Raw genomic sequence first — 72089 nt, forward strand, 5'->3', positions numbered from 1 at the left:
GTAAAAAAATAATAAGAATTACACATTCGTTTGCGGCACGACTATTTACGAAATTGACGAACGACTTGTTTGACCGGAATAAAGAGACGTCACGAAGAAAATAACTTGGAGTGTGAGAACATATTTGCCCTGTTAAACTCTTTATAGACTTGATGCAATTAGGTGACGCACAACAGAGGGGTAAGCGACAGTTAAATATTTGCATCGAAACCCGACGTTTTGTATCGTCGATCAAACAGCGAAGTCTAGTAATTTGATTACAAACGATCGAGTTGTGTATCTTTCGTTAAGCTAATTATTATCGCCACTTTTTCGTACTTTAACCACCATAGTTACTTTGTTAATCAATATTTGCCTATGAAAGGAACGATTAGCATAACTTTTTCTTAATTCTCTGCGAAATATGTTTGAAATCCATCTTTAGAATTCCCCTTCTTCGTGGAGGTAGTAAAATTGCAAGTAGAACAAACGGTGCCTGTGTACACGCCTTCAGTAGGTTTTACTATTAGAAATCACGTGGTCGTAAATGGATCCTTTAATAGTTAACCTCAGGTACGCGTTGATGTCTCGTAAATTGTGATCCAAAACGTTTCTTTGGATGGGAGCAATGACGATCCGACCAATGCCGCGAATACACTTGCAGTTACTTTACAAACAAAACCATTATAAGCGTCTCGGAAGAACATTTTTAGCACAGATACAACAAAGTAAACGGGACAATTCGAAATATAGAAGAAGTTCGCGAAACGGGGTTAAACGAACAGAGGTTTTGCAAAAGTATGTTTCTGACCGGAATTCTTCGCAACAATATCAATAACTTGATTGAGACACGCGCGAAAAAATTGAGTTCAATGGCAATTCGATTTGCATGCATTGAAGTTTTCGTTGAAATCATTGATACGATATATCGATCGACTTTATAACACAATTATACTAAATAAATGTTACAAGATAAAATTAATAATTAAATTAATAATATTAAATACAATTGAATTGTATTTATTATAACACATTTTAATATATATTACGATATATATATATCATAACGTATAATAATTAAAAATGACATTAAAATTAATAATTAATAATTAAATCACGTATTAAAACATCAGAGTACGCTTTAAAGCGTTCAAAACGTATGTATTTCATATTTGTCACGTTTACCGTGTCATTGTCCCATTTTCCCTTTAACGCGCTCCTCGCGTCCTAGAAACGTACAGTGTTTCGTTGATTATTGAAAAACACTTATAGTACCAGCTATAAATCTTAATATTTATGATATTTAGTAGATATTTAGTAGAAAGTGCATGCATTTTTATTTACCAATTATTTATTTCAAATTGTTTTAAATTTAGAGTACGAAAGAACCACACTGCTTATAGAATAACCCAATAAAGTACTAAATAAAATAAGAATTAGAATTAGGATTGAAGTTTTAACGATATATATAATGAAGTCACATCACTTGCTAATGTAACAGTTATCCACAATATTGTAAATCAGATCTGCCTGCTACTGGAAGAAAAGAAGTTTGTAGACTGCAGGAATTCATACAATCTTCCTATACGTACATACAAGAGTAATAACGAAGATAACTGTATAAAATGGAGATGATTGAAGAATGCAAAATTGTTCTTCATCATTAATCATTATGCAACCAAAGAAACACAATGTATCGAGATTGTAGGAGCGAAAATGAAATTCCTGATCATTTGAACCGAAGGATATAACGGCACCTGCTTGCCAACCAGCTTCTCCAGTGTCTTTTTTCTGACCGTTCTTTCGACTTGTTTTACCTTTCGCCTGGATCATCCATTCACGTGTCACAAAAGTAGGTTGACTCTTTCGACTGTATCCTAACTCAGCTTCGCGTTTATTTTTTTATTGGTTTCCATATTTCGTTAAATAGGTTAAGGTGTTACATAGATTAGAGAAAAACGCGTGATCACGTCCTGTTAGAAAATGGCCAGGGGGAAATTTCGATCGTTACTTTTAAAAGAACAGAATGTTACATGATTGATTATCGATTCGTGATTCGAATGAAATTATTTATGAGAGTACATAACACGATTTACTCTATGGTATGTGATTCCCAAATGTTACGTTATGCTCGTGAAAGGTAGCAAATTAAGGACGATCGAATCGAGTTGTTCCAAATACCCTGAACTTTAGTCAATTATAATTATTTAAGATAGATGGTATTGTGATTTAGAAACAAATGTAGTACTCGAGTGATATGGAAGTCGATTAATGTAGAACTCGAATCAAATGATACAGGTGGTTACTGAAATAAATTTGCAAAATCATTTATGACGTAATGTATTATTTTCACTTCAAACACTTATTGTGTTTATATTATGTATACATGTACGTATTATGTTCAAAATTAGACCATTGCGCAAGAGACCTTGTACGACCTTGTGCAACCTCGAATGTCCTTGAATGTGTTTGTGCATCCTCGAAAACTACTGAACACTTTTACGTTGCATTATCTTCTCTTTCTCCTTTCTTTTGTACGGGATTCGATTATTTATTTACAAGGCAATATTGATCGATTCGAAATAAAATAAAAGTAAAGTAATTGATTATTCATAACACGCGCGCTACGCGATCGTCGTGGAACAGACTTATTTTATTTTATTGCTTCTGTGTTACAAATTTGCTTCCAGCGCAAACGTCACATCATCGATAATTTATCTCTGTCGTACTGTCCAACAGGAAAGATGATAGTAATACGAATTACGCATATATTTGCTAAAGCTTGCGCTGCAATCGTCATGGATTGGTAGAAGTAAGGGTAATTATGCACAAAAAGGGACCTCAACTCCAATCCTGTCGAATTTCATTTTTTCATTTTTTTTTTCGTTTTTCTTGAATTTCAATTTCGGATATGTTGTAGAGTGGATGACTGTAAGTAACGTGCACTTTGTCCGAGTTTAAGAACAATAATGAGTCGAAAACTATGACAAAAAGAAAATGGTAATTGTTAGATTATATGTACTCCAATATAACCAGTTACAAATTAAATTTCACATTCATTTGCATAGGATTGCTATCCTAATAAAGTATTCTAGTAATTAATCCTAGTAAGGTATGGTTAGATTAGATTTTATGGGTAGCTGGCGGTCTAAGCCCCCCAAAAAAAGTCTAACTTAATCAAACTTTGCTTGAACCATAATCGTTCTACGCCTCGGACAAAGTGCATGTTACTCAGGTAGCGCCTCCTCCACAACAGATCTCAAGGTCAAGGTCATTGGAGTTAAATGCTCTTTTTTGCGAATAATTAATGAAGTAAGTAACGAAGATGATAAGTGACTTAAATACAAAGATGAAACCGAGAATAAGCGTTCCGTGAACCATACAACGAAAAGATTCTGTGTTTGCGTGCATATGAAGAAATGCTTTAGAACTCGAATGACTTTCATTAAATCTTCTTATAATAAGGTAAACCTTATCTTTGGCAGAACAATTCAAATTGAATTTTTAAATTGTCATTTATGTCTGTCCTTTCGTTGTTCGGCCTTCGTCGACACGCATGAGATATTAGGTGTTAATAAGTGTCTAAAGTCTAGAGTATGAAGCGCTAAATTGCTATTGTCTTATAAAGAAAGAAATATTCCTCGCGCGAGTACTTGATGGGCCGCCTGGCGCGTCGAAAACACGAAATAACGTTAAACCGTTCCGGGCGCACAGGACGTAGCTATTGACTCTTCAACTTTCCATTCGAGACGTCTGAGGAGACGCCGTTTTCGCGGCTCTTCCGCATTTTGATGTATGACTTATAGTAAAAGTCGCCGAACATCGTCAACATGAAGAGATTCTGAGGAATCATCACCGCCGCCGTCCACTTCGGGAAACCACAATCTTCCACCCAGGCTAACATTACGAAGTGGATCGTTATTAAACAGAATTGAGTGAGCTGCAGTTGCGTCACATATTTCTTCCACCAGGGTTTGCTTATTCGCAGCGATGTAGCCAGATAGTGAGTGTACATCACCATATGAACGAAAGAATTTAAAGTACCTGTGGCAATAAATTTATTTAATAAATAAATATAAATATACACTTACAAACGTTATCACTTTATGTAGAGACACATTGTCACGAATGATTCTCTTAAACGTAAAACGACAAAGGTAAATGTAATATTCAATATCCAATTGTCAATACAATATATGTTGTCGTTGAACTAAAGAACGTTGGTCGTGAACTGAATATCATAAAATTGTGGAAACAATTTCATGATAACTAATATCCGACACATGTACCAAGTTTTACGATAGAAGGGCTGATATGAAAAATATTCTTTAGTTTACGATATTGTAGGAAGTTAAAATCAAACGAGTGAAATTAGATTACTTACCTAAAAAGGTAATGTGACCGCCGGGCAAAAACTTGGTGGCTGCCCAGCTACCAAAAGCCATGCCCGTGTGATGATAAACATGAAGAAACGACACTTGCTGTTGCTTTTTTCGAAGAATAAAGAAGGCCGTGTCCAGTAAGTCGAGGAGTTTCATCAGAAAGTACGACCAAACGATCCTAGTTATCTGCGATTAAAGTAATTCAAGTAGTTCAATCTTTGATATCTTGATGAGAATAGATTGTAATTAATAGACTGGGGGTATTATGCATTTAGAGAAAGTTTAACGCTGTGAACATAAAATGAATATATAAAACATAGAAAGTACTTGTTACAATATTTACACTTTTTTATGTTCATGAAAATATGAATTCGCATAAACTTTCGCAGTCTAGTAATTAGGATATAAAGGAAATATACGATGTAGGTACCTCGACCGCACGAGGATCATCTGAATAATCTACTGGTTCACAGTAGAAGTTATAATGGAACAACCAGGCTAGTACCAATGCCTATAATTACATTTAGACGTTTATTATATTTTCATATTTAAAAGAAATGTATACTCGTTTACCTTATAAAATATATATGCGCACGATACTATCTGTATTAGGTTATATATCTGTAGGATTCTATTCAGATTGAACGGTTTTCTCTTTGCCATAATATTGGGTCCCAGGACGTGCACGAAGTATAGATAAAACGCTACTATACTAAAGCATCCCCATGGTGATCCGATGAGGAAATAGTCTTGCGTTCGAGGATCTTCCGGAAACAGAAAACATTCACATGACTACTTGCATCTTTGACTTGTGTGCAACAGATTCGCGTCTCTGTACCTGTTAGTTCTTCGTTAATGTAACGGTACCCTTGATAGATTCGTCGTATCAACGTCGCCATATTGCTATCACTAAATAATTAATGGGACTCCAACTAACGTCTGTCACAAAAACTTCATAAAATCGAAGTGAAATCCCGAAATGATAAAGTTGGTTCAACCAACGTTGATAAAAAAATCAAACCTAATTCCTCTTTCTGAGCAAATACTTTCTAAACGTTTGTTAGCTTTTAAATCATCCAGTTTTCCTATGCTTGCTATCGAGTTTTGTGAATCATTGGCAACGCAGTGAAAACGAAAGAAACAAGAAATAAAAATAAACGAAAGGAAGAAAACACACACACACACACAAATGTTAAAAGGTGAAACGTATTGAATTTTTCGAAGGTAAAAAGTTACAAACAATGGCTTTCGATTGATTGTTTAAGTCACTACCCAGAGTCTTCCAATCCGACTAAACCCCGCGCAAAATACAAGTAGACTGATGAAAGCAATTTCCCCCGTCAAAAACATTATCGAATCGTATAGTCATTGTATTTTAATTAAACGCTGGAGTCGAAACCAAATAGCCAGCCCCTGAAAACACATAACGCCGTTTCGAGACAATTTCTTTGTTCCCTTTCTTCGAGGGTGTACGACCTTCAAGCTGAACGCGCTTAATTTTCTATTCCATGTCACTACGAAAAGTTATCAGATCGTAGAAAGATTTAATTTAGTATTCCCTGGTTCTATGAGTATTTCAAAGAAACTCGCATTCAAGGCGTTGTATATCATTCTGTCACACGTATTTAATGATTTTCGACTTTCTCATACTTATTTACTGTTCTATTCAAACTACGCGAACGACAATTAGAAAAGAATAGAAATTGAAAATATTAATGCAAATATTCAAAATAGGTCATTGTTTGATGTTTTTAGATATATTTTTTCCCTTGACATTACGAAAACAAAAAAAGCTCAATCATTTATTTGATAGCTAGCACGAAATGCAATCAAATATGCATAATTGTTCTGTGGGGAGAATGTTGGGACTGGTATATAAGCACATTATCAAATTGCTGCAATCGTGTCAGACTTCCGGAACGCGGTATGCAAAAATGATCGCAGCTGTGCAATTTTGTATTATTTTGCAATAATAACCTCCCTTTTTATATTTACAATAACTGTCACCAATCACTTCGTTTTACAATCATTGAATCATAAAAATGGAGATTTACGATACGTAAACGAAAGATTACGAGTGGAGATTTTATAAACAAATTAATAAGGCCCGTATGTCTTTAATCTTATAACAAGCATCTGACATTTTCACACAATAAGAAGATTTGTTAACTGCGTAACGAACTATTTTACAATATTGGTGCCTGTTCTAAAAAATCAGGTAAGACGAGAAATTATGCTGTAACAATACTACGACATAGTTGAATATTATACAAGTGTTTCTGGAGTTTTTCTTCCTTAATAGAACGAGTTTCTGTTTAGACGTCAATAAAATAATTAAAGCTAAATTAATCAATTAAAATTGTAAAAAAAATTAATATTCATTTGATAATTTATTTATTTTTACATTTTTAGTTTGTTTGATTGACGTATTGAAAGGAAATTGAGAAATTAAGCTATTTGCGAGTAACAGAAAAAAACTTATCTCTGTGTCAGTTGCTTTTATGAAAGGCTTTTCTATCTGTATATTACTTCTTTAACCGATAGAGTATTTGCGTATAGAATATATAAATATACTATATGCTGCTTTCGATGTTTATCTAATATAATTTCGCATGAAATTTTTCAACGAGAACCGTGACTAGAACATTGATGATAAAGATGATTATTGAAAATTATGATAAAACATCGCCTATGGAAATCTCTTATACGTAATCCATTTCATTTACTAATTAAGTGCATAAAGAATCGATAATCGTGGCCTTGCGTGGCCAAGCACACTAAAAGTGGAGCTCTTTGTTTCGAATTTATTTTTCAAATACTACTCTCTACTCTCGTGAATGTTCTTCTATGTATTAAGGCAGTGGAATTGTTACTTTCGATAATCAAAGCGCTTTTCAAGATCGAAGATGAAAAACGTCCAATGGATAGGTATGGAATATTAATATGCAAATATTACTTCGTTGTAACTAATTGAACTTGGAAACGAATTTGTTAGAATTATTATATGCATTAGACGTGTATGCAGTAGAAAAAATTAATTGAAGAATTATAGAATTGAGCAGATCTTGCAAGTAATCGATTCGTCATTGACACGTGTGTAACGTTAAAATGAAACGGATGAAGAGGTCCCGTGGGTGCGATGGTCGTGACCCTTAACGACAAAAGGACATTGACCAGCGTATAATCGAAGATCCACTGGCCTTCAATACGTGTTTTGTTTATTTCAAACGTGGTTTAATTGATATTAAAATCATTGAAGAAAAGACATCGAGGAAATTCAATCGTAAGGAAAGAATATTCGAGAATATATCTAAAAATGTAATTACTTTATTGGACATGTACTTCCATATTTATATATTTACAACTAAATGATGCGATTAAATTAATTTTGCTTTGAAAAGTATCGATAATTTTTCCACAAAATTATTCTACAGATAAGTATTGTCATTGTTAATAAATTTTTGTGAACTTACGTAATCATTATTTGTTTTCTAATTCTATTGATCTTCATTTTTATACTCTATTATAAACACATTCCATTAAAGAAATTAAATCTAAATAGAAAAATTTTTAAACGTTGAAAAGATGTACAACGTTATACGTAATTTAAAATAATTCACTTTATTTCTAACGCTGGACGTTTTTATAACTTATTTGCACTGGTATAAACAAAATAAAGTGATCTTTGCTTCTGTTCTAAATTCTATTTTCACCTATAAGTAGGTATGTACATTCGTATAAAAAGTTGTTGTACCAAATAGTTACCAAATTGTTATGGAAACAGTGATTAGAAAAAGTACCAATTATTTCCCATACAATCAATTTTCAATACAATAAAGTACATTAATACTTCCATTCGAAGGAAAATTCGATAAAGGCATATTATTGGTCTATCTTATCGACGAACAGTGTAATTCGATGAGCTCATCAAAGAGCCGAATTGATTGATAAACCCTTTGATCATGTTTCCTTCATTATCAACGTTATCGACCGAACGTTACGATATGAAACTGATTTCGTATTTTTTCAATGCAGTACTTTCCTTTCATGATAAGGCACAAGCTGGAGATACTTGATTTTTAAAATCGTGATGTCTGGTATCTTGAATCACAATCTACTTACTTCTCTGGCTGGAGCGAGATTTATCTATCTTTGGTATGACTACATATGTTCTCTTCATACCTAGAATACATATTATGCATCTGCTCCACTTTTAGGCAAGAAACAATATATCGAATTTAATAAAAAGAAGAAAAGAAAGGAATTCCTACATATTTCTTACAAATACTATAATTAAATAGAAAGATTTTAAAAATAATTGATAATTTAAGACGCAACAACCTAAAGGTATGACAACTTAGAATTACATTTGCGCCTAATATATATATATATATATATATATATATATATATATATATATGTATGTAAAATATGTAAATATATTATGTATATATATATATAAATTTCATACATAAATATATATTACGTGTGATCAATGTTCGATCATAAAATAAATTTTTGAACAAAAAGATATAAAGGAAAGAAATGAGATCGTCATCGATGAGATGAAGATCGTCTCTGGTTTTTGAATATACGAAATCAATCGATCAGCAATAAATATTTGAAACACTAAATTAACCGTTCTACGCTAGTACGCTTCTATGTACCTAACGAAGGTGAAATGTTCCTTTGTAACGAAGTTGTACAACAAACGAAAAGAGAACCACGTCGACGATATTAATTCACTCCACTTTCTTCGCCGCCATATTTATTTGCTCATTCTTTGTCTGTGTTCGTTGTCTTTTACGGTAATTTTCGACGTAGAACGACCCGAACATATAGATGAAGATCGTCGCGTTCAGCAAGAGCAGGAACGCAATAGGCCTCGGATAATTGCATCCGTTGAAGAATAGTTGAATGGTGTGGATAAAAATCATGCCAAATTGAATCAACTGGAGCATCGTTATATACCTTTTCCACCAGAGATATTTGTTCATGTGTGACCCTATCGAGGATAGCATGTAGTACATGTACATGATTATGTGAATGAAAGCGTTGACGAGGCCCAAGAACGTTCCATGGCCATTCGGCAGGAACTTGACTCCGATCCAAGCGCAAACCGGCATTAGAGTGTGATGATACACGTGAAGAGTTGAGATCTGACGACTCTTCTTCCGAAGAACAAAGAACACCGTGTCCAAAAGCTCTGTCAATTTGCATATGAAGTAAAAGTGCACAATTTTAGCCATCTGTAAATCACAATTTCACAAGTGTTAACATATAATATTCCGCCGCTTATTCGGCATTTGTTTAACGAATTATGACTAAAAATACCCTGATAGATTTTGGATTGTCCGAATAGTCAACAGGCTGACAAGAGTAATTATAGTCATACAGCCATCCAGCCATCAATCCTTCATAAAAGAGATATATACTAAATAGCACTTGAACGAAGTTGTACACGATCATGGTTTTCCTCAATTCGTATGGCTTCTTGTCCTTCATGTACCTTGGTCCAGCGGATAGGCAAAAATACACATAGGTAACGAGAATTACCGCCAGAGGACCTGGTCCTGACACGAGAAACCAATCCTGTGTGTATGGATCTGGAATTGTTAAAGAGACGTATTATAAATCATAAATCACTTATAAAGGTATTTATGTATTACTTATAAAAATGTTTCTTACGACATTTATTGTTTATAACGTCTTTGTACCAATCTACGATGGTCGACATTGTCTTTGTTGATTGCTAGTAAATGGACAAATCTGAAAGAAAACGACATACCTTCAATTTATCTGGTTATCCTTGCGTTGAGAAATAAACGATACATCACGCGGATTATTATAAAGAGTTTACGCAGCTTATACTAAACCTGAAAGTGATTTATGAGAATTCTGTATTGTTAGTGCATAATTGACTTAACGATATCGCTGTCTGGCAATCAAAGTCTAGTCGTCCATGGCGCCTATTGGAACGCGATCGTTAAATGTCTTTCTTCAACGAATGTTTAGTAAATACTAGTAACTGCTAATGAATACTTCTTAGCTTCATTGGAAGCTAATAATAATAAGAATAATCGTAGATGACGCAACATTCGGTCATATAGTTTGCTTGCGGGTATAGTTTCTCGAACTTCTCATAGCTCGAGTATCGAAACGTAGATGCGATTAAGTGGATGAAGAGGATATTAATTAAAGGAGATGTGTAAATGAGCAACGTTTTGCGTTGACTCGCATCAAACAGTGAAAAAATAATGGAAGGAAGCACATCTCTGAGCCTACGACCAAGACGTGCGTGTTATCGATTCGGATGACCTCGTTCTAATTTTTGTGCCGAACTGCTATCAACCAAACTGCAATCAACCAAAGTACAACCTCGTGCTGATATTTTTTCGTCGGTGGATATGACGAAGCAAATTTGGTCAAAGTTGGAATTCGAAGAACGTTGGGTCTGAGGAGAAATGTGCGCCCTTATCTACATTAAACATTAATCAGGCATCGCGGTGTATCATACTTTGTTAATCATTTTCACCCGCACAGTATTTTACACCCGTTGAGTATAACTTAGGGTCGTCACATCTCATTTTGAGTTCCGAAACCCAGTTGAATTCCAGTGTTTCCTTAATGCTACATACTAGTGTATTTATAAAAGGTTTACGCTGTGATCTTTGGCCTTTGATCTTAAATCGATGAATGAGATAAAAGGTAGCACATGATTAACCTTGTTAATATATCACGATTGAATTAGAAATAAAGAAAGCCGTTTCTCTGGAAATAATTAAAATTTATGGAATAACGACATAAGAATATCGAAAGTATACGAAAGATCGAGATTCGTAATTGAATGCGGTTGAAAAGTGCCTTGTCATAGCGAGACACAGAAATTGCTCTAGGCCGTGATTACAGAAGAAGGAATAGAAGATACTCTGAGAATAAAGAAGTGAGATGTAGCTTGGAACCTGCAGGCTGGAAGGGGGCAGGAACCTTGCTGGTGAATACTTACTAGTCGCGAACCAAGGTGAACGGGATCTTCAACGGGCATTGTTGTTTATCTCGTGTCCCTTTTGCCCAACTTCAACCAACGGAGCATCGAAAACCTGTCTGTTCACTTTCGTTATCTTTTCATATCAGTAACTATGGATTCAATAATCCCCGATTCGGGGATTGGGGGACACAATGCCCTTGAGTTCAGATATACGTGTTAGAACTTTCCTGCTTCAAGTACTTTTTCACCAATTTTTTTATTTCCTTTTTTAAACCTCTCTTTTAGCAGATCTTCTGCCGATGACTCTACATTCGTGATAGCCGGGAAATTAAATTTTTGTTTTCGATCTGCCTGTTTTTCATCAAAATATGCAAACATGATATATTTTAGAAAGATTAAAAGATGAATGAATGCAATGATGTCATAACCTCAAGAAAAATGATTGTTTCGCAATTGCACCGCTTGTCATTAGATGAAATATGGTAAATATGTCTCTTTAAATTATTCATTCATTATTATTCAGTCATTTTACTATTCTTTGTTGGGAAAACGGCAAGAAATTGTACGTTTTCATTAGAAGTGCATTATGATGAAACGATTGTGATTGGAACGCTATTCAGTAAGTTGAGAATCTCGCGGTACGATTGACATAAATCTTTGCAAGGCTTCACGTTAATTAAATGAGAAATAGATCAAAAATTATCTAGTGGGAGAAAGAACTAGTCATGCGTCAGCGTTCAAGGCAAGTGAATTCTATAAAATTGTTCCTCCGAGTGCAAGTGTAGAACCTATGTTGATCCTTGCGCCAACGACGTAGGAGGAAAATTGTATTAAACCGGTTGGACGACCGAGTTCATCACAAATAAACGCGTGCAACGCAATACAATACAAAAATATAATTACAATATTGCCTATGTAATCAAGGAGTCCAACGCAAAACTTATCAACATTCAATCATTATTATAAATTAAGTGGCTTTTGACGCTTGTTGTTGTTTCATCGATTTGATAATCTAGTTGGGAAAAAACGACTGATGTTGTTGGCTTAATTAGTCTTTAAGCGCTGCGCGAGGTAATATGTCTGAATGGAAAAATGAACATTCCTTTCCTCGATTAACAAGTTTTACCAACAATGTATATGTAGATTATTGTAGAAATATAGTATGGACAAAAACAGGAAACGGTTCTTTTTACAGCTTTGCTGCGTTGTTGCATCGTAGATATAATTTGTTATGTTATATATTTGATATCAATGGAAAGCGGAGAAATGTATCCACACTTAATAAGTATCTACTTATATACCTATCTATCTAGTTATAAGTACCTAATTACCTTGCCCTTGGCGTTTTCACAGTCCACAGTCCCAATAACGCAGTTATTGACATTTTAAAATAGTTCCCGATGCAACCTACATGCATCTTGTTAACCTCTCGAAATATCATACAGCTTATAGCAGAACAGCTTTTTACGCATAATACTGTCGTCGTCTTATCAAGGCTATTTCATTCGTCAAGAAAGATGCACATTTAACGATTCTGTTTGAATATTCGACTTTGACGATATTTTGACTGAGATTTCTTTTATCGTATATAACATTTTTTTTTATCATCTTTTAGTTTGAAAATCGATTACAAATAGAGTTTGATGACATTATGCCCTCGTCATCTCGGTATCTTTTTTTGTATGGGAAAACGTAGGATCTTAACAATCAATATTGTCTATTCGCAAAATACAGCTCTCAATGCATTCGAAAATTAATGCACTCGAGTCAGAAGAAAAAGTAATAATAAAACAGGATTCATCCACAGGAGAAAATTCATCTTCGACTATTTTTTCAATAGTTTTCTTCGTTATTGACATATGAAACGATGCTGGATGTCATTAAACCGCTGTTTATATTTGAAATTATGTGGCGAATAAATGACCAAATGATGTAAGTGTTGATCAATTCGATCAAGTGTGAACTGAAGAGTTATATACTTATCAGGTTATATATTGCATTTTCATAGTACCAAATTTGTATAGTCATATGAACGTTCTGCTAAATGATACGAAATTTAATATATTTAAATGTAATTAATTAATGTGTAGATGTTGTAATAACTAATACGATAATGTGCAAAAAATTTTGTAGCCACTCTAACTCAATCGAGACAACACTTTGCTGGAACCTAAGACAACTTTAATAAACAATTTTGAGAAGATTTAATCATAATGATTTTTTCCGTTGTAAAACTGGTTTGATTTAATTTAGACAAAATATAGGTTCTGCCGTCGTGCATGAAATCAGAAGGTAGATATCCTCACAATAAGATTAAGAGATGGTCAAATATCTACGTTTGTTTGCTGAAAACAAACATTTTCAATTCGAATTTCCGACATGTCGCTCTATTTGCATGATCTCTGCAATTGATATTTTTTGCAGTGATAATATTTACGATGTAACGATGCGAATAAATACTGCCCACTCGTTTCCTATCGAATCAATAATTATCAGATACACATCTTTGGAAAGAGAATTGTAGAAATCTTTGTTACAAGTGGAACTCTTACTTCGTATATTTTTACACATTTTAATCATAGCCTCTTCTTGTATCTTGTAATATCAAAGAATATATCTTTCAATTCATGGTCTGTCTCCTCGTTATAATTGATTCTAATAAAAAATTCAGTTGATCAATGAGCTGGTTTAAGAATAATGAAAAACTGATAAACAAAACGTGAATATACAATCAACAATGTGTTCTATAAATATTGCAATACGATGTCAATTGACTATTAGTACATTCTTTAATGTTTATAAATAACTTGACAAATTTACGTTTGCGAAATGTACGTTCGATTGATAAATATACGGGTTGACAGTCGCAATTCTCAATCTGTATTAACATACGTTGATACGCGTCCAGAATAATTTTCCGATTAAGTGACGTGACCATTCTTGTAGCGACACAAGAATAACTATTTTTATCAATAATTTCTTTGTCATTTATCGTTCTTGGCTTTCTTTTTCTTTTTTTAGAAAGGGAACCCACATTTAGCGATCAGACGTGCAGAAATTTAAATGAAATTGCTCTTGTTTTCCCTACTGTTTAAAGTATCCGACTTAAAAATTGGATGCGTTTTTCAATCTGTAATATAATTTCAAAACAATCCTTCGATGATCCTAATTCATTAGCACGAACGTTCGTGTAATTGCAAAATTCATTATTCACAATTGAAGAAGAGCATTGAGCACAGCATTTAAGCATGTAATCACTTCTTAAGGCGTGTTTGCATAGATTTCAACATATCTGTAGGCAGTTCGCAGAACAGGAATTTTGTAAGATAAGAGAAGATACGCATACGTATTATTCTACTATACCCTAGAAACTGTTATTCTGTAGAAACTGTCTCGCCTATCATGGCCCGTGTGACCACATCTTAGAAAGTTCTGTCGATTTTCCACGGACTGTCTGTAGATCATGTCCTTAATAGTAAATCTACATACTATTGTTTTACGCTAATCTGCTATCGCATAGCATACCGCAAGTGCGCACTGATATGATTTATGTGGTATATTTAAACGAGCGATATCCGATGTATGTAGCACGTTTTGCATAAGTATAATCTCTGAACAAACTGAATCTCAATAAATCTTCCGAAAAAATTTTTTAAACAATCAAAACGTATCACTATTCTCCATAATTATATACACGTTTATACACGTCCGTCTATTGGAATTGTTGTGGAATAACAGAGCGTCAAAGTGCGTTTACTCGAATAAACGACAGCAAGCAGAGGACGAAAGTGAAATGATGTATGAAAGCAAAATGTTAAAAAAGAGACGTTACTCTCACCTGTTGCAGAAAGGTACGGTCGAACAACGATGAAGATGCTTGGTGTCGTGATGCGAGGTTATCAAAGTATCGGAAGAAGAGAGAACCTTGCCGATAAACGAACCACGGTGTAGCTACCTGTGACTAGCTTTTCTTCGTGTCGTCTTAATAGCTGAAGAGTGTCCTGTACGCAAGACCCGTTACCAATAGTTGCAGTTCAAAACAATGAAAAAATCACGAAACAGCCGTTGTTCGAGAAAAGTACGTCGAAAAAAATAGAAGCAACAGTTGGATGTCGTTGGTTATAGGGTGGGCAAAAGGAGTCGTACTAGGACACTGTAAACGCGATGTATCCGAAGTAACTGTTATCGAAGTGGCAATTTTCGGTCTTTCAGCACGCACCACTGAGGAGCACCGATGCGAAGGTTTTCTTTCCTTCTAGTTTGACCACGAACGGTATCCTTTACAGTCTGACAACGCAAAGCTGTGCAGTCGTAGTCTTATATCCCTTTCAGCCAGACTGGTTCGTGATTACGCTTAGCAATGGAGTCGATGTAGCCGATTCCCGAACAAATGTTCCTCCGCTACACCGCTTCACACCGCATCTTGCCATTCCATACGTCACTCTTTTCGACGTAACTAGCATTTCCTATTCCCGCATGTTTACAGACGTCTTCTCCAATTTTTCTCCACGAAGACTCTAATTAGTTTCCCACTAATAGAACGCACGAACGCACTAAATTCAAATACGAATTCATTTGATTAAATGACACCACCTACGCTCTCCCTTTTATACCATATTTATCCACAACACTGAAAATTCTTAAAAGTTTCGACATGTCACGTGTCGCTCGATGTGTGTCAATAACATTTAATTAATCGTAGTCGTGGTGTGAATGCAGTTTCAGCGAAATTTAAATCGCGGTGCGATCAACTTCTGAGTCCGATGTCTCGTGTAATAAAGAAATACTTCGTTACTCGAGTATAACATAATTTGACAGTGGAAAACAAAATGGAAGAGCTCCTGCTTACGGTATTTATATCGCGACGATATTCTTCAAAAGTAAAACAAGCTGAGACTCGAAGGTCATAGTTCTTTACGCATGTCTGAAATTCTTCCTCTAGGAAGAAATTTCTTGGCTGTCTGTACTTTCACGTTGCACATCAACAAACAATCGTGAAGTGAACAAAACGACAACTTCGCATTATAATATATGGCATTTTGGACGCCGAAATTACCGATATTACGTATTTCTCATTATCATTATTGGAAAATGGTGAAACGGAGGTTAAATTCTTGTTTACAAAAAGTAAGTTCAAAGAAAGTAAGGAGAACTAAGATTTTTAACCACTTTGTAAAATACCTTACCTTATACCTTGTGAAATACCTTAATACGAATAATCGACGTGTGCTTGATCGCATCTACATTGTTTCATATAAATATCATTTATTTAAACTCTTTTCAGCTATTTAGTATATTAATTTCCTTGTATCTTAAAGCCAAACGCATTTACGAATTTCGGCAATTTCGAGTTGAATTGACATGAATAAACTGATAAGCATTACAAAAATGAAACATTTTCTGTACAACCGTCTGCGCAAAACCTAGATGCACCGGATGACATGGGTCTAGGTCAAATAGTTACGTTTTGACTAGTTATGTGATCGTCGATAATTATACAGAATATTTTAATATCTGGAACTTAAATTTCCATCAATTATGTGTAATTTACATAATTGTAGCATAAGCTTGTATGAAAAACGCATTCACAACAAAATATGTATACTCTACATAAATCACAATATAAAATTAAAAGATATCTTAACTTTTATCTCTGCATTATTAACGTTGATTACGGTTTAAAAAAAGATAAAATTACGCGGCAATATAACGAGATGTAGCTGCGTGAATACCGATCAGTAAACGATCGAAGGACAGTTTATTGCGCAATCACCCCGTTTTATATATGAAGATATGCATATATGTAGATGAACATCGTTTAATTTCCTAATTATTTATATAATTCGATAATTCTATAATCCTATAATTGTAACTAGTTTGCGGTATAAAACACAATTCAACGTGTGAAAATTTATAAATTGTAAACCACAATTGTCTTTTAGATAGCTGCAAAGTAAAAATTCGCGAAATCAGCATTATATTGAAGAACGATAGTAATATTCTTTAATAACAATATATTTTACAAATAGAGTATAAGAGGACCAATTGAAGAGGACTCTTTGAAGCAACTTATTTGATTCCGAATTTTAAAAAAAATTAATAATCCCGAATGAGATTCGTTATTAATTTAATACTTCATACACTTTTGCTGTAAGGATGTTAAACATATTTGTGTTTTGCTGATATCTTTTAATTAAACTTTAACTCTATTAAACAGAACAATTTTCATAGTTTGTGACGCAATAAATTAGAAAAGTTAAATACGAATACGATAATCAGCTTATTAATAAAATGTCGCTAATTATAATTAAAATTTCATCTTTTTTTTTTAGATTATAACATGTATAAATCGATGTCGAATTGTCAAAGGTAAAAAGACTTTAAACTTTCGTATTTAAAAAAAATGTTAATATAAATTTGAAGTGAGAAATTATTTCCTTGTATCTTTTTAATTTTAGACACCAAAAGAACGCAACAGGATTGACACCCAACTATAATCAGGAAAGAAAAATTTTAACACACAAATCGAGACGAGAAGTTTTACATATTAACACCGATTCTTTTATATTCTCTCATCTTTGAAAGATTGTTCGATTATAAAAAAGCACAAATGTGAAAAAGTTAATATCGAATCACTAATGTTGGAGCAAAAATTCGATCGGAATAGGTGGACGTGGCACACGTTCGAGTGGATACAAGCGGATAATGGACTTGATTTGCGAAAGGTTCGAACAAACATGGAACAGCACTACGTCCGACTGGTTGGCTCACTCGTTAATCGTTAGAAAACCGAGCTTTGCGTAAGACTTATTGGTCCTGGTATAGGAGACACGGGTTAGACAATGACGCGGTTGTGTTGGTGAACGTCGTTGGGCTGTATAATCGCGGCGCGATGATACAATATGGACCCACGTGCATGAATATAATCGTTTTACACTTGGATCTTCAACGATTAACGAACGTAATTTACTTGCAATATAAGAGGATCCAACTGGATCATAATTGTCGACATCGTCCAACTCTCTATTACTTTTATCTTGCGACTATTGATTTGCCCTAATGATCACTGATTGCACGATTCGCGGTAGTCAACAACGATATACGTCGAAGTGGAGGTATCAAACACAAGGTGATCCTAAAGTTTACACTAAACATATGCGCGTTCCTTCACGAAGGACGACGTAATAATTGATAAACTCACTGAAGTAAATCTGCGGGAAGGAAACGAACCAAAGGTGTATCGAAGCCGAATCAAACTCCTTATTCGCGTCGGAGCATAGATCGGGATTTTGCCGGGCATAGTTCGAAGGTTTAATCATCAGTTGCAATTACCTTCGTCAAACGTTCCGGGACTCGTTGCTGTTAACGAAACAGTGTCATTGTCTACACAACGCTGCATCAGTAACGGTATATACACCCTCAGGCATCTGATGAAGCTGGCTGCACCGTCGAAAGAAGAGGATATTATTCCAGGAAAAAGAGTTACACATATAGAGTTCAAAAAATGAGAGACAATATACAAGTCTGAATTGTGAAAGGCTCAAGGATATTATTGATAACCTGAGGCCGTGTCTCTGTATTCTAGACGCAGATGTCTCGAATTGTATATCAATAAATCATCGCCGATGACAACTAGAGCTTCTTGTCGTATTAATTTTTATATCTACTTTCTGTATAGTAAAACTCCGTTTATGTAAATTTGTTGATTGATTAACTGATCCTCCTAAACATTTAATACTTTTCCTTTATACAATAGGTGTCGATATTCAAATAGGTTCAATAGCAGTAAGTTCAAGCTTATTTAAAATTTAATTAACAGAAATTCATTTAGTCAAACACTGATCTTTTGTTCGAGTAACTGGAATTTGTACTCTAGTTCTACTCCAGTTCTATATATTTCTTTTTCAATAATAGTCTTAATGTCAATCTTCACTACAGTATCATAGAAATAACATATCAACCCATCAAGCTTATAAGACACTTCTTTTCTTTCGTATGTAATCAAACCATTCACAGTAACACGTCACTGTAATTGTTTAGATAATTCAATGTAAAAATAAATTCACAGAATTGCAGAAATTCGGAAGATTTCGATATCGTAAGAATCGTAGTGCAAAATGAATAAAAGGTAGTAGTGTGTAGTGGGACAAATGAACGCGGGTAGCTATGCAACAGTTGGATGGTAACGTAGTTCAAACTCGAAAGAGACGAACGAGCATTCGCGATCTCTCGACTACGAGTGATTTTGTTGCGGCGCGACACATAGCACTGCATTAGATTTCTATTCAATCATGCAATTACGTTAAATTACAGACTGTCGATTACATCCATTTCCATTAGATTTAAGCGTAGTTTTAGATTTAAGTTCTAGTGACATGAGAATCCTTTGTGTCTGCGGTGCATTGTACCACGTGAAGACCTTTCCGTTTTGGTCCTTTTATTGTGGGTAACTCGCATTTCTGCTTACAACAAAGCGCCGCGCCATGACTTTACAGAAAACTCTAGCTCACAAAAAGTCGTTCCTACTGTTTCTTATATTTTTATTTCGAGACCTGGTTTTAGAATGGTGAAGAGGAACGTGAAGAGCAGCTGATAAATCCGTTGCGTGGGCGTGATGTCTATTAGCGTTGACTAGTCGGGAGTATTGCAAAATAAACTTAGCTGGACGATGCATCATGATCGATTCTAAAAGTTCAAGAGGATTGACGAAGAGGCATGGATAAAATGCACAAAAACAATATTCTAAATGCAAACAGTTAGTGTAACATTACATTTATCATTTCTGGAAGAAATTTTTACGATTAGTGAAGATTACAAGCTGTATTTATATGAGTTTTAAATTATAAGTATCAATATCCATATTCACCCATTAATGATGGGACTTTTCTTAACACTTATATGTTTAAAATTGTTATTTATGCTATATATTAATTTTTTACTAAATATGTGTTTTCAGTAAATGTCTTGTAGCTTCTATATACATTTCCAAATTTTGCCAATATAATCGTTATAGTTCTCCCATTACAATGATAATGATATTTGAAAATGCTTTGTATTATATACATAATATACATATATAGTTACGCATAAGAATTTCCTGTGATAAATCTTCAAATATTTTCATGAGCCGTTGTATGTTAACGTGAATACGTCATTAGCTACAAAAACATAAGAACATATATAAATTACATATGAACATCTTTGGAAAGTATTTTTGCGTATCTGCGTTTGAGTCAACGGAGATAAAATATCAATTATTGTTCGAAACAAAAAACTAATACAGATGATTAATGGAAACGAAATATGACAAATCGAGATGAAAGAAAATTGGGAAGGTTTTCTTCCGCAAATTTCGCGTTTTATGAAGTTACGTATCTGAGAATAGTGAACGTGCGGGAAATGCTGAATACCGTTGTTTGCAGCGCGGAATTTCAAGGTAGCGAAATTACATTACACCTTAATAATTCTATAATTGCATTATTCGTTGACGTTGCCGTCCGATTACCCTTGTACGTGACAAACATAAAATATAAAAATGATTCCGAAGCGTATAAAAATATCGCCAAAAGCGATAATTCTTGAAACTCTTACATGTTTTCTGCGGATGAACAAATTTAAGTGAAAACTTTTCAATGATACGTATGTGAAGGATATTAAAAAAAGTGCGTATCTAATTAACCAAGGAGAAAGATGTATTTGTTATGCATTATCGTGAAAGTAAATGCAATCGCTTTGGAGAAAAAAGAATGAAACAAAAGTTTTAAATAATCAAAGAAAATTATATGTGCAAGCTAAAATTCAATTAATCTAGAAAACTTTTCATGATTATACCACTTACGAAGTGAAATCTTATGCATTATATAATTTACTAAGTATCAAAAAATTGTATTCAATACGATTGTGAATCAATGCATCTGATTGGATTAATAAATCAATGATATGAAAGAAAATGAGTCGATTATGAAATTAAAAGATCCATAAAAGTATATTATTGTTTTGCTTTATTCATATAGAAAGGAAAGAAAATCATTTTCTTATAACATTTTCTATTTATCGGAAGTTTGCGTTGGCAATCGTGATTTAATCGTATAGCGCTATACGACAAGGTGATAAACTAAAATAAACTTTGAGACGCTTCGATCGGCAATATAAAAAAAGGTTCTTTGATGGAGGAGACCTTGATAGGTAGGATCTGAAATCGACTAACAATAAGGCATTGTCGCATAATTTTTCTGCACGAATCGCCACATTGTCCGCCCTAGATAGCATTTGCAACGCGAGTTTAAGAATAACTGTCGTAACCTTCAAAAGCGGTAAGGTTAAAGCGTACAATGCAAAACAGCAATTTCTGCAATATAAGTACCGCGAGAACGCTTAATGTTAAATTGCTCGATCAAAATTTCTACCACGTCCAATCGTCATAATTACTCGACCCAATTCTTCTGTGGCGATGAACGCATCACAGATAAAAAAAATAATAAATAAACTCCGAGCGTCAACTAAATGTCAACATTGATACATATTATGTGAATGAAAATGCTTTGTTATAATATTTGCCTAGAGATATAATATAAAACGTGGCGAATATATTGAAGATGTTTAGTAAGTGGATTTTTACGTTTGAGCGTTTCTCGACAAAATATATTTTGTCTTTTGTTTGAGTGTACTCGGCAAAAAAATAGAGTCTATTGTTAACCCAATTTACAGACCTCGAAGCGTTCTGTTTACTGTACTATTCATTCTAGAACAGAGTCCTTTCCGTCAAAGCGTTTCTTGAAGAGCAGTCAAATATCGATGACTCGTAATGTACAAGTGTCATATGATATAAAGTCGTATAAAAGCATGAAGTAAATAGTTTGCGAAAAATACTGCTACTGCGCCTTTTTCAATAACAGGTATGCTTGAATAAGAATGAGCAGTGAATACCTTGCACTCTTATTTAAATTTCTTAACAGAAACATAAATTATGTTCCTCGTCTTTTATATCGCAATGTTAAGGAGTGAACAACTTCAAATCGTGAAAGGGAAGTTTACACAGCGCTTAGGCTGTCAGAGACGATATGAAATCATACAAAGAGTATCAAAGTATAAAGTCCTGTTTCCTTCAAGGACTTAAAAAATAATTTACGAAAAAATAAATTGAAAGAGAAAATATTTAACGAAGCAGTAAACTATTCAGTTATTTAATTATAAAAAAAGTACATGTAATTCTCTAAAAGAGGAAATCGAAACAACAACTCAAAACAACGCAAACATATTAGAAGAAACGATTATTAATGCCTGTGTCATATCGTTGCTAAGTGACATCATCGAGATAAAACAAAGCAATGTGCCATACAAAAACATGAATTTACATGTATGAATGAGTGTTCAATTAATCACAATGCGGAAAAAAAGACTATTGATCTGATCATCTACATTGTCCAAGGAAAAGAAGAAAGCATTATAGAGAACGCAGAGGTTGTCCAAATGCACACTGTTCCCTCGAACCGAAGAGGTAGGACCACTGATATGTAAATACGTACATACTATCCACATGAGATCCTGCGAAACCGCGTGAAGTAACTTCATCGCAGCCATATTGAGACTTTAGTATGTGGCGACACTAACGTTCGACTGGTCAACTTCTTTCTCGTGTACTTCCCTTCAACCACGAATCGCCTCTTATCCATTAGTGATCCAAAGTGTTGAGTGCTGCGAGGTTTAAGGAGAGTAAGTATGTACGTATCCATAGCGTACATATCAGTGGACAGGATAGCTATAGTTTTGTATAGTGGCGACATCTACGAGGGGGAGCGAAGCACGATTGCCTGGTGTTGCTGGCAGTTCGCAGGCGCATTTCCCGGTGCATTCTCTCATTTCAGGCCCGAGCGAGGAGCGTCGCGTTGTCGTGTCATTCCTTCCCCGTAATCCATCGACGATAGATACCGTTCCTTTTCGCTCCACATATTCTTTCTCGTCCTTCTTCGTTGTTACTAGCGAGTATTCTTGCGTTGTCGCCGCGAAAGCGGCGATTAAACAAATTTCTCGGGACGACAGTAATAGGCTTTGTTAATATCCTCCTTGTCTGTCTTTCTTTCTTCTTTCTCTGTCCGACGTATAAATACTTCCTATCCGCTGACTCCAACATTCCACTACTACGCTAAGCAGCCACTATTCCTCGGTTCTCCTCTCCCCACTCTTCTCCATGCTTATTCAACTCCCGGCATCCGTTGATTCCCCTTCCGTCCCCTGACCGATAAACGTACCACTGTCACGGCCGAAGAAAGAAGAGGTCGGGATCCGAAGTATACCAGCTGTTTCGCGCGTCGTACGTTTTCTTCTTGCACACGATCTTCTTTCCCCACGTCTTCTGTGATTACGGTCGGCACGGATTACGTCGATCATGTCACTGATCGCCAACTGTTTTCGACGGCTCACCGAGACACCGACTAAGAACGAGGTAAACAAAGAATCGCACCCGATCCGCGCGTCCCGAACGAAGCATGCATGAGCTTTATTCGCCGGTTGCGCACGCTAGTGATATTTCTATTCTTTTCTTCTCCCCTGCTTGTAACGTACGAAGGGGATAACGCATCCAGCGTTAATCATTGGAACGTGCTCTCTTTATTTTTCAACAATTTGTTCATGATATTGTATCGCGTTTACATGTAGCGATATCGTGTATTGGAATAATAAATGAAGGCAACTTTTGTAATAGAAGAGTATTGATGTTTCCAGTTGTTTAACGTTGTCCTTCTTTAAGACAAATGAAAATAATTTGTGTGTATTTATCAAACGTATTAAATATATACGTCTTATGAAAATATTAATCAATCGCGTCAAAGAATTAACAAAATACAAGTATGCAGCTATACTGATTAAGTTCATTGATCGTGTTAATCCATGAAATTCCCTTTTTGTACTGACACGGCTTGAACACTTGTTCGTAACCAGAAGATTGTACATAAAGAGTACATTAGCAGGAAATAATGAGATCATTGGTTAGTCGAACGTTTCCGTGTTTTCGTATACGTATAGATAAGTTATGCGTGGGCGGGTAGTAGCAAGATGCGTCCAGCCAGTAGAACTTCCGACTTTCGATTCTATTTGCATTACCGAGTGACCGCGATTAGAGGTCGCCAATGTAGGTCACTGGAAGAAACTGTGACACGCGCGCTTCTGCAGCCATGACCCTGAACGAGATCGGCCCAATTGCACATCCGGTGATCACAATCCTCGATGCCGTTCGTTATCCTCCGTTATTTAGGCGTTATCCCCGATTAAGAGATGAAGCTCCATCTCATTTGCATATTTTCCTGCATGATTCCGCAAAAGACGCGGTTTAGTCTCTGCTCGATTAATCAGAAGCTAACTTTCTTTTGCCAGCTAGAAACAGTAGGAGATACATTTGTTGAAAGTCAGCTAATTTCTCGAATTTGTATTTCAATCTGAAGGAGTCGTTTGAGAATTTAAATTAATCGAGTCGAATAAATAGTTTTGTTAAACGAATGAAATCGAATTTAAATACTTGTCGCTAGTGCTCGTACATATAGTTTTTCTAAAATTTTATGAATTTCTTTTTAACCTCGGCATGAATGTACTAGAGAATAGAAAAAAATTTTCATCCCGTTTTACCGATTATTTTCCAGTTCAAAGGTTACAAGGTCACCGATGTAAACCGCGTGCGAAAAATCGGTGTTGCCTGCAGGAGCCTTCATGAGCTGAAGCGGAAAGCGTGCGCAAAGCTGAACGTGAGTATCCCTATGTGATTAACGCTCGCGGCGTTTATTTAATCGACCGATGGTACGATTCAAACGAGGAGAAAAAGAGAAAGAGAGAGAGAGAGAGAGAAAGAGAGAGAGAGAGAGAGATAATAACGAATAAAAGGGAGTAAGGGAGACGGGTAGGACGGAACGTTATCAAGTGGTTCGCTCGCGTTGCACGAAAATCGTTCCGCGATTCCATATCGTTTTTACATGACATGACAAAAGTTTTTGGTTGAAATTAGGTCATAAAAGCCTTGCAGCTGATCCATAATACGCTCCTAGAAAATTGTAACGCCCGGCTATTCTATCTCATGCAATCGGTATTTCGTTACAAGTGCGCCAAAAACAGGCCAACCCTGTTCAATCTGTGAAATTACTGAAAAACAGCGCGGCACGTGTCATATATGAAATCTCTATATTTATCGGCGCCTTTTCATTCAATTTGTTATATGAATTATTTAAATATTTCCTTAACACTGAATAACTAAAAATAAACGAAATGCTAATATCGCGGTAAAACGTGATAACTAAAAAACGTAAAACGTGATTCTGGTACAATTCATCAACGCGATTAAGTTATGTAAAATCTGATCCCCGCTTTCGAACATGGAGAATCCATATAGAGAATCGTAACGGGCACACTAAAAGCCTGCGATAGTATAACTTCGTCGATGGATCAAATACTTTAATATACGATATAAAAGTGTAAGTGTGAACAGTGTTATATAACAGTCAACCTAGTTATTCCACTTCCTTTAAAAAGAAGACTGGGTTTCAGATAGAGCGTTACGGAAGTGGGTAGGCACGTGCGAATAATTAGTCGCGAAGATATAGGGCGGAGAGAATTAGTATTTACATGGCACGTGTCGCTTGCCAGCGAGTCATGTATAGGTTAATCCAATTGTGGGACGACCTTGGGACCGAAGCACATTGGTCTGCAGCGTGTAGCTCTATCGAACCAGCCCGGCCACGGGCAAGGGGCAGCCCGTCAATGTCAAGGTCGACCGTCTGCTGGATAGTTGAGTACCGATGGCCATTTCTTTCATCGGAACCAAGATCTTTCGATTCTTTGCCGTGACGCGCACGCGGATGCGACTATTTGCTGTTTGCCAGCTTCCGGCCAACAAATTTTAACAGTTGTAACTAGTGCAAAAGTGTGATTCCGAAAGAATTGATTTCGGCGATGCGCGCCACCGTGAAACAGGACGCGTTCATGGTGCGGCGCCGCTTCATTCGTAGTAATTGGGGCAGCCTTACGCCTCTTCTCTTGCGTAAAAAGAACTAATGGGGGACAATGTTATGCGGTTCGGTTAAAGGTTAACTGTCTGTGACTATGTTTCCTCAGTATCTATGGATCAGTGTTCACTCGAATGCGTTACTACAGCTTTGCCTATTACATGTCGACGAACGTAACGGTTACGATGGGAGACATGAGATTCATTGAATACAAATATGAGCAATATTATCATTCGTAGCGTTGGAAAATATACTGGTAATTACTGTTTTTTTTTTATTTAATGAAGGACAATAACATGATCCAATTACTTTGTAAATATCATTCTAAAATAATTGTTTAAAATTACAACGAAGAATCATCCTTTCTGTTTGAGAGATACTTGACAATTTAACAAAGTTAAAGTTTCCTAACAGTTTTTACATGTTTTCATTTTCATGTACTTTACGCTTTGATTAAACATTATACGATAGATTAGAGAAACTTTCGAAAACGTAATATGTCATCGTATTTCAAACGTACGATACCACTCTATTGGGAAATACAAATGAATTTATACCTCCACAACGTAACTCGATGTGAAATGAATGAAACAGAAAATGAATTAGCATCGATGAATCCTTCGTGTTTTAGATAACAAACGATCCTGAAGAAATCAACATCTACCTACTTGATGGCTCGTTGATCGACGAGGAAGAATATTTTTCTACGTTAAAACCTCAGACGACGTTGATCCTTCAGAAGCCGGGCGAAAAAGTATTAACCGGTTAGTGCCGTTAATTTTCTTCCTACACTCGTTTATATCTTGACAATAGAAGGGCAAGATGAATAGGAAACCTAGAAATGCGATAAACGAAGTTTAAAAATGCATCCTCTGCTTACAGATGCGGATCTTCTATACGACATCTTGAGACGTGTTAACATCGATTTTCTAATTGCCGGCGAGAAAGCATCTGAGTTCCTTACGGAAAACTTTAAAGCGAAAGTAGCCGTCCTATATAACGCACTGAACAAGGACGATTCGAAAACAGCGTTCAGTAGCAGGGACGAACATCCGGAGTGGTTTCATGGATTGGAGACTAACTGTACAAGTAAAGTAAGTTCTCTTTTCTGCAAAAGTATTTTTACGCTTCGCTCCCTTTCGAAGGGTCCACTTTCTCTTTTATGGCGTGTCTCTTCTTACCATGCTAAAAATATCCACAAAGAAAAATTGGGTTCTCTATATAAGGCGCGATACTTAAGAATTTATCTATACTCTGACTGTTTTGTTTGACGGTGAGAACATTTCTGATCTTTTCAATCAGTTTATGTACTGAAATATTTTGAAAGATACAAATTGTATCTTTTTCATTTAAAAGTTGTCCTTGAAATTTATGTGTCAGGGTAATGGATGGTAGATGAGAAGGTAAAAAGAATCAATATGGATACGAACTATCCTACCATGCACATCCTTAGAGAAATTTTTTTCCATAGATACCATTCAGGACGCGATTAAAGATAAGTCAGCCTCGAACGTATAACAAGTCGCTCTAGCTCGACATAATCTCATGTAATAAAACGAGAGGGAGTTTATCCCTTGATGTTCGAGTTAATTAACGTTACGGCACTTGCATTCCAACAGATTGTCATTTATCACGCACAAAGTTTCACGAAGAAATCATGCGACTCTTGATCTAACGATTACACTAATAATTAATTAATTGGTTATGTATCCGTTGTGCGATGTTCGCGTGAAAGTTTCATTTTTACGGCTCATCTGTTGAATTGCGTAATTCTTTCGTAGAGGATACTAGTGCGTTAGATAAAAAAAATAATAAACTTGCGCTGACTACAATACACGGAATCATATATACATACATACATATTACGGAATCCTATTCCTCGCAAATCCCACACCTAATCCTCGGCCACGTCGATATATTTATGCTGTTAGGATCCAATATCTCCTATATCTACGGTACAGATTTCCTCGACAGCTTTACTGATGAAACATGCCTTCGTCCTTATTACACCTCTTTTCTTTCAATTGATGTGAAATTTCATATACAAAGTTATTATTGTTTGGGATTTTGGATGGCCGTCTGTTTATGGTTCGGACAGCACCTCTCCCTTCTTTGAGAAATTCTGAATTGCCTGCCTCCCCGAGCTGTAAACCTGATGACTCAGAGATTCAATATGTTGCGAATTATCAACTAAAGAGTGACTGGTCCGGTCCAACCGATCGGTCGATATCGCGAAACTTGAATGAATTAACGCTCATGTGGAGAAGGTTTAATGTATTGAATGTTAGTGTAATTTGGCATTTTATTTGCACTTGTTGTATACAAGCAAAGTTTAATGTTCTAAACACGACAGTTGTGAGATCTTGTTGAGACTTAAGTATTTCACCCGCATGGTACGACTCGCTGTTTATGACTGTCCTACTATGTTGTTGATAATCCCTCCGTCCATCATGCCTTCCCGGCATGGGAACTTCCCGGGGGTTTTCCCTGGGTTACCTGTACTCTCGGGTGTGCATATGACCCTGGTATTGCCTGGGGTTTCCCTAACTATTAAGTCGTCGGGTTTACAGCTCGGAGAAGACAGGTAATTCGAAATTTCCCAAAAGAGGGAGAGGTACTATCCGAGCCATAAACGGGCAGCCACTCAAAATCCCGAACAATTATATTATTATACGTTTGCGATATGCAGATTATCGAAATGATCTTCGTTGATTCATTCTTCATTTGTTTTAATACCGATAAGTTATGTTTCATGATTATTTTATGAAGACAGTAGATTACGAACTGGATCAGTTGAAATTACTTTCGGTGGTGGACTTGCACATATAATTGGGCTTCCATTGTACGTTATGATACGCAATAACGAACCATTATGTTGACGATTTATCGAAAACAATAGATTTGCCCTGCTTTGATTACAGAGCAATTATAATCACAATATGGCAATATCAGTGTATACTGATCCATTTTGATTGTCCACGGCGACGGTTGTCATTTAGTTCACCGGAGTTCCTCTCACAACCAAATAAGCTTTTCTATCTAACGGAATGCGCGCCATGTTATTCGATTACGTTCGATTGAATTAATGCATCGACTAACGAAATTAATGGTTTTACAGGAAGCGTACTTGCATCGTAGATGTCAAGATAGAATACGAGGCTATCTCTATAAAATGATCGATCAAATCAAATCATCGGACGTATTCACGAAGGATCCCCGAGCCAGAAAGCAACTATTGTACGCCATAGCGTTCTTTAAGATGCAGCTGAAAGAGGACCACTATTTTGGCTACTATTTCGATAGGAGCCGAGCAAAATCCGAAGCGTTGGAGGGTGCAGACGAGCTTGATTCGTCATCCTGTTACGATCATTGTCCCTGTAGATTGAAATGGTTGGACGATAGTACGTACTTCAGATTGTTTGGAGCGATGGAACAGTTCGATGATACCGATGGTGTAAAAAGGAGGAACGAAAGAAGCTCGGACACAAAGACTGAAGAGGAAGAGGCAGAGGAGAACTGTCCTTACAAGATTAGAAGGAAAGCGAAGAAAGCGTGTATCGCGTTGTGCGATCACACGGGCGAATTTAGGTGCTACGGTATGTGGAACGAGGATAAATGTTCTTACGCGGATAAGCACAAGATCAATCCTTATAGATCGAAGGAAGAACTTGTTTTATTCTCTACATGGAATTTTGATCACAAGTAAGTTATACTTATGATCTGTTATAACGAATTATTACTATGTTTGTTGACCGTATAGTGAATGTTTCAGAGATCATGGTTTAGTTAATTGAAATTATTATTATCATAAGTAGTTGAATTTCATGATGGTGTTCAAATCATTTTGTATAATACAGTCTCAAATTGGCACGTACTATTTTAAAAAATAATAAAAACATGATTTGTAGGATCGAGAGGTCCAGGTCTCTAATCCCATCGCTCCTGAAATTAGCGTCCCAGGGTAATACCAACGAGTCAGATCTCATTGAAATTTACGACAATCTGTTTACGATGAAGAACTTGAGGCTGGTCCACATCGTATGCCACGATAAAAGCTCGCACAAATAATTAGTTGTTATCGTGTGGAAGAACTATAGAAGATTTCAGCAACACGGGAAATCGCTATCAAAGATACGTAACACGTAGAAATAACCTCTGAATGTAAATGTAACTCTTCGTATGAAAAGCATACTTAATTGTAAATTGTTGTTGATAGATGATTTAAAATTTCAAAGTTTATCATTTGTTATATACGATTTCGATTCCGTTGCGCCACGAAGCAACAAAGCAATATTGATCACGAGATCGAGAAATCTTTTCTTTCTATGGTAGACTAAAATACTTTGCTATATTACAATTTTCTATTATCTATCATGAAACACCATGCACACCAAAATTTGTTCGATAGAAACACTGTCGAAAAATACCGAGATAAGAATTTCTACCTTGCAACGACGAATAAATATATGTGTATGTATATCTTGCGCACAATTTCTGTCTCAATCGGTAAAGTAGAAACCGATCACGTCGATAATTTAAATACAAAGTCCCGGAGAGTAACAGATCGATATAATCAAATTAGTGCATCGTTGACGCGAAAACTTTTTTATCACATTTTTAAGACGTCTTTACGTACTAACGACTACTATAAACTTTCTACCGACATTTTGCTGAACAAGTGCAACGGAACGGCGGTGTTTCTCCTTTATCACGAATCTGAGTTCCTAACATGGGAACATCTCAATATATTATACAGGGTTGGGCGCAACGGAATCGTTGATTAAAAAGGACTTATTACGGCGAGTCAAAGAGATTCGTTTAAAGGACTGTTAATTGTCTTGCTGAAATTGCAACAAAGGGGCTGTCCGAGGATGACCTAACTTTGGGCTGCATTTGGAGATTATCTTTAAAAAAATGTACTCCGTAAGATCGAGTATCTTTCGGATATTTTTGATTCGACTGGTTCACCGAAGGCAAAACCAAAGTTCTGATACTGATATATATACATATATTATATAAATATATAAATATATACATATTCATTACTGAATTTAGAGAATACATATACATATATATTTATTTATTTATTATGGGCGCGTGTGCAGAATGATGAAATTGTGTCTCATTGGGATTTAATATTTAAAAGTTAGATAATGTTGAAATATTGAATAGTAAATGCAAAAAATTATATAATTAATATTATTATATTAATTATTAATATTATATATACTATATTATTATAATATTATATTTTTATTATAATATTATTATATTAATTATTAATATTATATATACTATATATAACAATTATATAATTAAAAATAGTAAATGCATTAAGACATGCGAAATTTAATTGAGTTTAATTGAGTAAATAAATACTCTAGATCTCATAATGATCTACGGAAGTGTTAATGCATGACATTCTCAATATTTCATTTGGCAATTTAAATATTGTCTGATCATATTCGACTCATCCTGCACTCGTGACATATAGATAAATATACATATATATAAAGATATACATATACTATATTTAGATATATACACAGAAGAAATTATAAAATGTTTTAGAGATTTGTGCGGTATATGTAAAACGGTGCCGCTTCCGGCACAGAAATATCTAATGGGAGGACCTGATTCGAATTACATCTTTTTGATAATTCTTCTTTTGATATGATTTCGGTCGGACTTTGTTGGTTTCGTCGCGACTTCTCTCTTGGGACTAATCGCTACGAAACGAACCATTGTCGATTCAACTAACTTTTTATAAAATCTGAATTACTATCGACGACGATCACGACGACCAGAGATAACGAGAGAGATAATGAGAACCATTGGCAATTTAGTAAATTTATTTGTGTATCGAGCGCCGTGTATGAGTATCGAACATTACATTACAGTCTCGAACAGCTTAGAACATTCATAATTATTTGATACAGTTTTTTGGTCACCTTGATGCAACGTATATTGTAATAAATAGACTGCGGATATTTATGCATTTATGCCAAACATAACGAAGCAAAAATGTACAGAACGTACGTAAATGCAAATATATACAAAATGTTCAAAGTACGATACTCGTTATAATATCCAGTAAATGAAACAAATCACTATTTAGAATCCATTTCTTCTGTTTATGTTCATAAGAATATGAATTTTCATAAAATTTCGCAGTCTAGTAACGAAGCACATGCCACGGGGGTGTTTCGCAGCCTCAATGATTGGTGTCCCGTGCTTGAAATAGTACGCGCTATTATGTATAACAGATCATTGTGTTTCGACCAATTAAAAATTTGCGTCGCTATTATTCAGAAATTTCCTTTGTATCGAAGGCACTGGCACTTTTCCTGTTTAAGAGCAGAAATTTGCGAAATTGTCGGGAATCGATCGAAGGATGGCGTTTCGAGGATGTGGCAATATCGTTTGTCGATGTACGCTGCACGCAAAATCCCAGCTTTATCGTCAGAGGAATTCATTTGAAAAGGTGTTTACTAGCGACATACCATCGGTAAAGCACCTTGAATTAACGTGCGGTTTATTGATTTCGTATATCTCTCGAAATTGTTTTAATCGATCAAGATTAGTAGCCAGCTATCTTAAAATTGATATGTAATCAAAGTCGTTATGCTGTTTCGAACGAGAAAACAAGAACAAGATGAAAGGTTGTGCAAGAACGGTTATGAATCACGATGAAGAAAAATGAAATTCACTCGTATATCAAGGAGTAATCGCCAGTTGTCGTGATGTTTCCTAAACACAAAAGAGAAATAAAGAGAGATTTAAAATTTTTGTGAAAAACATCATGCCGAAAAGGATGACGACGTTGTATCATGATTAAGGATACGCGCAACCAAACAGGAAAGAAACTGCACGAAAATGCGATATTTCCTCGTAGACAATGTATAAACATAGTTATTTTTCAATGTAAAGCGACTGTATAGCTCTATTTTAGACAAATGTATATTTTAGGTACGAGAGGACGACAGAGAGGAGAGCAAGAAAGAAACAGAAAGCTGGTTGTTAATTTTTTCGTTCCATTTCCTTTATTCCCCTCATGCTCGTTGCAAGTGATGTGAACAAGAATTAATTGCATTCGGTTAATTACCGGTCGCGTTGAAACGACCGTTGAACTCGTTCGTAACTTCGCAAGCGTAAAATTTTACGATATCGAACCTTCTCGGGAGGAAAAGGTCCGCATCGAATTTCGCGTTAACTCGCGATGCTCGCGATATATTATACAATCGATCCATCGATGGATGAAAAATATTTGGACGCCGGATCCTGATATATTCTAGCCCTGGTAAAATTCCAAATTCGTTTCGAATTCGCAAATGACGAACGCTTCATCGTAACTTCGGTTGTTTTTTCAATTACACTTGCAGAAATTTCCGCGTGGTTGCTAATTAAACGACGCGCTTTTGTCGCACAAAAACAAACGCTCCGCTAGAACTTATATCGGGACGAACGAACGGTTTATTGGAAAAACAATGTAATTTCATTAACCCATGTAAAGACAGTTCCGCGACGTCGTCAGCTCGATTAAATGGAGTGGATTTACTAGTTGTTTTTGTTATAATTTAAATAATGGCGCTCTTTCGTTTTCCATTTTGAATCGGTTATTTCGTTTAAATATATATGCGCGCGCAAATCAATTACCGTTGGTTGATTACGAGCGCAATTAAAAGGGTGATTACAATGTAAGAACCTGCTCGACCTAATGTCATTTAATTTAATTGCGCGTCTGAGGTTGTCGCGTTCTTTCTGTTCCTCTCTACCTTCGTATTCACTGTCAATATTTTCCGGGCTTTTCGGCACTGGCCGCGTTGGAAATTTTTCGCGAGTGGCATAGAAACCTTTATTAACAACGATATTGTTCAAGTTTCGTGAGTCTGTCTTTCTTTGTAATTTGACTGCGTCACTGAAAAAATCTACAACGACTGTTCGTTTCTTAACTTTGTTGTTTAAAAATTGAATTTAATCGACATAAGAATGCTGGCACGTATTGAAAGATTGATCGCTTGATTTTATCTCGCATGATCGTTAGAATAGCCTGCGTTACGAAAGTTATCTCACAAACTCGTTTAAAAATACGCGATAAATAAAGTTGACTTTGAAATAAATATCCTTGACATCTCCATCGATCGAGCCTACCTCTATATACAAATATAGACCAAAGTGTCGGTATTCAACAAACTTTCACGCATTAACTTTCAAAGTGAAATTCCGAAGCTTGTCACATAGCGAATGTACAACGTTTCGATTCATTTCACCTTTCTTCACTAGCACAACCTTTTTCAAAAAGGCACCCGTTTTCACGGCTATCCTCAACCCTTATTAACGCATTTCTCGCATAACAGATCGTAACGTTGGAAAATGTTAAAGCATATGCGAGAAATGGAAATATGATTGTTGTCGACTATAGCGAGTCGGGTCGCGAGCGTTATCGCGAAAATGCGTTCACCGCGTCAGAAGTAACAACAGCCTCGATTAAGGTGGATGGAAAGCAACTAAGAAAGGGTAGAATTCGGTCCGGTTTCTCAGCACCCTCGTTTCTCGTGCACCCTTGCCGATTTTACTGCCGGCACTAATCACTTTCCTGCAAAACTATTTACTGATTTATCGTTTAATTTCACGACGATGATCTCTCGAAGCCTTGGCCGGACACCATGCGTCGTGCCACGCCTCGCCGCGCGATTTACCGCCGCTACTACATGCATAAATCTTTCCAAATTTGAGATCCATTCTTCAAGAAGCGATTGCAGCGTACAGAATGGAAGATGGAGAAATAGAAAAAGAGAGAAAGTAGGATTTTCGTTTCGCTAGGATTAACGATCGAGAGACAAGTAGGACCAACGTGTTGTCTAGTTGTTTGTATATTGTTGCTGAGCACTGAACAAACCGGATTTTATTGTCACGTTAAACGCTAGCCCGATTCATTGGTGCATTTCCGCTGTAATGTGCAATTCGGTCTCGTATAACGGATCGTTACAGAAATACGAACAGCCCATGGGAAGCGAGCTATTTCATGGTATTGATGACGCTGATGAAATTATCGAGAATTCGTAAAATTCGATATCCCAATTTCTCGATATTCAAGGTATTATTATATCTTCGGAAAAAACAAACAAAGACGGAAATCCAATTTTCATGAAACTTATCGGGAAAAGAAGAAAATATTGCGTAAAACGAATTTGATGCTCGAAAATCTGATCATTTGATCAGAATTTTATTTCATTTCTAAATCGCAACACAACTAACGCTTCGGCGATTCGTCCGACAAATCAAATCGGGTTATTATGGATTTTGCAGATTACACACCTTTCGTAAAATGATTCATCGAGTTTATTCGAGTGCACGTTTCTACACTTCGTGCTGTCCAATGAATTTCGCGCCTGTCCAAAAGTACACACGATTCGTCACTCGAAAATGATTCCATACAATAAGTGAATATATCTACCATCGTATAAGCCGCGTATCAGTCGTCTTCGAGTTCTTACCCGTTATTATCGCGCTTGCTACACAAATGCGATACAGATAATGTGTCGCGGTGGACGCTATTCGTAATTGCAACGTCCGACCAATTTCCCAGCACAGCTTGAAATTATAATCGTTTAACACGTATATCTGATTACTATTTTTCTTGTATACCTTTTCTTCTTTTTGCTTTTCATGTTTTTCCCCTGGTTTACGTAGATTAACCTTGGCGATGTTTAATCTGATCCTAGCTTTTATACCGCTTTTTATACAACCTCATATTATGCAACAAAGCAGTAAAAAAAAAAAAAAAAAAAAAAAAAAGAAAAGAAATTACAAAGAATTCGCGCTCGTGCGTTTCTGTAAAAAACAAGAGATATCTCGGAGAAGTCGTAGATTTTCAAGCAAGCGCATAAAGCACGAAGAGCATCTTATCCTGTTGAATGGTCTATCTATAATTCATTAAAACCATGCCTCTTCAGCCTCACGCCTCGAGCCGGTTTTACGCATTATGAGGAAACCTGTGCATCAAGAACACCCAGTTCTTAGATTGTAACGGGAATGCGAGTCACATGTATGTAGGAATGTTATATTATTAGTTTGTAGGTAACAGTATGATTAATACAATATCGTTTGCACTCACACGAAATCGAATATAATACCCTGTTTCACGTATTCGTTACTCACTACTTCTACGACACAACAACATAACGATCTTCACACGACAACGATAAATTCAACTCTGACTCTCTCAACTCTCGTTACAACGTTTTCCATGCTCACTTTTTCTCTTAACATCCCTTGGTAGTGCTCACAATTTGACAACGTTAACTTGACAACGCTAATAAACAATTACCCCTCACGCCACGTCACACTATCCCACATGTGTATCTGAACCAGCAATAACTTTACATCGGGATCTCTTTATGCCTTTCAGTAGCTCCCTCTGGAAAAGCTCGTAACAATATATACATATGTCGGAGATGAAAGAACACCGGAACCCCTCCTTGGATTCGCGGGAATACCGTAACGTTGTAACTTAGATTAAACAAATGCCGCTCCGATTGTTCGAGATTTATGATCATGAGCTTGGGCTCGAGGCGACAATCAGTCGCCGAACGTAGCCGCGGTCAAAGGGATGAACGTTTTATCTAACAAAGGCACAGAGTAACTCTATACCTCTCCTTAAAAGAAATAGTCGTAGCGACACGTGGCAGTAAATACTTCAATAGTTTCTGTCCCGCGGCCCGCCACACGCAGATTTTGTCCTCCGGGTAAGATGATCGCCAGGTGTCGACATGCCTTTGCAGTGTATGTTTAGCTAACGTGAGGACCCGCTATAGATCTTAAGATTTAGTCAAGCGAAGTCCTTCAAATAGACTTTATTACTAAAACGCGTTACTAAAACGCCGATATGGAGATCAACCAATTAGCAACGGCGCTAATTTCCCTCACCTTTGGAACGAAAGCTTTCGTTGACGAATCCGAGGATCTTGTCACGACCGGCATACTTCAAATCCGATGGACCGATGATGGAGATAGAGATGTGGCGGCCTTGGCGACAATGTATATCGCCGAAGTGCCTAATGAGTCATCTGTATCCTAACGGTCCTTCCACCGAATGTTCTAGAAGCGTGACAATGGTCACGTACGCCTACAGGGTAGTGGGGATATTGAGGGATGACAAACAAAGAAGAAACAGATGCTACCAAAAGTCAAATTGTAAGAGCTTCAGTCTTGGAAAGTCACGGCTGGAGCTCCGAACAAAATCGCAGTCAGTGTAAATTCAGAATACAAGAAATAAATTCTCTTGTTTTTTTGTTACCTTAAATTTTTTCTTTTCGTTCGAGCCCCCTGTTTTTTATTTTACGTGACAATCTCATGTCCTTAGACACACCCATTATAGTTTTCCTCGACGGCATTGTCTACTACTACAGCAGCGACTACTTGACCAATTGGCTTGCCGTTCTTCTCGTGAGTAGCGTTCTAAGTCGGCTGCTTTCTTTTCAGCTTCTTCAAGATTCACGGGTTCAATGATTAATAATGTTCGGCCTATATCGCGCCTGAGTCCCTTTAGGTACACACGGACAATCTTCTTTGTAGTTTCTTCGATCATTAGCTTGCGTAGAAGTGGTTGCGGGTACTCGTTGGTTACTGCGTACAGTAAACGGTTGAGTATTCTTCTGAACCGAATATTAAAACTCTGCACTGATTCTTCCCGTCCCTGTCTCAACTCTTTTAATTGTTCCCGATATTCTTCCGAAGTCACTTGAGCTGCCACATTGTTCCTCAGTGCGTTGTACAGATCACTGTAGTACTCAATGGGGATGTTGCGGATATTTTGAGCCGCCTTTCCTACGATTTTTTCTACCTTTATTGCTTTTAGCAATAAATCTTGCTCCATGCAACGGTCTTTCATACTTCTCACTTCTTTGATGAATTCTTCGACACCTACGTTGTTTCAACCGTTCGCGGAGAGACGCGATCGCTAGATAACGCGTCAACGAGAGTCGTAAATTCTCGTTACGATTAAACAATCGACGCCACGAACTGATTGATCCCCTATTTCTATTACGAGAATAGAGGTGGTTAGGTTTGAGTGTATATGAACAACTATACTGGGTTGGTTGATAAAAGTTTAATAAAAATAACGAAACAACAAGTTCAGTCAAAGATCAACAATTGAAAACGAAAAAGATAACAGTCAAGGTTAGTTTAGCGGTTTGCTTATAACGAGATCTATCGCACTTCGCAGCTTGAAACAGACGTTATGTGTTAGATTCGATTCAATGTGTAACGTTCGACGTGTCACAAGGAACTGACTGACTTTAGATGATTCCTTTGTCTCATGTTTAAGACGATCCCCACTCTACTTAGGTCACGCCACCGTTCGCGCCTATGATCACGTATGTCTGTTCTTGCGTGAAAAACGTAACGGACAAAATTCGACGTTTCCAGAACTCGCTGCTTGGCGACAGCTATGCGCTCGTCGATACATTGTATATGATCCGGCGGTCAGATAAAACGATCTGCCTGCGACATTGTAGGGCCGCGAGCGACGGTTAGAAAATACAGCCTGTGGTAAGCCTCGTGGCGTAACATACGTCATCGTCTCCGTTGAGCATTGGAATGCAACGTATTGCATCCTTAACTCGTAGAGTGGAAAGAGCGGGTGGAAAATAGCCTCTTTCTTCAACCTCGGGTTGTTCGGTGTCGATGTGCGCAGGTGGGATGCCTGGAACCGTTAACCCGGTCGGTTTGCGTGCCCTAACCGTACTTCCGGTGCGATTAATCGCCGTCGATTCACTTTCGTTGCCTTCGGTAATGATAGAACCAGAATCATCGGTCGCAAGGGATCTGAACCCAGTCCGTAGCTCTGCGACGGTTCTCCTAAGACTTCCGAATTCTGCTACCCAGCATCTATTTGTTTCGTCAGTTTGCATAGACAAACGTAACATATCCTCTTGTAAACGGGCAATATTTTCTTGCTGTTTTTGAATGCTATCCAATATTGTTCGCAACGTTGGATCCGTTGAGGTAGAAGTTTGAGATTCATTTGTCTTAGACATCTTCCTGCTTTCGGACGAAGATGAGTCTTGGCTACTGAAGCTAGATTTTCTTTCACGGTAACATACGAAGAAATCCAGTTTACCTTCCTTTGTCACTTCACTCGGTTTGTGATAGTTACTTCGTTGTTGCGGATGACCGTAGTCCCAAATAATTCTATCTTCCGCAGATGATGAATGTCTTTTGGTTTCCGAACAAACACTTTTCACTATCCTGGCAGGATCGCCAAAAATGTCACGTAAAATAAAAAACAGGCGGCTCGAACGAAAAGAAAAAATTGAGGTAACAAAAAAACAAGAGAATTTATTTCTTGTATTCTGAATTTACACTGATTGTGATTTTGTTCTGAGCTCCAGCCGCGACTTTCCAAGACTGAAGCTCTTACAATTTGACTTTTGGTAGCATCTGTTTCTTCTTTGTTTGTCATCCCTCAATATCCCCACTACCCTGTAGGCGTACGTGACCGTTGTCACGCTTCTAGAACATTCGGTGGAAGGACCGTTAGGATACAGATGACTCATTAGGCACTTCGGTGATATAAATTATCGCCAAGGCCGCCACATCTCTATCTCCATCATCGGTCCATCGGATTTGAAGTATGCCGGTCGTGACAGCATCATCGAGACGGAGAGTCATTCTTTCGTGCGATCTCATTGACGAGTGACAGTACTATCTTACAACCAGTGAATACCTCACGTCTAGTTAATAAAGAGTTAGACTTGAACTGTGCGAGAACATACGTTTATCATCCCGTGACCGCGGATTCGTTTCGAACCTAAGGTCATTATCACTAATGCTACGAGTGCCTAATCTTGTTGATAAGCCTGTGCTAATAAACTCTTCATTGTATCACGACAATGGCTAATTCTAATGAGAATTTATCAAACGCCCCTCTCCATAATCCTGACGTCAATCCGACATCAGAAGTGGGATACAAGGACTTGGTAACATCGATGAAACAGCAAATGGATTTCATGCGTGACGTATTTCATACGCTAACAAAGAAAAAGAGTGTAGAACTTGAAAAATTTTCGCTACCGCTTTTTAACCCTGAACTGGCGGGCGCCGACCCAACGAGGTGGTGCGAGACAGTCAGTAAGCTTATGGGCAACGAGCCCCCACAAGACCGCGAGTTATATTTCGTCCTAAATCGTGCGCTGGGGGGTACTGCATCACAGTGGCTTACGCAAGTTCCGTTTGCGGCCTTACTTGGGAACGATTCAAGGAATATTTCCTTTCGCACTATGACGGCAAGGAGACGGCAACCTCAGCGCTGATAAGGATGTTCGAGAAACCACCAGAGGAGGACGAACCCACGGTAACTTTCGGCAATCGACTTCGCTCCCTCCTGGCTGCGAGATGGAGTGGTCTATCCAACGCCGAATTAATTAACGCTGTCGTCCTTCTTCGATTGACTTCATATGACCAGCGTGTCGAACGGATAGCACTCACGCAAGACGTCCGGACACAGGACCAATTTCTTCGGGAACTGAGAGCTCTCCCTCATTCGACGAAGAGGCCGTTACCCTTGGCAAATGATCCGTCGACAGAACCTGAAGCTAAACGGAGCAGGCCATCGAACTCCCGGATAAAGTGTTATCACTGTGGAATCACCGGGCATAAGGCGACGGAGTGCCGCAAGAAGATGCGGACCGAAAAGCAGAAGGAGACAAGGCGCTGGGAAGGGAGCCGACCAGCCACATCATCCAAGGTGTTTTGCTTCAGGTGCCGTGCGGAAGGTCATATCACACCTGATTGTCCGTTGCGGGAGGATAAGAAAAGCGGTCACAACAAGGAACGGCGAGTCGACTCCTGTGTGGTGGAGGCTTCAACCGGAAAATTAACTCACCTGGGTGAGTCGTTCTCATTTTGCTTCGATTCTGGAGCCGAATGCTCATTAATTAAGGAATCCGCGGCCTCGAAATTCTCCGGCAAAAGAACCACCGATGTAGTAGTAATGCGAGGGATAGGAAACACGTGTGTTAAGAGTACGTCTCAGATTTTGTCCACTGTGTGTATCAACGGTTTTACGTTGGAGATAGCTTTTCACGTTCTCCCTGATAAATACTTGAAATACGATGTCATGATCGGTCGCGAAATTTTAAGTCAGGGCTTCGACGTACATATTACGCGCACTAGTCTCGATATTTGCAAAACGAAGGTAGTCAATGTCTGTGATAGGACCGCCGAAAAGGAGATCGACCTTAACGAGGTAGACACCGAGGTAATTGGTAATGATAAAGGCCGATTGATTTCTATTCTAGAAAAGTTTAAAAACTCATTCATCACGGGTTTTCCGCGCACACGCGTAAGCACAAGCCAGCTAGAAATAAGGCTAATCGACCCCAACGTCACCGTCCAAAGAAGCCCTTACAGACTTAGCGAGGAAGAGCGTAGGACGGTACGAGAAAGAATCGGTGAACTAATTAAAGCTAAAATCATAAGACCCAGTAATTCGCCATTCGCGAGTCCGATGTTGCTCGTGAAGAAAAAGGACGGCTCAGATAGACTGTGCGTGGACTTTCGAGTGCTAAATAAAAATACGGTCGCGGATCGGTACCCTCTACCCCTTATCGCAGATCAAATCGCGAGATTGCAGAACGCGAAATACTTCATTAGCCTGGATATGGCCAGCTGGTTCCATCAAATTCCCATACATCTCAATTCAACGGAGTATACCGCGTTCGTTACACCCGACGGACAATATGAGTATGTAACGATGCCGTTCGGATTGAAAAATGCGCCGTCCGTTTTTCAGAGGGCCATTTTCAATGCCTTAGGCGACCTCGCTCATTCATACGTCGTTGTTTATCTAGACGACGTCCTAATTATTGCCGACTCGGTAGATCAAGCTTTAGAAAGACTGAACACTGTATTAGATACCCTTGTGAAAGCCGGATTTTCGTTCAATTTCGCGAAGTGTTCTTTCTTGAGGACGTCGGTACTTTATTTGGGGTACGTGATTCATAACGGAGAAGTTCGTCCCAACCCGGGTAAAATACACGCCTTGAGTTCCTTACCTGCGCCAACGACTGTCACTCAGCTCAGACAGTTTATTGGATTTTTTTTTTTTTTTTTTATTAGAATATTTACAATCAATTCTCGTTGAGAATTTTCAGTAACTTAATTTGGCGTGATACAATGACATGGATTATAATATCTTTATATTGTTGATTCTAGTAGGACTAAGGGTTTAATCTAGTGGGTATTTTCTTTTTAGTCTGCGGATCTGGTCCGTCGTGTCCAGTAGTTGGGTGACTAGTGGGTTGTGGTGGTTGTTGACTCTTGTGCTATATCTGCTTCTGGACTTGTGTATTTCATCTTTGACTGTAGGTATCTTGAGGTCTCGGTGGATTGTTTCGTTGGTAACATACCAGGGTGCATTTAATAGGGATCTTAGCGTTTTCGATTGGAAGCGTTGGAGTATTTCAATGTTGGAGTTACTTGCTGTTCCCCATAGTTGGATTCCGTAGGTCCAGACAGGTTTTATTACGGCCTTGTAGAGGGTTATTTTGTTCTGTATGTTTAGTTTGGAGCGTCGGCCCGTGAGCCAATAGAATTTTCTTAGTTTTTCCTTTAGTTGCTTTGTTTTTTCCGAGATATGTTTTTCCCAAGTTAGCCTCCTGTCCAGGGTCATGCCCAGGTATCTTACGGAGTCCTTGCTTGGGATTATTGTGTTGTTAATGGTGACCTGGGGACAGGTTTGTTTTCGGAGCGTGAAGGTTACATGGGAGGATTTTTTTTCGTTTATTTTAAAGCCCCATTTTTGGAACCACTTTTCCATGGAGTCGAGACTTCGCTGGAGAGTGGATGAGGCAATTGCCGGGTCTGCGTGGGTAGCTAATAGTGCTGTGTCGTCGGCAAATGTTGCTATTGTTACCTCGTTTGATATGGGTAAGTCGGCAGTGTAGATGGAGAATAGTAGGGGTCCGAGGACACTACCTTGCGGTATGCCGGATTTTATTGGGAATGTTGCGGAAGTGGCGCCTAGACATTTAACTATGAATTGTCTGTTGGTTAGGTAGGATTTTAAGATGGAGTAGTATGGGTGGGGTAGGATTTTTTTAAGCTTGTAGAGTAGCCCTTCATGCCATACTTTATCGAATGCCTGTTGGATGTCTAGGAATACGGCTGAGCAGTATTTTTTCTTTTCAAGGGTTTGGCTGATCATGTGGGTTATGCGGTGGATTTGCTCTACTGTTGAGTGTTGTTTTCGGAAGCCGAATTGGTGATCTGGGAGAGTCTTCAATTCTTCTAGGAGTGGAAGGAGACGATTCGTGAGCATCCTCTCGAATAGTTTAGACAGGGTAGGTAAGAGACTGATTGGGCGATAGGAGCTGGTTTCATATATTGGTTTACCGGGTTTGGGGATGAGGGTGATTAGTGAGATTTTCCACGCCTTAGGAAAGTGTTCAAGGCGGAGGATGGCGTTAAAGATTGATGCGATGAGTGCAATCCCTTTTATGGGAAGTTCCTTGATTGCATTATTTCCTATTTGGTCGTGACCTGCTGCTTTCTTGGGGTTTAGGCGACTGATTGCTTCTATGATCTCTGCAGAAGTGAAGGGTTGAATAGGAGGGGACATTTGGAAGGGAGTGTGCAGGTATTCGGTGACGTCCGCTGTAGCTATGGAGGAATGGGGTTGGAATACTTCAGTCAAATGTTTGGCAAATAGGTTGGCTTTTTCTATAGGGCTACGCGCCCATCCACCCTGCGGGCGGCGGATTGGAGGTATTATTTGTGGGGGGCGCGTGAGTTTCCTGGAGGCTTTCCATAGTGAGTAGTTTGAGTCGGCTGTGGGGGACAGGCTGGCGAGATATTTGTGAAAACGGTCATTATTGTAGTTCTTTATGGTTTTGGATAGTTTTCTAGTTGCGTTGTTTAGTTTGCGTTTGTCCTCCGATGTTCTATGGGTCTGCCATATCCTTCTTAGTCTACGTTTTTCTACTATTTTTTTTAGTATGTACTGGGGGTATTCGTGGTTGCTGATGGACGTTTTTGCCGGTGTGGAGACGCGGATAGCGTTTATTATGCTCGCATTTAGGTATTCCGTGGCTGCTTGGATTTCATCATTGGTTTTTAGTGAGGTTGAGGCTGAAGTTGTGTGGGTAAAGACTTCTCTAAAGAGCTGCCAGTTGGTGTGTTGGTTATGAATGGAGCCATTACGTGTATTCTCGATGATAGTTGAACTGACTGTTACTATCACGGGGGAATGATCAGAGGAGAGATCAGCCGAGGAATTGATTTGGACGTGTCTTGACGAGATATTTTTAGTTATGAAGAAATCAAGGAGATCGGGTATTTTGTTTGTGTCGGTGGGCCAGTGTGTGGGTTCGTATGTGGTAAGGTAGTTGAGGTTGTTGGTTATTATGCTGGTGAGGAGGTTTTTGCCTCTTACTGTAACCAGTCTGCTACCCCATTGGGTGTGTTTAGCGTTGTAGTCTCCTCCGGCTATGAATTTGTTGCCCAGGGTGTCCAGGAAGTGGTCAGTCTTCTTTGGCGATGGAGTGTCTGGGAGGGCAGTATACAGCTGAGGTGGTGATTGTACCATGACAGTCTTCTATTGCTACGTTTGTTGCTTGGAGGTAGTCTTTCTGGAAAGGTTGAAGTTCGTAGTGCTTGATGTTTGACTTGATTATGATTCCGGTGCCGCCGTAAGCCTTTCCGCTGGGGTGTTGGGTGTGGTAGAAGTTGTAGCCGTGTATTTTAAGGTAGTTTTTGTCGGTGAAGTGGGTTTCGGATATGAGCATCACATCGATTTGCTGTTGTTTTAAGAATAGTTCTAGTTCGGATTTGTGCTGAGCTAGACCGTTGGCGTTCCACAGAGCTATTCGCATTGGTTTTATTTTGCTTCTGTGCTTATGAATTTGTCCATGAAGCGTGTGAGTAGTGACAGCAAGTTGTTAATTTGCTCAGTTTGCTTCTCGATAAGTTTTTCGAGTCTGGTAAAGTTGTCTGTGCTTTGTGGGGTGGGAATTCTATTTTCTGTGTGTACACTGTGTGTTTTCGAGTTGTATACGTTTCCTTGCGTTGCCTGCGCATAGGATACTGTTGGTGTGGTGAGTTTTTGGGGTTTAGGTTCTTGTATGTTTATGTCCTTGGGTCTCAGTTTTGGATACTTTATATTATGTAGCGATTTGTAGGCTGAGCATCCTTTGTAGTTCGCATGATGCTCTCCTTGACAGTGGATACACTTGGCGGGGGTTTCCGGGGATTTAGTGCATTGGTCAGTGGGGTGATTACCTGCACATTTTACGCACCGGAAGTTGTGATTGCAGTATTTCTGCGTGTGGCCGTACCTTTGGCACCTCTTGCATTGTATTATTTCTTTCTTTACAAGAGGTGGCTCGAACTTAACTATGGAGTTCATCAGCCGATTGATATTGTAGATTTCTTTGTTGTTTGTTTTTTGTTTTAGGTCTATAAAAAATAAGGATAGTGGGTTTTTTGTGATTCTATGCCTAATGTTACTGATGTTAGTTACTTCGTGGCCGTGATTTGACAGTTCGCATTTTAGTTCGTCTAGATCGACTGAGTGATGGATGTTGCGTAGCACCACTCGAAATGGTCTTTCTTGTTTGAGCTGGTATGTGTGGAATTTGGCGTTTAACGTTTTTAATAGCTTGGTTAACTTTCTATAGGCGTCTGGGTGGGACGGCAGTATTTTCACGTGGTTGTTGTTAATCTTTAACTTGTAGTCTTCTTTGCTGATGTCTTTTTCGATAGTTTTAATCATTGACTGTATGTCGATTACGTCGTTAATGAATATCGGTGGGGGAGGAATATCGGAATTCTTTGAGTATGGAGATTATTTACCTTTTCGGTTGTAATCATGGAGTCTTCCGTGGACTCCAGAATTGAGAATCTATTGTAGGTGGTCACTTGGCTGGCTGATGGTTTGGTTTGAATCTTGTTTACATTTGTCTTGGTCGGTTCAAGCTTTCGTTTTTTCGTGTGATGGTCATTTACCAGGATAGTTGTGTTGCCCTCTTGCCACGGGGGAGGAAAAATGGCGGTGTTATAATTTTGCTCCGGGGAGCCTGTTGGAAATGATAGAGCCATCATCGAGCTAGTTAATTCAGTGTGAAAGAACTAGTCGAGAGGCTGTTAACCCCTGGCTAGGTTAGTTGGATTCGCTTTCGACAGATGGGCGTCAGGTGGAGTTTTGTGAACTTCACAGGGCACTGGACACACGTCTGCACGTCTCGGCACTCAGCAGCAACTGGATGGTCACTTGCTGCTTTGTGGACTTTGCCGGGCACGTCTGCACGCCTCGGCACTCACGAACGAACTGTGTTTATTGGATTAGCTTCATACTTCCGTAAGTTCGTCCCTAGGTTCTCACAGACGATGAAACCCCTGTATGCGCTCACCTCAGGTAGCAAAAACATAACATGGTCAGATAGGCACGAGAAAATCAGACAACAGGTAGTTTCCGTCCTGACAGACGCGCCGGTACTAATGATATTCGACCCTAATTGCCCAATTGAGCTACAGCCAATTGACGCCAGCTCGGAGGGTTACGGGGCGATCTTGATGCATAAAGTCGAAGGTAAAAAGAGAGTGATCGAGTACTACAGTAAAAGAACTACCCCTGCGGAATCTAGATATCACTCCTACGAGCTAGAGACGTTGGCAGTCGTAAACGCCGTCAAGCATTTCCGTCACTATCTACATGGACGGGAATTTCTTGTTGTTACCGATTGCAACTCGTTGTAAGCATCAAGTAGTAAGGTACATTTGAATGACAGGGTCCACAGGTGGTGGGCTTACTTACAGACTTTCACCTTCGACATTATGTATTGGGAGGGCAAGAGAATGGCCCACGTTGACTTCTTTTTACGAAACCCCGTAGATTCAGATCGCCGTAAGATTGATAAAATCGCGGAAAAAGAGATCAATCTGGCCGAAATATCGGAAAATTGGCTACTAGCCGAACAACGTCGTGACCCCCAAATTTCGGGAATTGTCGAAAAGTTGCAAAATGATGAGCTCGCGGAAGACATCGCGAATACTTACGAATTACGGTCCGGTACTCTCTACCGAAAAATTCAAAGAAGAGGCAGGACTCTCAGTTTACCTATTGTTCCAAGAGGGTTTAGATGGTCCGTTATTAACCATGTGCATCAGTCAATTATGCCCTTAGGTTGGGATAAAACGCTCGAGAAACTGTACGAGTATTACTGGTTCGAAGGAATGGCGAAGTACGTTCGCAAGTTCATAGAGAACTGCTATGCTTGTGGAGTTTCGAAGGCTAGTTCAGGCAAGATACAAGCCGAACTACATCCTATACCTAAGACCAGCATACCTTGGCATACAGTCCACATGGACATAACGGGCAAACTAAGCGGCAAAAGTGACTCGAAAGAATATGTCGTTGTTTTGATCGACGCCTTTACTAAATTTGTATACCTGCATTATACCCGTAAGATAGATTCCCTTAACACTATTAAAGCGCTTAAGTCCGCTATATTTTTGTTCGGCAGTCTCTGCCGGATAATCGCGGATCAAGGAAGATGTTTCACGGGCAAACTATTTCAGGATTTTTGTTATAGTAAACACATTAAACTTCACTTGATAGCAACCGGTGCTAGTAGGGCCAATGGACAGGTAGAGCGTGTAATGAGCACGTTGAAAAATATGTTCACAACGGTAGAGACGACCGGACGGTCATGGCAAGACGCGATTGGGAAGATAAAATTGGCCTTGAATTGCACCACCAACCGCGTGACTAAACCAAGTCCATTAGAACTACTAATCGGTAGGACAGCAAGACCGTACGACTTACTGCTACCCGACAATGTCGAGGAAAGGGAAATAGATATCTCCAACGTAAGACAACAGGCAGTAAGAGAAATAACAACGAATGCTATGTATGATAAAGATAGGTTTGGCAAAACTAAAGCTAAAGTGGTTAGGTTTAATCTCGGCGATTTCGTGTTACGTAAAAATGAAGAAAGGAACGAAACTAAGTTAGACCCAAAGTTTAGAAGTCCATTGGTAATAGCAGAAGTTCTGGAAGGAGACAGATACATCTTAAAGACGTTGGATGGAAAGCGGTCGTACAAGTACAGCCACGACAGATTGAGGAAAATGCCCGATAGTCGTATTCCTGCTGAGTTGGATGTCTGTAGTGATGACAATAACAGCGACCACGACGATATGAGTACTCCGATCTGGGAAGATCAGCAGCACTATGCCAATAACACCCAGCAGAGAGAGTTCACTTGCGTTTCGGAGCAGTTATGTGACGTAGCTCAGCGAGACCATGTGAGGCATTTCACTTGCGTTTCGGAGCGGTTATGTGATGTAGCTCAGTGAGACCATGTGAGGCATTTCACTTGCGTTTCGGGGCGGTTATGTGATGTAGCTCAGTGAGATCATGTGAGGCATTTCACTTGCGTTTCGGAGCGGTTATGTGATGTAGCTCAGTGAGACCATGTGAGGCATTTCACTTGCGTTTCGGAGCGGTTATGTGATGTAGCTCAGTGAGACCATGTGAGGCATTTCACTTGAGTTTCGGAGCGGTTATGTGATGTAGCTTAGCGAGACCCAGGAACGAAGCTCTACGTGCTCACATGATCTAGAAAACCGACATTCATTTGGATACGAAATCGAAAATGGTCCATCATGCCGTTATGATCAGACTGACCCACAGGATGCAACTATTACCTTGAATACTAAATTTTAATTTTTCCTAATTTCTTATTATCAAACCTCTGAACAGAACTTTGTTGTTACACTGGACCCTTGGTTTATTTGGATATTTAATCAAACTGTAAATAACGCTAATCGTATCGAATTTAATGTTAGAAAACACAATATTTTAGGTTCACTCGAGGACGTGTGATAGTCAGAATGGCCGTGTCGGAGATGAAAGAACGCCGGAACCCCTCCTTGGATTCGCGGGAATACCGTAACGTTGTAACTTAGATTAAACAAATGCCGCTCCGATTGTTCGAGATTTATGATCATGAGCTTGAGCTCGAGGCGACAATCAGTCGCCGAACGTAGCCGCGGTCAAAGGGATGAACGTTTTATCTAACAAAGGCACAGAGTAACTCTATACCTCTCCTTAAAAGAAATAGTCGTAGCGACACGTGGCAGTAAATACTTCAATAGTTTCTGTCCCGCGGCCCGCCATACGCAGATTTTGTCCTCCGGGTAAGATGATCGCCGGGTGTCGGCATTCCTTTGCAGTGTATGTTTAGCTAACGTGAGGACCCGCTATAGATCTTAAGATTTAGTCAAGCGAAGTCCTTCAAATAGACTTTGTTGCAACTACGGGAAGATAGGAGAAACCTATCTTCCACGAACGATGCCCCCCGCCAACAACCTCCCCTCAAGGGCGGCCAGCATCTCTTTCAAAACGCCGATATGGAGATCGACCAATTAGCAATGGCGCTAATTTCCCTCACCTTTGGAACGAAAGCTTTCGTTGACGAATCCGAGGATCTCATGTCCTTAGACACACCCATTATAGTTTTCCTCGACGGCATCATCGAAACGGAGAGTCATTCTTTCGTGCGATCTCATTGACGAGTGACAGTACTATCTTACAACCAGTGAATACCTCACGTCTAGTTAATAAAGAGTTAGACTTGAACTGTGCGAGAACATACGTTTATCATCCCGTGACCGCGGATTCGTTTCGAACCTAAGGTCATTATCACTAGTGCTACGAATGCCTAATCTTGTTGATAACCCTGTGCTAATAAACTCTTCATTGTATCACGGCAATAGCTAATTCTAATGAGAATTCATCAAACGCCCCTCTCCATAATCCTGACGTCAATCCGACACATATATCGACGACTCGTTTCACCAAGAACATGACAGAAGAAACTTCTCTTCTTCCCCAGGATCTCTGCATCATTTCCTCTCGATGGGAGAGGAACGTACAAACGCGTTGCTTTTGTCGCCTAAAAAATATTGAACAAGTTATTTTTTTATTTATTTCTTTACTCAATTTGTCCACTTGGACATTAGGATGAATTTTTTAGCGGTATTATTGTCATGTGGGTGACTACCCCCAGCGGAGTACCATCCTCGCGTTTGCTAGGTTATATCCTTTGTGAGGTCTACTGGGTGTTTCCTTTTTAGCCTTTTTTCGATATTTAAAGTGTTGATCGTTTCCGCTGCTAGCCCGGTTTGGGTGTGTTCCTATTCTTGCCTTGTACCTTTCAACGTAGCTGCTGATTGCTTTCTTGATCGCTGGGATTCCCAAGTTCCTCCGTATGTTCTCATTTTTAACGTACCATGGTGCGTTTACTATCGTTTCTATGTGTTTACTATATTTTAGCTTGCATTGTCTCTATTTTATTTATATGGCTCATTGTTGCTGTCCCCCATAGTGGTATTCTGTACGTCCAGATTGGTTTTATGATCGTTTTATATATTTTTAATTTATTTTCTATGCTTAATTTGGATTTTCGACATGTTAACCAATGCATTTGTCTCCTTGTTGTCTGTATTTTGTCTATTATTGATTTAGTATGCTGTTTCCATGTGAGTTGTGTATCTAAGTGGAGTCTTAGGTATCTGACTTGCTTTGTTTATGTTATATGCGTGCCGTTCAGGAGGATGTTTGGTGGTATCTGTTTTCGCAGCGTAAGTGTAATATGGTTGCATTTATTGGGGTTTTGCTTTTATTTGTTTTTCTTGTAGCCACTTTTCTATTTTTGTGATATGTTCTTGTAATAATTTGACTGCCGTTTCTGGGTTAGTATGCCTGACTAGTATAGCTGTGTTGTCCGCGAATGTCAGTACTGTGCTATTGGTAGTTGTTGGTATGTTCGCCGTGTATAATGTGTATAGTATTGGGTCTAGGACGCTTCCTTGTGGTACCCCTGCCTTAATGTCTTTAACTTCAGAATGTGTGTCCTTGATTTTTATTACGAAGGTTCTGCTGCTTAGGTAGGATTTTATTAATTGGTGTATTTGCTCCGGGAATTGTTTCCTAATTGTTTGTAGTAGATTTTCATGGTCAATTTTGTCAAATGCTTTCTCTATGTCCATAAAGAGGGCTGTGCAGTATTCCTTGTTTTCTAGTGCTATTATTATTTCGTTGGTAAGCCTGTGCATTTGCTCTATCGTGGAGTGTTTATTTCTGAATCCAAAGTGGTGTTCCGGTATTAGTTTTTTTTATCTCTATTATTGTTTTTATCCGGTAATATTTTATTTTTTCCAATATTTTGGAAAATACTGGAAGCAGTGATATTGGTTTGTAAGATGCAGTTTGGTGTGGGTCTTTGCCTGGTTTAGGTAACATTTTGATCTGTGCTAATTTCCATGGTTTGGGGAAGTATTGAATTCTTAGAATTGCATTGAATATTGTCATTAGTCTTATTGATTTTGGCGGAAGGTTTTTCAAGATTTTGCCATTGATTAGGTCGATTCCTGGTGCTTTGTTGTCTTTGTTTTAACGATTATGTTTCTAATTTCTTGAGCTGTTGTTTTAGGTATGGTGTATTCTTTGTCGGTTGTGATAATAGTGGTTTGCGCATCCCCCTCCGTATGACTTTTGAGGTTGCTGTTGTTGAAAATGTGTGGTGTGAATGTATTGCAGAGGTGGTTGGAGAATTCTTCAGCTTGTTCTTCGTTGCTTCTTGCCCATGTGTTATCTGCTTTTCTGATTGCTGGGACGGGTATTATTGGCTTCTTTATCTTTTTCGTGGCTTTCCATAGGGAATAGTTGGTGTTCTCGTGTGTGGAGAGTGTCCCTATGAACTTTGCGAATTCGTTATCGTTGTGCTACTTTATTTTGTTTTTTATTTCCTTTGCAAGTTTGTTTAAGTGTTTTTTGTTTTCTCGGGTTCTGTGTTTTTGCCAATTTGCTTTCGCTTTTCTTTTTTTTCTAATTTTGTCGAGTATTTCCTGCGGAATTGTTATTGTTTGTCTGCTGGTTGATTCGGGTGTAGTGGTTGTCCTTGCTGCTTCTTGAGTAGTTGCTGTCAATGTTGCTACTGCCTGTTCTATGTGTTCAGGAGTTTTCAACGGGATGTTGCAGTTTATTTTGCTTTCTATTATTTCTTTGAAAGTTTGCCATTTAGTGGTTTTATTGCATAGCGTTTCTGGTTTGCTATAAAGTATTGGTTTGTTTCTGTATTTAATTATTATGGGTGTATGATCGGAGCTGAGTTCGAGGTTTGGTGTTATTTTTAGTTTGCTTGTGTTTAGTCCCCTTGTAACTGCAAAGTACAGAAGATCTGGTTTTTTGTTCAGGTCAGTCGGCCAATATGTCGGTGTTCCTGTGGATAATATATTAAGGTTATCATTTCTAATGTATTTTTCCAGTGTTCTGCTTTGAGGTGTAGTGTTTCTTGATCCCCATAGCGTGTGCTTTGAGTTGTAGTCCCCGCTGCGATGTACTTGCCTCCTAGGTGCTGGAAGTATTCTTCCCACTGAGGTGATGTGCGTGATAGGTATAGAAGAATCACTCGGTATTGTTTAACAATAACTGTTTATTTGCTTGTGTTCGTGGTATACACTAGCGCGCCGAAAGCACGGTACAATTATCGGTTCAAGATTACAAGTTCAAGCTCGGCGCGATACTTTACGCGGTGGTTCGAGTCGAGACGATTGCACAGATGTCGAGAAATTCAGATTCGCTATTACGTACGACTGCGGACGAACAATTCAGATAGGCGTCTTCCAACTTGCCTCGCGGCTCGCGATAGAATCGAAGGAATTTGTGTCGCGATGATGCTCCTTAGGAAAACTGTGATTGGGTGTGTCTAAGGATACGGGATCATCGGATTCGTTAAGAAAAGTGTTAGTTCAGAGAGTGAGGGAAGTGGACGTCGCTGTTAATTGGCTAAATTGTGAGTTGGTGGTTGGAAAGGGATGGTAACTGCCCTTGAGAGAAAGTTGCTAGCGAGGAGCGTCGTACGTGAGAAAAAGCAGATTTCCCGTAGTGAGTGGTATGTGTAGGGACTATTGAGACAAAGACTATTTGTCCCTTTAGAGAATCTTAGCTGCATGAATCCTAAGATTTATAGCGGGTCCTTAGGCTCGCTGTAAATATTCGGTGAGAGTGTATCGACATCTGGCAATCATCTGTTCGAAGGGTAGAGTCTTTGAGTAGCGAGGCACGGGACATTTGTGATGTTATTTTGTGTCGCGGAGGCACATATACTGCTGACAACTGGAAGTAGTTGCTGCTAGTTTCAACTGTAACGGTGGTTGCTTGTAAATATTCCTTATTAACTTGGCTGTGTAGATAATGTTTGATATCGTTTCTGACTATCACTGCTGTCCCACCGTGCGCTTTTCTTGAGGGGTGTTTGGTATCATATATGGTGTAGTATGGTATTTTCATGTAGCTTTTTGTAGTGAAGTGTGTTTCTGAGACGAGTAGTATGTCTATATTGTTATTGTATATGAATGTTTTAATTTCAAGGGCTCGTTATTGTAGGCCGTTTGAGTTCCAAGCTGCTATTTTTAATGTGTCTGTTTTTATTTTTTGCTTAGCACGTTTGTATGTAGTTGTAGCATGACTGTGATTTGTTGAATTTGCTGTCTAAGTACTGTGTTTTGTTCGCTTATCATTCTGGTTAGCATTTCGGTGTTCTTGATGGATTGTTTGAGCAGTTCTTTGATTTCTGTAGTGTCGTTGTTACTATTGTTGTGGTAGTGGTTGTCTGAGTGTGTCGATTGGCTGGTTGCTTGCGCGTAGCTTCGACTACCAAAGGTGTTGGTGCTAATGTGTTTAGTGTTTATTGCGTGCTCTGTATTTGGTATTGTTTTGGGTTTTGTGCTGTCCTGTTGGACTTGTATGTTAGTGTATGTCCTGTTTCGTAGAGGCGGGAACAGTTTGCGTTATAATTATTTCCTAGCTTCACAACCTTTATAACTGGCTGGGTGTTTTCCATTGCAGTTATAGCATCTAACTTCCTCTATTTTTCCCGTGGATGGGCAGTGTATCGTTAGATGATTTTTTGCGCATTTAACGCATGCCGGGGTTCTATTGCAATAGTTTTTTGTGTGGCCGTATCGCTGACACCTTATGCATTGTGGGATATCTTTTTTATGTCTAGGTGGCTCCACTTTTACTATTGTGTTTAGTAATTTTTCTATATCGTATATGTCTTTGTTATTGTTTCTAGGTTCTAGTTCGACTAGAAATAGCGGTAATGGTTGTTTGGTATAATACTTGTTTATGTTGTTTATTGACCTTACCTGGTGTCCGATTTTTGCTAGTTCTTCGCTTATTTTGTCGGTATTTGTTTTTGGGTGTAATCCCCTGATTACTGCTTTGTAGCTTTTGTCGGATTTGAGCTGGTAGGTGTGACACGCTGCATTTTTATCCTTTAGTGATCTTGTCACTTTTCTGAATGTATCTGGGGTGTTGGTTTGCACTTTCACCTGGTCTATTTTTATCTGTTTGATAACATAGTTATCTTTCCCTGCAGTGTTGTTTAGCAGTTCAATGAGGGGGTCAATTATTTTCGCATCTATGTATATTGGTGCTGGTTTAGGAATGCGGTTTGTCGGACTTTCCGTTGGGTCCGTTGCTGTCTCTTCTGGCAGTGCGCTAAATGAATTATGCAGTTTGGTATCCTGAAGCCATTGTTTTTTTTCTAGTGTTTCGGTTTTCCTCCCGTTTGCGAACGGGGTTACTTTGCGCTTTTTGCTGGAAGTTGCAATCGTCCAGCTTTCTTCGTGGTGTGCTGGTTCGTTGTCCCCGTCGTTGGCTTGTGATATTTCCATGTTATCGTCTTTTTTTCTGCATATGTAGAATCTGTAGCTCTATTTATAAAATATGTTTCTCCTAAATTAGTTATTTTTATTGGTGGAATCTGCATGATGTGCGTTTACTTTGCCGCTTTCTCTTCCCACTTGCCGCACTTTCACTGGAGCACTGTTTCGCACGTCCGTTTAGGTCGCCTGCACAGGCGGAACTTTTTATCGCATAGGTAGTTGAATTTCTCCTGTGACACTCTCGACGCGAGCATCATGCGATCAGGTGGACAGCCCGTGACACGAAAATTTCTATTTGCTGTTTATTCACACGTTTTCGCTAAAATGTCATTTCCTCCTATGTTAATTTCAGAGGGATCGATTCGATCGTTTATATTTTCACGTTGCGACAATTCCTGCTTGACTTGAATCTATTAAAATTCCGCCGTGGAGTTTCGAAGCTTGTTGTGGAACAAAGCGAAATCTTTAATTGTATTACGCATGACACTTCCATATTAAAGCGAACAAAAGTGTTGAACGAATAAAGCCTCCTTCGATTGTTTTGCCATTGATATTAAGCCGCATTCTACCATCATTCGTACAATGTCTGCTTCATTTTTTCTTCACTCCTGCTCGGACAGCCGAGGAGGACGGACGTGTCTAGACGGTCGTCCTCTCCAGGTATAAGTGAATAGTGAAAAAGTGCTTCAAAGTAATAGTGCTGCAAAGTGATAGTGAGGAAGAAATAAAATAACAATGCAGATACCAACTATAAACATAGCAACAAAAGGTGAAACATATTATATAAAAACCAAACAAATTAACATTGAGACTGAAGAAACAAAAGAGCATCGGGGACAGGAAGATAGCAATTCAGAACATGAAAGATACTACCAGGACGAAAGCTGGAAGCCAGCGAAGGCTAGCAAAAAACGCAAAACAACCACAGACATAAGTGCCATAGAAAACCCAGTTACAGAAAAGCAGCGATGGCTGCAAGAATTACCATTAAGTAACTCCTTCAACTCACTAACGGAAGAAATAGACGCTGACCCCGTAAATAAAACCACTATCCAAACAAATCATATTACAAAACCACCACCAATCTTTGTTGAGGCCCAAATAATAGACCCGCTCATCGATCTACTAAATAATCTAGATGAGAAAAACAACTACACAATAAAGCAAACAAAATTGGATCAAGTAAAAATACAAACAAACACACCAGAAACATTTAGGAAAGTTATAAAAGCATTAAAAGAAAAAAATGCTATCTACCACACATATCAGCTTAAAACTGAAAGGAACTATAAAATTGTCATAAGAGGATTGCATCCTAAAACCAACATACATAAACTAAGCGATGAGTTAGCTAAAATTGGACATCAAACAAGAACAACAAACAATATAACAAGATTCGACACAAAGCAACCACTACCACTATTCTTAATAGAACTTGAACCCAGAATCAATAACAAGGAAATATATGATATCAAACAAATACTAAACACAATAGTAACAGCCGAACCACCACGACACAAAAAAGATATACCTCAATGCATGCGGTGTCAACAATACGGACGCACTAAAAACTATTGCAACAGAAGCCCAGCTTGCGTCAAGTGCGCAAAAAATCACTTAACTGTACACTGCCCATATTCAGGAAAAATAGAAAAAGTTAAATGCTTCAACTGTAACGGAAACCACCCAGCCAGCTATAAAGGATGTGAAGTAAGAAAACAACTACAACGTAAACTGTTCCCGCCCCTACGAAGCAGGACAAGCACTAACACACAAGCCCATCAGGACAGCACAAAACCTGAAATATTACCAAATACAGAGCAAGCAATAAACACCAAACCTATCAGCACCAACACCATTGGTGGTCTAAGCTATGCTCAAGTAACCAGCCAACCAACACACACACACAACCAATACCACAGCAATAGTAACAATGACACTGCAGAAATCAAAGAACTGCTCAAACAATCTATAAAGAACACCGAAATGCTAACCAGAATGATAAGCGAACAAAACGCAGTACTCAAACAGCAAACCCAACAAATCACAGTCATGCTACAACTAATTACAAACGTGCTAAGCAAAAAATAAAAACGGACACTCTAAAAATAGCAGCCTGGAACTCAAACGGCCTACAACAACGGGCCCTCGAAACTAAAACATTCATATACAATAATAATATAGACATACTACTTGTCTCAGAAACACACTTCACTACAAAAAGCTATTTGAAAATATCATACTACACCATATATGATACCAAACACCCCTCAGGAAAAGCTCACGGAGGGACAGCAGTGATAGTCAGAAACGATATCAAACATTATCTACACAGCCAAGTTAACAAAGAATATTTACAAGCAACCACTGTTACAGTTCAAACTAGCAGCAACTACTTCCAGTTGTCAGCAGTATATGTGCCTCCGCGACACAAAATAACAACACAAATGTGGGAAGAATACTTCCAGGACCTAGGGGACAAGTACATCGCAGCGGGAGACTACAACTCAAAGCACACGCTTTGGGGGTCAAGAAACATTACACCTCGAGGTAGAACACTGGAAAAATACATTAGAAATAATAACCTCAATATATTATCCACAGGAACACCGACACATTGGCCGACTGACCTGAACAAAAAACCAGATCTTCTGGACTTTGCAGTTACAAGGGGACTAAACACAAATAAACTAAAAATAACCTCGAGCTCAGCTCCGATCATACACCCATAATAATTGAATACAGAAACAAACCAATTCACTATAGCAAACCAGAAACACTATGCAACAAAACCACCAAATGGCAAACTTTCAAAGAAATAATAGAAAGCAAAATAAACTGCAACATCCCGTTAAAAACTCCTGAACACATAGAACAGGCAGTAGCAACATTGACAGCAACTATTCAGGAAGCAGCAAGGACAACCACTACTCCCGAACCAACCAGCAGACAAATAATAACAATCCCGCAAGAAATACTCGACAAAATCAAAGAAAAAAGAAAAGCAAAAGCAAAATGGCAAAATACAGAACCCGAGAAAACAAAAAACACTTAAACAAACTTGCAAAGGAAATAAAAAACAAAATAAAGTAGCACAACGATAACGAATTCGCAAAGTTCATAGGGACACTCTCCACACACGAGAATACCAACTATTCACTATGGAAAGCCACGAAAAAAATAAGGAAGCCAATAATACCCGTCCTGGCAATCAGAAAAGCAGATAACACATGGGCAAGAACCAACGAAGAACAAGCTGAAGAATTCTCCAACCACCTCTGCAACACATTCACACCACACATTATCAACAACAGCAACCTCAAAAGTCATACGGAGGAGGATCCACAAACCACTACTACCACAGCCAACAAGGAATACACCATACCTAAAACATCGGCACAAGAAATTAAAAACATAATTGATAAAACAAAAAACAACAAAGCGCCAGGAATCGACCTAATCAATGGTAAAATCTTGAAAAACCTTCCGCCAAAAGCAATAAGACTAATGACAGTAATATTCAATGCAATTCTAAGAATTCAATACTTCTCCAAACCATGGAAATTAGCACAGATCAAAATGTTACATAAACCAGGCAAAGACCCGCACCAAACTGCATCTTACAGACCAATATCACTGCTTCCAGTATTTTCCAAAATACTGGAAAAGATAATATACGACCGCATAAAACCAATAATAGTGACAAAAAAACTAATACCGGATCACCAATTTGGTTTCAGAAACAAGCACTCCACGATAGAGCAAATGCACAGGCTTATAAACGAAATAATAGTAGCACTAGAAAACAAGGAATACTGCACAGCCCTCTTTATAGACATAGAGAAAGCATTCGATAAAATTAACCATGAAAGTCTACTACAAACAATTAGGAAACAATTCCCGGAGCAAATACATCAATTAATAAAATCCTACCTAAGCAGCAGAACCTTCGTAATAAAAATCAAGGACACACATTCTCAAGTTAAAGACATCAAGGCCGGGGTACCACAAGGAAGCGTCCTAGGCCTAATACTATACACATTATACACGGCGAACATACCAACAACTACCAACAGCACAGTATTGACATTCGCGGACGACACAGCTATACTAGTAAGGCATACTAACCCAGAAATGGCAGTCAAAATACTACAAGAACATATCGTAAAAATAGAAAATTGGCTACAAGAAAAACAAATAAAAGCAAACCCCAATAAATGCAACCATATTACATTCACGCTACGGAAAAAGATACCAGCAAACATCCTATTGAACGGCACGCATATAACACAAACAAAGCATGTCAAATACCTAGGACTCCACTTAGATCAAAAACTCACCTGGAAATTACACATCAAATCAATAGTAGAAAAAATACAGAAAACAATGAGACAAATGCATTGGCTAACAAGCCGAAAATCCAAACTAAGCAGAGAAAACAAATTAAAAATATATAAAACGATCATAAAACCAATCTGGACGCACGGAATACCACTATGGGGGACGGCAGCAATGAGCCATATAAACAAAATAGAGGTAATACAGGCTAAAATCCTCAGAACAATAGTAAACGGACCTTGGTACGTCAGAAACGAAGATATACGAAGGGACCTGGGAATGCCAACGGTCAAGGAAGAAATCAGCAGATACTCCGAGAAAAACAAATCAAGAATAGCAACACACATAAACCGGCTAGCTGCGGAAACATACAAAATCATAAATATGGACAGAAGACTAAAAAGGAAGCACCCAGCAGACCTTATAAAGGACATAACCTAACAAACACGAGGATGGTACCCCGCTGGGGGTAGCCACCAACATGCTAATTTAACCGCTAAAAAATTCCACCAAATGTCCAAATTGGACAAATTGTGAATTTAAATAAATAAATAAAAAAAAAAAAAATTTTTTTTCTTCACCACCTTCTCCCAATTGCTACTACACCAATGAAGCACCAATACACATTCAATTTTGTTACGTTCTTTTAAATTCACAATCAAATATCTAGCTAGACTTTCTCTAACAATTGCAGTGCTTCGTTAACACTACAGCTACGAGACACAGTAAAAATAGCAAGTTGTAAAATTGTTGTCTTCATGATTATTAAAAATATACGAATGCCTTTGACAAAATTGAGGCTGAATTTTATTAAGATGGAAACATAATTGCACATATATAGGATTTTTCTATTTATTTAGAAATATTAGAAATTAGGGTTTCCAATGATTTTTATCCTATATGTTAATTTTATTGATCGATAGATCTATTTACGATGGATTAAATAGGAAACGATGGTTATTTAACATGAACTAAATACAGTAATATGCTATAACTAAGGCAACTAAGTAGTTAATTCATAACTCTGGTCACTGTCACGTAAGCTTGAGACTTAGATTATAAAAAAAGAAGGTTGAGCCGTAACCCAACTCCTAACTTTCTTTTATTAAATTTTATTATAAATACAATGGTTTTACAGAGCTAGAATAATATATTTGTAGAAATGAAAGGACACCGGGATCTTCCCTTTGGAATTCTTGGGAAAATCCCCAATACTTTAGTCTTTAGGATTTAACCTGATTATAATCGTCCGAGATTTGTGATAGTGAGCTTGGGCTCGAGGCGACAACAGGTCGCTAAACGTAGCCGCGGTCACAGGATGAATGTTTTTACCTAACATAGGGATGGAATAATTCTATAGCTCTCCTTAAAAGAAATAGTTGTAGCGGCACGCGACAGTGAACATTTCAACGGTTTCATTTTTTCATTTCATTTCAACGCTACACATAGACCCTATTCTTCGGACAAGATGATTACCAGATGTCGATGCATCTTCATAGTACATTTTCAGCTAACCTGAGGAGCCCGTATAAATCTTAAGATTTAGTTAACTAAAGTCCTTCAAACAGGCAAATAGCCTGTGTCCCAACTACGGGAAGATAGGAGAAATCTATTTTTCTCAGAAACAACGCCTCCCGCTAGCAACTTTCCCTCGAGGGCGGCTAGCATTCTTCTCTAACTACCAACATGGAAAGTGACCAATTAACAGTAACGTCAATTTCCCGCACTTCCCGAACGAAGGCTTTTCTCCACGAATCCGATGATCTCGTGCCCTTAGACACACCCATCATAGTTTTCCTCGACAACGTCACCGTGACGGAGAAACACTCTCTCGTACGATCTCATCAACGATTGACCTATCATTCTTATACGTAGTGATTGCTCCTTGCATTAACATTGAGTATAACTTAGACGCTAAAGAAGGGTAAAGTTCGGCATCTCGTTGACCGCAGATTCGTTATCGAACCTGAGACCACTGTCATTAGTGCCGCGAGTATCTAAACACTGTGATCAACTACCGACGCTGTAATACCTCTACTTGTGTTGATAAATCGTACCTTTGTGACACCGCACCGATGGCTAATTCCAGAGAAGATTCATTGAACACCCTGTGGCGGCACTCGACAAGCCAAATACCACCACTCGACACTAACTAGTATCGGACGACGGTAGCGCAGTGGTTAACGTCTTAGGTTGCGAACGCCGTGATAGCACTACTGAGAACTTTCATCATCGCGAATCTGTGGCAAGTTGGACCCTACCGCTACGACGAACACGGAACGGCCCTTCCTTCAACAAAACTCGACCCCTCACCGCCGACTCACGCATGCAGGTGACTGGGTACGAAACGATGACCGACCAAGCCAGGAGTGATGTGGCCATCGCAAAGTTCATGGGCATCACCACCAGCACGTCATACTAAAAAATGGAACAGAGGCCTACGACCGTACGCGGAACGCTCGCACCGTACTGACAGGTATCCACCGCCACATTGAAGACTTCGCGCAACATCCGCACGAATTGGACAACAATCGGCTGACGCTTTATTACACTAAGATTCTAACGTTATCACTGGTAAGGGGGTACTGTGGCGGCACTCGACAAGCCAAATACCACCACTCGACACTAACTAGTGTCGGACAACGACAGCGCAGTGGTTAACGTCTTAGATTGCGAACGTTCGGAACCCGGGTTCGAATCCCGGCGACCGGAGTCCGATTTTACTCCCACGCACTAAAAAACGGAGGAAAAAATCAGCAGTACCCTGGCGGCGCGACATCTACAGACCCCAGTGACAATTACAGCGGACGAGGACCAGTAACTACTACAACTATTACGCATAACGCACTACCACGGCCACCTCAACTCCTAACCCTAATCCTAACGCCCCCCCCCCCCGACATATATATATTCCAAATCGTTGTATTCTCTTGGTCTTTTATTCAATAACTTATATGTTTGTGGGTAGCGTTAACTAGCGTTAATATATATAAATAATAAAGAAAAAAATTTTTTGAAATAGTCCTTAGACTATTTCTGGTGGCAGTAACTACTGTATGAATCGAGAATTTCAAATTTGTACTTCAAATACTATCATTCCTTTTCGATTAAATTTAACGGCAATCAAATTGAAAACGTAACATTAACAATTATTTTTTGGTGGCAGCAGTGGGATACGCTTCACAGAGGATTAAAGTTCTTACGGTTATTGACAAAATATAAATAGAGAATATGGCGACCGCACTAGACTCATTGAACGAGGACATGATATTGACATTGTCAGAAAAATTGAAAGAATGGGATGCAAAATTGAGCATATTGACCGACATAAACGAAAAACCCAGTGAATTAGAAGACGACGTGCATTCACTCAAGGCAAAGAAAGAAACCGAGACACCTGTACTACCGTCAATAACCCAGTAAGAGACAATACTGACAAAGGGTAACTCACAACAGATTAAGTTAAAAGACGCGATCGAGTCGGTACCAGTGTTCGACGGATACCGACCATCAGTATTCCAATTTTTAAGAGCATGTGAGCGCGCGTGAAATATGGTTCCAAGGCATCAAGAGCCTCAACTGGTAAAATTACTAATGAATAAGCTTCGCGGATACGCGTTCCTCGCCGTAAAGGACAGTCAGGTAGAAAGTCTGAACGATTTCGGGAACAAATTAAAAGATATGTTCGGCCCAGGAAAAACTGTTAACGAATATAAAGGTGAATTAGCAACGATATTCCAACGACCAGGGGAAGACATACTAGATTATATGGATCGCGTCAGAAATCTTAGGTTGGCAATAATGGACAGAGAAAGATGTCACGGCATCTTACCCCGAGACATCCAAGATACAATAGACTGGGACACAAGGGAGGCCTTCGTTAAGGGAAGGGAATACATCCAAATGAGGTGTATTTACGAGTAAAAGTAGCAGGATACCATTCCTTAGAAAACGCGTATCACCAAGCCGTTAAAACAACACAGGAATTAAAACGAGTAAACGACAGAACGCGATACCAACGTCCGACACCTCCGAATAATTACAATCGTAACAATGTTCGTCCCCCGTACAATAATAACAACATCGGAAACAACCGCCAGGATCGAAGATTTATACCGCCGTCGCCGTCGTACAATCGTCCAAACGCTCCGAGACAAAATACTATACTATATAACTATTGCAAAAAAACCTGGGCATTTAATAAAAGATTGTTACACATTCAAAGCCTGAGTATACGCTGGAATAATTATACCCTATGCATCGGGACAATCGGGAAATCGAGCACGTCCTTCGGGAGAACGAGGTGAGCCTCGAAGGAACGATGCTCTAAATCGCCCAAGAGTACAGGCGGTGACAAGAAGACCAGCACCTATAGCGAGGAACAGAACGAATACAATGCCTGCTGCAAAATCAAAAAATAAATACTGTGGGAAAACCATGCTGCAGCCACGCGAAGAAACAAGCGGAGGATCAAGAATTTCAAAACCAGAAGGAAAAGAAAATACGAGAAGAATAGACGAAGAAGAATAACCAAGAGTCGGACTCAGATTCAGATGACGACCCCTCTGGGTTATTTCAGTAAAACTAAACGATCCTCCAAGTACTCCAACTGCACGAATAGTCTCTCCAGATCTAAAAACCAAGACAAGTTTATTATTAGACTCCGGATCAGAAATCAATACCATTAAGAAACCTGCTTTACTCAATTCAGCGAGTATCAACGAGCAAGAATCAATTGAAGTTCAAGGAATTACTCCAACGAGCCTGGTCACCCCAGGGCAGACAGTAATACAGGTTGCGGGCCGCCCAGTTATTTTTTATGTAGTTGATGACTCATTGCTGATCGATCAAGACGGAATCCTAGGATCCGAATTTTTCGCAGGATACAAGACTCATTTGGATTACGAGCGAAAGCATATTAAGTGGGAAAATATTTATATCCCCTTCGATACAAGAGAAAAGATAATCGTGCCGAAACGAAATTCGGTACCGTGTTCAATTAACATCGCAAATCCGGAGATAAAAGAGGGATTTATTCCCAAAATTGAGCCAATCAAGGGAGTCTACTATTTTGGTAATGCAGTTCTGAGAAACCGTAAGGGACGACGTTATATGAGAATAATAAATAGCACATCGAGAGATTACGAATTTATCACACCTACAATGGTAATTAAAGAATTTGAAAACCTTACCTCGCTCCCTAGCATGACGTGCAATGCAATTTCAAAATCGAAAGAAATTAAGTTCGACAAAATAATTGAATTATTACGACTCGAACACTTGAACAAAGAGGACAAAAAAAAAACGTCGAAGAATTAATTCGGAGGAATCAAGATAGATTTCATATTCCAGGAGACACGAAGGAACCGAAATTCTAGCCGATCTATATTAAACAGTATCGTTACCCACATGCACGTCAAAAAGAGATAAATCGTCAAATTCAAGAATTGCTGGACACTGATGTCGTAGAACCATCGACATCTCTATACAATTCTCCGTTATGGATTGTGCCGAAGAGACCAGACTCGCAAGGAAGCAAACATTGAAGATTAGCCTGTATTGATTATAGAAAGCTTAATGATAAAACAATTGGCGATGCTTATCCGCTCCCCAACATTACAGAAATATTGTATCAATTGGGAAGTGCAAAATATTTTTCCACGTTTGATTTGGCATCAGGCTTCCACCAGATCCGAATGGCACAGGAGGATGCCCACAAGACTGCATTCTCAACACTTTCAATTCAAAAGAATGCCCTTTGGATTAAAAAATGCTCTAGCGGCATTTCAACGCTTGATGAACTCAGTGTTATCAGGATTGTAAGGAGTAGAACTATTCATCTATCTAGATAACATAGTGATTTATTCAAGATCTCTTCATAAACACGAAAGTAAAACAAATTAATGGAAAGATTAAGGCAAGCCAGATTACGATTACAGCCTGATAAATGCGAATTCCTACGATATAAAGTAAGCCATTTGGGGCATATAACCAGTGAAGATCGTGTAAAACCAGATCCAAAGAAGATCGAAGCAGTATCGAAATTTCCACGACCAAAGAAAGCAAAGAATATCAAGCAATTTCTGGGACTAGCAGGATACTATAGAAGATTTATACCTAATTTCTCCAAAATTGCAAAATCATTAACGCAACTACTAAAGAAAGACATCACCTTTAAATGGTTGAAAAATCAAGAAAATGCTTTCAACAATTTAAAAACAGCATTAACCACAAAACCTATTCTACAATATCCGGATTTTTCCAAATCCTTCAACCTCATGACAAACGCATCAGGTTACGCAATAAGCGGAATATTGAGTCAGGGACCGATTGGAAAGGATTTGCCAATCGCGTATGCCTCTAGACTACTAAACCCCGCAGAACAAAACTATTCTACCATAGAAAAGGAATGTCTAGCAATCGTCTATTGCGCGATGCATTTCAGACCATACCTGTATGGAAAGAAATTTATTATAGTAACTGATCACAAACCGTTAGTATGGATGAATTCCATTAAGGAACCCACATCGAGAATTTGGAATTGGAAACTGAAATCAGACTTCAAGTTCGATATCCAATACAAAGAAAGACGAACAAATGCAAACGCAGATGCATTGTCTAGAAACCCCACAGAGATGTGCCTGCCAATCAGGAAGCGAGAAGACTCGCCAGATCGATATCCACATTTAAAAAGATTTCAATTAGATACCTCAGCCGAGGACTCTCCGATATTCTAAGCTAAACCACGCGTCTTGCCTCAGTTCTATGATCCGAGAAAACAAAGAAAAGCCTTTATTCGAAAGCATCTCACCATAGAGAAAACACCCGTAAAATATTTTGACCAAGCATTAGCCGAAATCAATGTAAACATAAACGAGGAAGTAGCCAATCGAGAAATAGAGGACATCGATACAACAAGTGAAGAAGAGCCTTCTATGGCAGACTCCGAACCAATTCGGCAACGAGGAGAAGACGCAAGACGGTACTTGCGGAACTAAAAATTTCGGAAACGCGAGACTCAGTTACGAGAGTGAATGATCATAAAGTAATATTCGTCGATATACAGGGTACTCCGATAGATATAGGAGCCTTAGAAATGAAGGAAGCAGGGAAACTGCCGCATTATGAAGATCTAATGTTGTAAAGAGCAAGATTGAATCAAGATTCCGGAAAATACATCGTATCCCTACCGGTAAAGGAAGACCGAAATATTCCTATAATGCCAGAAAATTTACTAAATTCATTGAGATTCTTACTGGATGTAGTAAACGAAAACCAATTAACGTCCTTTAACATTAGCAAAGGAAATTTGGAAGAAATACCCTGGTAACACACAATCAGGAAATTGAAGGAAGTATTTATGGAAAAAACCATAACTATCATCATCTGTACCGAGGAAATAATCACCCCACCAGTGGAAGCGCGAAATAACATAATACGAGAGAAACACGAATCATGCGTAGCAGGACACAAAGGAGTAACAAAAACTTAACAAAGAATACGACAAGACTATTATTGGGAAAACATGAAGAAAGAGATTCAAGAATATGTAAGAACTTGTAAAGAGCGTAGAAGAAAGAAGTTAAAGAAACTAACAACAATAAAAACAAAACAACCAATGCTGCTCACAGATACACCAGGTAAAGCTTTCGACAAAATTAGTATGGATATCGTCGGTCCATTGCCAACGACACAAAAGGGAAACGAATATATACTGACGATTCAAGATTTATTAACCAAGTACTCGCTCGGAATTCTAATCAAAGGAATCTCTTCAACCGAGATAGCTAACGCTTTCATAAAACAATTTATTTGCCGATTCGGGTTATCGAGAGTCATTCTTACCGACCAGGGAATGAACTTTACATCCTCGCTAATGAAGAAAGTAGCAAAGAGATTTCGCATAAAACCATCCACAAAGCAATGGTTCAATCGAAAGATCTCACCATGTATTAACAGAATATCTCAAATTGTACATTGAAAACTCCAGAAACTGGGACAAACAGGTGGAATTAGCCATGTTTTCTTATAACACCTCTGTACCAGAAGGAACGAAATTCTCCCAGCACGAATTAGTCTTTGGGCACTTGGCCAGAGAACCTACTGGCGAAATGATAATCGAAGAGAACATGGAATCAACATATGCAGAATATCTCAGAGATCTGTTCGATAAAATCAACACCGTACAACAAAAGGGAAGAGAAAATTTGATGAAATCCAAGTTAAAGTCAAAGGAATATTACGACAGACGTATCAACCCGCAAAATTTCAAAATAGGAGACCTGGTATATCTACTGAAGGAACCTAGCAAAGGAAAATTCTCTGATCAATATACAGGACCGCATAAAGTGTTAGAAACTTTGCAAAATCAAAACGTCAAGATTGAAGTGAAAGGGATTCTGCGAACAGTGCACTTGAACAAGTTAAAACTAGCGCATAAGCGAAATAGACAGACAGAACGATGTCAAGAGGCAACGTGGTACGGTGGTATGTAGTATAACACTGCTTGTCGAATAATGAAGATTGCGGAAACCTAAAAAGAAGGAAATTACTATGTATTCTAGTCACTATTTAAATACAAAATGCATTAATTCAATAAAATAAACAAGATATCGGAAGAGATTAAAAGAAAAAGTACCTTGTAAATCAATAAGGCTTGTACGCAGTCAATTATTGTGGAAGGAAATCTACATGCAGGAATTCCACAAAGATTGGTTATGGATCCAGTTTTGTAGAACATAGTATACGACAGTCAGCTGAAACAAATGGATAAGTTAACCTCAATTGCCTTACCTCAAATTATCTCAAATTAAAAGAAGCAAGGATAACGGATAATAATTGATGCCTAACAATAACATTTACAAGATAACGAGATTTATGGTTGACCATTGAAAAAAAATTTGAGACCATTCTACTCACAGGTACAAGAATAACGTTATATAGTGTTACGTTATAAGGTATAACGCAATATAGTATATTGGAGTAGAAATTGATAACAGTAAGAAGTCCATTACTCACATCGGAAGGTATGCACAAAGGCAGACACAGTTATAAGAAACTCATTACCAAATCTAATCAAATACTTACGGAATCCTGAAGCAAATACTACTGAAACAGTCAAGATGGCAACAGGAAACTGGAAAACCAAGGACTAGTGACATTATAACAAAACTAATGACATTAAAACTAGTGACATTATAACAAAGTAATTCAACATTGACGAAGTGGTCTTAGCAAACAAGAAAAAGGACATACTATTTTACTATGTGGATACTTACGAAATATGGTGTTTTTATATATATATACTTACAGTTCTAGGATAAGTAAAGGTAGTCATAATAAGTGTTAACAATGTAACAAAGAACCAGTTGATACCAAGCACATACCATGTAACTGTTTCAAGCAAGCAACGCATTGAAGGAATAGAATTGGAGAACCTATAAACAATAATAACTGAATAAACAAGTTTTAATTAACAATATATAGATTAGCTCCAAAAATTATACCATACAAATATGAAATAACAGCAAATCACAAGTATAAGTAACAACAAACTAATAAGAAGGAAATAGAAACAGCCAATAAATATTGAAATAGGTTAGAAATTAAACAAGACAGATTAACTGAATATCAACGACAAATGTGATTAAATAAGAGACTATTATATTGTACTAAATTATTACAGTCTTATTGTATTAAGTTTGGTGTAAAGAAATAAGGTTATGTTACGCAGTAGTGACTGGTGATAATAAACTGTGCACATATTAAATTAAATTAATTAAGTAATCTCTATATAAATATAAAACACTCATAACGAAGCAGTGAAAATAATAATTGAAGCGGTGCTAATAATAATTTATAGATCTCAACAGCAATACAATCCACATGCTATTACATTCAAATAACACACAGTATATATACACATTATAATGAACACAAAAACAATATTATTGCCATTTCAATTTTCAGTTGCACTAAAATAGAGTTAAAAATATGTAACAGATAAATAATCATTCCACTATTGAATAAAAAGTTATAAAATACTGGAAACATTCAGAAGCGGCCAGTTTGGAAGTAATGCTGATCGTCGCGAGCACGAAGTAGCTTTTACGCATGCGCAATGAAATACATACAATAATTACATACACTAAAATAAATACAAAATAATATTATTCCCACTTCAATTACACGTCATTACTAAAATAAAGTTACAAATAATTAACAAATAAAAACTAAATTCGACATTAATAAAAGTCACTATATACTAGGGACATTCACAAGCGGCAATTTTGGAAGTGATGCTGATCAACACGTACATGTAGTAACTTTTATAAGTTGCAAAATAAATTATATTTTCGATGAAGAAATAAATAATAATTAATACAATATAATACATCATTATTATATGGTAACAGGAATATTAGAAATGAATAGAAATAAGCCATTAGAAACAAACCATAAATTAAAACTTTGCAACTAATTACAATTAACTATTAAACCATTAATTATTAATGGTTGATGAACTAAGGAAAGCTAATAAATAATAATTAACACAACATAATACATTATTATATAGTAACAAGAATATTAAAAATTAATAGAGATCAGCCATGAGAAATGAAAAATAAATCAAAATTTTGCAACTAATTGCAATTAACTACTAACTATTCACGATTGATGGATTAATGGAGAATGGTAAAATTTTTTGTGCGGGCGTCGAGTTTTACTAACACAACAAGAACACGATCAGTCAAATTTCCTCTGGAAATTTGAACCCCAAGAGGGAAGGGGGGGCATCACGTCCCGCGCTCCGCACATGCAGTAACGAAAAAACGAAAAATTACAATATGCAAATAGCGCGAGTGGCGATTCGAACACACAAAACGAACGCACGGTACAACGAAAAATAAAAACACTTTAATAGAAGATTAACTAAATATAGACACATATAGAAATACTATTAAATAAGGGCGATTAATAAACCAACAAAACAGAGAGGTATACATATATGAGAAACGGGAAGATACATTGAGTAGAATTAATTAATAAACTAAAAGTATATTTGGACCATTAAATAATACCGATTAATAAACCGAATGAGCTGCGAACCGATCAAAGATAAAGAACGATTGTATGAACGATTGTAATAGCAAGGAAAATAAACGGTACAATAGAAATACGTACTTTAGAGAATTAGTAAATATAGTAAATATATGTCGGAGATGGAAAAACACCGGAACCTCTCCTTGGATTCTCGGGAATACCGTAATGTCGTAATTTAGATTAAACAAATGTCACCCTGATTGTTCGAGATTTATGATAGTGAGCTTGGGCTCGAGGTGACAACCAGTCGCCGAACGTAGCCGCGGTCAAGGGATGAACGTTTTATCTAACAAAGGCACAGAGTAACTCTATACCTCTCCTTAAAAGAAATAGTCGTAGCGACACGTGGCAGTAAATATTTCAATGGTATCTGTCCCGCGGCCCGCCATACGCAGATTTTGTCCTCCGGGTAAGATGATCTCCAGATGTCAACATACCTCCGCAGTATATGTTTAGCTAACGTGAGGACCCGCAATAAATCTTAAGATTTAGTCAAGCAAAGTCCTTCATATAGACAAGTAGTCCTTGTTGCAATTACGGGAAGATAGGAGAAACCTATCTTCCACGAACGATGCCCCCCGTCAACAACCTCCCCTCAAGGGCGGCCAGCATCTCTTTTAAAACGCCGATATGGAGATCGACCAATTAGCAACAGCGCTAATTTCCCTCACCTTTGGAACGAAAGCTTTCTTTGACGAATTCGAGGATCTCATGTCCTTAGACCCACCCATTATAGTTTTCCTCGACGGCATCGTCGAGACGGAGAGTTACTCTCCGGTACGATCTCGACAACGATTCAAGTAACTCTCGGATACGTAGTGATTGCCCCATGCATTAACATTGAGTACAACTTAGACGCTAAAGAAGAGTAGAGTTCGTCATCCCGTTGACCGTGGATTCGTTATTGAGCCTAGGATCATCGTCATTAGCTTCTCGAGTATCAAATTATCGCGATTACTTGTCCAATTCCATCATGGTCATGTTTGCACTGGTAAATATCTCCTCTATTGCATAATGATCACGTCTAGTGTTAATAGGGATTCGTTTTACGCCCTTAACCCTAACTCTAATCGTAACGCCAACCCGACATATAATATGATCTGTACCAATTAATAAACCGAGCAAACTGTGAACCAATCAAATCAATCAGGAATAAAGAACGATTGTATGTGATATAATAGCAAGGAAAATAAACGAAACAATAGAAATATGGATCAATTAATAAACTGAACGAGCCGCGAACCGATCAAAAATAAATAACGATTGTATGCGACGTAATACCAAGTAAAATAAACGAAACAATAGAAATATGGACCAATTAATAAACCAAGCAAGCCGCGAACTGATCAAATCAATCAGAAATAAAACAATTATACGTGACATAATAGCAAGGGAAAAGAAATGGAACGATAGGAATACATACTTTAATAACAAATATGGAATACATAAATACAAGAAATTTACAAAACCAATTAATAACCTAACAGGCATAAAGAAGATATATACATATACATACATATATATGTCGGGTTCACATTATAATTAGGGTTAGGCGCGTGAAACGAACCTTCA

At 38.2% G+C, this 72089-nt stretch overlaps 3 protein-coding genes and 1 long non-coding RNA gene across 6 annotated transcripts; 2 read left to right on the plus strand and 2 right to left on the minus strand.

The window, feature by feature from the left end:
• Window positions 1-2306: 2306 nt before the first annotated feature.
• On the minus strand, window positions 2307-5793 carry LOC126921527 (elongation of very long chain fatty acids protein-like). The gene is made up of 5 exons (XM_050733216.1): window positions 5200-5793; window positions 4935-5125; window positions 4792-4872; window positions 4364-4547; window positions 2307-4023 (listed from the first exon to the last, which is right to left on the minus strand). Exons 1-5 carry the CDS (start codon window positions 5258-5260, stop codon window positions 3701-3703), a joined length of 840 nt encoding a protein of 279 aa, XP_050589173.1. The 5' UTR covers window positions 5261-5793; the 3' UTR covers window positions 2307-3700.
• A 1873-nt stretch (window positions 5794-7666) lies between these two features.
• On the minus strand, window positions 7667-15643 carry LOC126921528 (elongation of very long chain fatty acids protein-like). Of its 3 annotated transcripts, none has more exons than XM_050733217.1 (4): window positions 15188-15643; window positions 10050-10130; window positions 9696-9967; window positions 7667-9610 (listed from the first exon to the last, which is right to left on the minus strand). In XM_050733217.1, exons 2-4 carry the CDS (start codon window positions 10096-10098, stop codon window positions 9104-9106), a joined length of 828 nt encoding a protein of 275 aa, XP_050589174.1. In that variant the 5' UTR covers window positions 10099-10130; window positions 15188-15643; the 3' UTR covers window positions 7667-9103. The 3 variants fall into 3 exon arrangements, with proteins under 3 accessions (XP_050589174.1, XP_050589176.1, XP_050589177.1); XM_050733219.1 differs by lacking the exon at window positions 15188-15643 and adding an exon at window positions 10289-10409; XM_050733220.1 differs by lacking the exon at window positions 15188-15643 and adding an exon at window positions 10238-10393.
• A 626-nt stretch (window positions 15644-16269) lies between these two features.
• On the plus strand, window positions 16270-17901 carry LOC126921574 (uncharacterized). Its single transcript, XR_007712406.1, has 3 exons — window positions 16270-16476; window positions 17682-17718; window positions 17808-17901. It is a non-coding gene; the product is annotated as an uncharacterized LOC126921574 (long non-coding RNA).
• Window positions 17902-23152: 5251 nt separating this feature from the next.
• LOC126921518 (DNA fragmentation factor subunit beta) lies at window positions 23153-33357 on the plus strand. Its single transcript, XM_050733191.1, has 6 exons — window positions 23153-23791; window positions 24981-25082; window positions 26965-27097; window positions 27216-27427; window positions 29452-30035; window positions 30242-33357. The coding sequence occupies exons 1-6, from the start codon at window positions 23735-23737 to the stop codon at window positions 30399-30401; spliced, it is 1248 nt and encodes a 415-aa protein (XP_050589148.1). The 5' UTR covers window positions 23153-23734; the 3' UTR covers window positions 30402-33357.
• The last annotated feature ends 38732 nt before the right edge of the window (window positions 33358-72089 follow it).

Source organism: Bombus affinis, chromosome 10 (assembly GCF_024516045.1).
Source record: "Bombus affinis isolate iyBomAffi1 chromosome 10, iyBomAffi1.2, whole genome shotgun sequence".
NCBI classification, from domain to species: domain Eukaryota; kingdom Metazoa; phylum Arthropoda; class Insecta; order Hymenoptera; family Apidae; genus Bombus; species Bombus affinis.

What these genes read in the sequence shown, in the direction of transcription:
- LOC126921518 (XM_050733191.1), top strand. Translation starts at nt 23,735, where the DNA reads ATGTCACTGATCGCCAACTGTTTTCGACGGCTCACCGAGACACCGACT. An exon ending in AGACACCGACTAAGAACGAG is followed by an intron (nt 23,792 to 24,980) that starts GTAAACAAAGAA and finishes ATTATTTTCCAG; the next exon opens with TTCAAAGGTTACAAGGTCAC. An exon ending in GGGCGAAAAAGTATTAACCG is followed by an intron (nt 27,098 to 27,215) that starts GTTAGTGCCGTT and finishes CTCTGCTTACAG; the next exon opens with ATGCGGATCTTCTATACGAC.
- LOC126921527 (XM_050733216.1), bottom strand. Translation starts at nt 5,260, where the DNA reads ATGGCGACGTTGATACGACGAATCTATCAAGGGTACCGTTACATTAAC. An exon ending in CATTAACGAAGAACTAACAG is followed by an intron (nt 5,126 to 5,199) that starts GTACAGAGACGC and finishes TGTTTCCGGAAG; the next exon opens with ATCCTCGAACGCAAGACTAT. An exon ending in GCGCATATATATTTTATAAG is followed by an intron (nt 4,873 to 4,934) that starts GTAAACGAGTAT and finishes ATGTAATTATAG; the next exon opens with GCATTGGTACTAGCCTGGTT.
- LOC126921528 (XM_050733217.1), bottom strand. Translation starts at nt 10,098, where the DNA reads ATGTCGACCATCGTAGATTGGTACAAAGACGTTATAAACAATAAATGT. An exon ending in CGTTATAAACAATAAATGTC is followed by an intron (nt 9,968 to 10,049) that starts GTAAGAAACATT and finishes TAACAATTCCAG; the next exon opens with ATCCATACACACAGGATTGG. An exon ending in ACAATCCAAAATCTATCAGG is followed by an intron (nt 9,611 to 9,695) that starts GTATTTTTAGTC and finishes TGTGATTTACAG; the next exon opens with ATGGCTAAAATTGTGCACTT.